The sequence below is a fragment of the Pygocentrus nattereri genome, chromosome 10 (genome assembly GCF_015220715.1).
Source record: "Pygocentrus nattereri isolate fPygNat1 chromosome 10, fPygNat1.pri, whole genome shotgun sequence".
Classification (NCBI taxonomy): domain Eukaryota; kingdom Metazoa; phylum Chordata; class Actinopteri; order Characiformes; family Serrasalmidae; genus Pygocentrus; species Pygocentrus nattereri.
Window position 1 is genome coordinate 16,453,804 of NC_051220.1, and position 72,089 is coordinate 16,525,892.

Consider the following 72,089-nt stretch of genomic DNA (forward strand, 5'->3'; position numbering starts at 1 on the left):
TAAAAGTGCAACCCCATTCTCACTTATTGTTAAACACATTATTAAATAAATAAACACATAAAGGAGAATTTCGCAAATTATTCTAAATAATTAAATCGGTAAAAATGAAAACAAGGCCATACAGACAGGTTTGACTGCGGTGAAAGGAACCAGACATCTGAAGACGTTAAGGCTAAAGCTGCCTCCCAAAAAGACAGAGCATGAAATGGTTGCGAATGCTTTGCTTGATGTCTGACTTTGTTTTGTAAGTTTTTAGGTTTTGGCCTAGAACATATTTTAATACACCCAAAAATCACACGTTCGGAAAACGTCATGGCACGTCACTGGCCATTGTGAATATCCAATGAAATGCTTAACGGACATCGTGACAATTCCTGGTTTCCATTAGCGCCACTGTTGGGAGGTCACAGTTTCTCTAGATGAGCAATTTAACATCAGACCACTCCGAACGACTTTATTTACAACCGAGCGACGGACTTATGCGGACGTTTAGCCAAGTCAGTGGGGTTCTCTTAAACACTGCAGCCCAGTGCCCACCGGCCCAGTCAGAGACCCACTTCAGGAATAGGAAGTGATGTTTGCGTTTAACTTCTGATGAGTGTAACTGGATGCTTATACATCTTAACGTTTTTAAGGTCTTCAAGTATAATGCAGCGCTTAACCTGGATCACCTGCTTGTAGAGTAAATCTATAAGGCCTTAAGACAGATAGCACCGTCCAACTGCTACAATGAAACTGGAGGGGCCAGAGCTTCATTATTACACCTACTGTGAAACATCACGGAGCTTCCTAAGCACCACAGACATGGTCAAAAAAGTGAAAAATACTAAGCAGATCTGCCTAACTTACAAGGATATACAGTTTGTTTTTCTATCTCATTATAACATATGGAACTAGGCATCTGCTGTTAAAGTTTTATATCATTCTAATTACCTAACCTTGTGACACAGTTCATTATAATAACAGTTTAAAAAAATAACACATGAAAAAGATATTCATGTGCTCTGAACGTCATTTCTTAATAGCACGAACATGGTGGTGGTTATACAGCTTGGATTTATGTCCTTGAATAAATTGGCACAACAGTCCTTCATTTCTGGAATCATGTTGACATTCCTACTGGCATCAAGTATTTCGCAGCCCCTAGTTTTTTGTTTTGATGAGGTGGTAAACTATTGGTATTCTGGCTAGCACACTGAATATGGGGGGGGAAGAAGGGGAAAAAAAAAAAAAAAAAAAAAAAAAAAACAGCACTGTGACCTTTACCAAAAACTGTGGAGGTGCTCGAACCAATAACGCCATAAAAAGCTGCACAAACATCAAATAAAGCAAAGGATCACAATGTGACAGCAAAGCAAAACCAAAGCAGCTCTGTGAATCTTTAACAAAGTAAAAAGAACAAACAATCTTCTTAGACTAAAAGGCAGTGGTGGAGTGTACATGATAATAGTTTAAGTGCTGAATACTGCGGTACAGTTAAAAAGAGCCTCATAGACCGAATACATTTCATTGGTTTATTAGGTGGCTAATGTGACAAACTGATTATATATGTGCAAATATGTAATGGCAATAGAACGCACACACGCATACACACACACACACACGCGCATACACATGCACACACACAATCATGCATGTGCATTCATTTAGAAACAAGTTCCAAAATGGTCTACCCTTTGGAGGAGGTACTGGTACAGTACGAAAATAAAAGAATGGTGAAAGGAGAAAATGAGCGATCTCAGGACCTACTTTACCGCTTTTGTCCCAATAGCAGTAGCTTGAGTATTATATCTGCAGTGCCTTTAAGACAAACAACTGTCATTCAATGTTGCCCTCTTATCTCTCTTTTTATTGGAGTCTACACCTTCAAATTTGGGCCTGGACTGCCAAATTATTGCCCTTGCATGCAAGACAGAACTTAGTACATCGATCAAAAACCCAAGGGAAAAACACTCACCCTCCAAAAAAAAAAAAAAAAAAAGACAATCCTATCAGCCCCAGTAAAGAAATCTCTCTTCACAGACATAATATACATTTCTTTTGCTATAATCATATATAACTCTTACCATTTACAGAGGAAAACTTCTTCAATGGTTCATTAAGCATTCATCTTTAAGGAATACTTCAGTGTTTTTTTAACCTAATCACAGCATATAGCTGTCAATAATTTCAATATATCTTTATACTTATTAAAAACAAACAATCTGTTGACTCAAAACAGACAGTAGATGTCACTGGACAGTTGGACAGGCTTCCATTTTAGGTGCGCTGTGAGTCAACCTTTCTCTAAAGCTGTTTTCATACCTAGTTTGTTTGCTGCACAAGAGTTTGTTTCATCTTTTCTTTAAGTTCAGTTGGTTTCACTTTACAAAGAATCAAATAATACATGTGGGATTGCTGGATTAAACAGATATTTGGCTTACAAGCTCTGCTACTTTCACACTTGCATCCATTAAACTACTTGACCTTCAATAGCTTGGCACAGTACAAGATCCAGATCTATCCCTTGGTTATATTCTTGATATTTTATGAAAATTTAAATGCTTGATGTCTACATGTATAGCAATCAGAGTAATAAAAATAAAGCCTTTATATAATCGATTGGCTTAATTATCTGTCAGTTTGTATTCAACCACGTTGCTGATATCTGGCCCAACCTATTCAACCTATACTTTCCACAGTCCATGTGACAAAATCAAATGCTTTGCTATCATTTGGGCAAAGTGGATGTTCATACCCGTCACAACGGACCAAACCAAAGAGAAAGTTCCAACTGCCCTTACTGAACAAAGTAGGTATGTAAGTGTCCTAAGAGATTAGTCTAAACTGATACTACTATGGTTTCACTGGATTACATTATAAAACACTCAGGTATTGCTTTAAGGCATCACTTAACCCATCCATTTAAATCCTTCTTAAGGGAGATCCAGACCACTATATTTATAAATGGGCACAATAAAAATCTGTTTAAAATCTTGCAAGGATAAAAGGAACAGTTCTGACACCTACATCTGTTTTCTCTTTTATATGATTCAACTTTTGTTCTGAAATCCATCACACACAACGGGCTGGAACCTAAGAGAAGCTTGCATTTGTAGGGTAATGTTGACAAGCCCCAGCTGTCATGAGCTCCGCAATGATGTCTGAATTACAGTACAATGTCGCTGAGGAACTGAGCAGAGCAAGACAGACTGAAAAAGTGTAGGGAAGGAAGAAGGCAGTAAATTCTTCCTCTTCACGGCTCTGCGGTTATTTGGTTCGCTAGAGGAAAATCACTTGATTGCATTTGAAACATGCTTCACTTTGCGAAACCAGAGGGCTGATTCCATTTCCACAGCTCTGCCAGTTCACAGACAATAATATCTTAAAATTAAGGCTGTTTGCAGAGTAATGTGGCAATGCTGAATGTTCCACCAAAAAACATCCAGCATTCAGTAATAACCAAGATTATTCATCCAATTTTCAAGTAAGCTGGAAAACAGATTCAGCTGTCAAAATTCCAAACTCTTCAATACAAACCCTTTTATTACTGGAAAGACGATCATTCTCCTGAAACCACTTTTTAAGCAAATAAATAGATTAATAGCTTAACTCATGATAGAATTGTTTGACAGAAGTCACTTAAAATTACAAGACATACTAAATCTGATTGCTTTATAAATTGATGAAAAAAAAACTTGTTTTTGGTACACTAAAGTAATAGTAAGGGGAAAACAGTATGAGAGGAACTGGTCAGAGAAAGTCCACTTGTGGGGAGTTAAAACAGGTGAGAAAAATCAAGCAATTTCATTAAGCTCCTTCGCATACAGGCCGTTCAGTTTAGTGAAGCTAGGACGGTCAAGCGTTTTTTTTTTTTTTTTTTTTACTTTTTTGACGAGATCATATAATCCATCCATCATCCTCAATATTTCTGAAGGTTAAGTGAACTTGATGCTTGGAGCATCACTGCCTATCTGTGTTGGCACAGACCATGCAAAGATGATCCTTATTCCTTGGTCAGACCTGGGGAGGTTTACACTTCCGTTTGGCAGGACGTGCCAAAGTCCTGGGGCTCAGCCAGGTGAAGGGAGCGGGGACGAGGACAGAAGAGTGGGAATGGTTGCTATGAAGCAGCTATGCTGGGAGCCATGGAAGCCCTGGGGTCTCTTCAGCACAGCAGTAAAATCAACTGGACTGCATTCAGGTCATTTGGTCTGGTGTGGGCACTCAAGAGGCTGAGGGGGTTTGTGTTTCTGTAGGTGTAGGTTCCTGAACAAAAGAACAAACTGTTATTTAAATTACTTCCATTTCCCCCAACATCACGTAATGAAAAATTTTTTGGTAGTCAAAAAGAACTACACAAAGTAAAGTAGTGTGCAAGTCTGCAACCACTCCATTTAGATTTCCAATCTAAACAAATAAGCATTAAGTATAAACACAGAAAACTATGCAGAAGCTTTAACAATGAAATATACATTTTTCAGTATTTAATATGCTCCAGCAATCCCAAACACATTCAGTGACATGCAGTTTTGGCCAGTCCACCGTTCTGACAACACTACCAGCTTCTTTCTTTGAGTTTGCATGTTTTCTTAATTTTTAATCTATTTTCTTTCCTTGGTAATGGCTCTCTCATTAATAGCAACACATCCTTTCTGACCCCATAGCACTGAGGTGTCTTCTCACAGTAGAAAGATGGACAGAAACTTCAATTATAATTATAATTCTATTTTTTTTGCTTTTTATCATTTTTCAGTTTTCCTTTTCATATTCCCTTCCTTATGCGAGTGGACTAGATAACCTCCTCAGAAATATCTAATGACAAATGAATAATGTGTATTTAATGGCTTAATGACTGAGAATTATATAAATGAAGGCGTGGTGACCTTTGCACAGTACTGTATACACACACACACAAATATATATATATATATATATATATATATATATATATATATATATATATATATATATTATACACATACACACAGATAATAGATAAGACTTTTTATCTGTGTTTCAGTGTTCAAAGATTAAAATGAACTGCCTGTCCTGAGTTCTTCACAGCTGTCCACAGACTACCTGTAATTCTTGGAATTTTTTTTCTATACACATTTCCCAAAAGTTCTCAATAGAATTTAAATCTGGTGATTTTGCTAGTTGTGTCATCACCTCAGCTTCCTCCCCCTCATACCACTCCCTCACTTGGCAAGTGGTAGGTCATTGTCTTGCCCATTATAGTATTGTCTTACAATATGCAGTCATTATTTTGTGGTTTTCTTCCTTTAAATAAGGAAGGGATAGTTCCCTTCAAACACATCAAAAACAGCTGGAACTCATGAACGGATGAAAATTGTTTTGACTGTCAGCGTGTAATCCTACACATTTTTAGCAACATATAATCTGGAGCATTGATATAAGACCTTCAGACCTCCTTCTGGTCCTCTGGTGGTACTGGAGTGGTGGTGCCCTCCTCAGACGACACCTCCATCTTCTCTTCCTCAGAACTTTTTGAACCTTCCACGCCATGTTCAGCCTCCCACTCTTGCAGTACCTCGTCCAGGTTAAAGCGTCTCCGGTAGTTCACAAAAAAGTTTTTCACTTGGACCACTGACTTGTTGCCAATGACATCAGAAATAGCCTGGAAATCTCGTCCATATTTCCTTATAGCTGAGAAAGGGATGAGAAAAAGAAAAATATTTAAGCCAAAGAATGCTAAAATTGCTATAAACAGTATTATAAGTGGCGCTTGATGAAAATAGTTGACATAATGCATATTTGACTATGCTGCCCCTACAGAATTACAGAATAACTACAGCGGAACTCTCATCAATATATTTTTTCTCTCAAAGTATGTAAATAATCTCCTATAGAGCTGTTGAGTTTAATTTGTGTTAAAGCTAGAAGTACTTGACTTTCAAAATCCTAACAGATCATGTCTGTAAAAAACAGCTGCAACTGTTGCACTCAAAACCACAGATCTCACTGTTATTACATGACACAAATAAAATTAAACTGGACGACAGGCTTTTATGTAAGAACTGTAGAAAAAAAAGCAAACTGGGGATGAATATCAGGATGAAATGCAGATATCACAGTCAGTCAGAGCTGGAGAAAAAAAATTACTATAAACTGGTTGCTGACTTGAACTGTAAAGACAGTGATTTTTAGCCTGAACTCAAAAAACAGCTCTTCTTTCTCTACAGTCACACTGTCTTCTCTCTCTTCACCTTTGCTTCTCTGCTAGCTCTCTGACTGGTTGTTGCCATAATTACTCGCTCTGATACATCACTGACCATCTCACATTACAGGTCTCATAAAAGGTTTGAGTTGTAAAAATCAGAGGGTCATCGATCACTTCAGAGCTTGATCAGAAAGCTAAGGACTGACTTTCTTCTTTCATACTACCAGATCATTTGCGCTGTCAATCGCTTCTGACTGAGCTCCCAACATGGATTCAGATTGTGAAAATTGCTCAGTAAGGAAAAATCAGGGTTAAAACCCGGGCTAAAAATTGTGAAGTGTAGGCACAGCTTAAGCCATTTTAAATAAGAACCGACTGGTTCAAGTCAATGCTGGTTTAAAAATTACCTTGTACCGCAAGAAGTTGCTCCTCTGTAGTCCAACGGGTGTTAAACTTCTGACTGACCTAGAAAAACAGCATGTTCATATTAGACGGAACATCTGCTCAGTACACAAAAGTGCTAGCAAAAAGCCTGAACAATTAATGATGCTGAATTATTGTATGAAGTGGGCAATACCAAAATATTTTGTCATTGTGATAAAGAAAAAAACAATTAGCTGCATATTTACTTACAAAGACAGCATAATTAGCCCTGTTTAGTGCAGCATAGTAAGCGCAATAGTGAATAAAAAAAAAACTACTCGATTTTTTTTTTAATGAAGCTCTACTTGCTATTGTGATATGTATATCAAAAATGTCTAAGTACTGTAATATTTGTGCCACATTGTGCCACTTCTCTATGCTCCAGCATCTTGTGTACAACTATTACTTTTCGAGTTCAAAGAGCAAAGAAACACAATCTTTAAAATCACTTAGAAAATCTTCAATAAGAGAAATCCAAAGACAGGACAGCGTGATTACCTCAGGAGGCCGGAACTCCTCCACTCCTGTATCCAGCATCTCTCTCAGTGCGCTGTTGCTTTGTTTAATGCTCTGGATCTGCAAGTTTCATATTTCAACACTTGGCACACTCATTTTTACATAATAACTATCCATCTAAAATACTTATTATCAAAACCCATCATCATTAGCAGGTCAGACCCATGTAGCTAATCTTTAACCAAAACTAATGAGACAGTTCTAACCTGTCGTTTAGTAGCGACAAGCTCCATGTCCAGCTGCCTCAGTATGCTGGTCGCAGCAGAGCCGCTACTCGAGATTGCAGTCACGTCGCTCTGGTTTAGGTGCATGCCTTTGGGTGGCTTCCTTTTTGCCCGGTGGAGGTTCCGTCCAATCAGACCCTGTGCCTCCTTCTTCACATGCGCTGGCTTTTCTGCAAGACCTGTTGGCTAAAAAGGGGTTTGAATAATGTCAATACCAATAAGCTGCTAGTTTGTACACATCCTGGCTTAAAAGACACCCCACTGTGATACTGCCCATCACTGGAAAAAAGGTCTTGAAAATTGGCTTATGGAAAAAAGTCAACACTACATGAAGGCTTTCTGTGCCACCGCAATACATCACCCTTTCTATGCATCTTTCTACAGCCAGTTTTCTTTGACGGATAAAAGCAATTGTGAAATCTCCATAATTTGGGAACCAGTTATGCTTATATGACTATAATAATAACAATAATAATAACAATAATAATAACAACACCAACAACAACAACAACAGCAACGACAACAAAACCTTATGTATAGAGCACTTTACATACATGAAGCAGCTCAAAAGTAAAGTTAAGTGATACTTTTTTTGATCCCACAAACGGGGAAATTCCACCTCCGCATTTAACCCATCCGTGAAGTGAAACGCCACATACACACTAGTGAACACACACACTAGGGGCAGTGAGCACACACTTGCCCGGAGCAGTGGGCAGCCCTATCCATGGCGCCCGGGGAGCAGTTGGGGGTTAGGTGTCTTGCTCAAGGACACCTCAGCCATGGACTGTCAGCCCTGGGGATCAAACCGGCAACCTTCCGGTCACAGGGCCAGATCCCTAACCTCCAGCCCACGACTGCCCCTAGAATAGAACTCAAAGCAGAAACGCACAATAGAACAATAAAAGAAAAAATAAAATTAAATATGAAATGAAACACACAAATTACAATAATCTTTAAAAACATTTTTTTATAAAAAGGTAAATTTAAAAGATGTGGTTTGGGGGCAGTCGTGGGCTGGAAGTTAAGGAGCTGGCCCTGTGATTTGTATTGCTGCATTTCAATTGTTTGTAATATAAAAGAAATGATGTCAATTTTCATGTCCAACAGGCAAGGTATCTGAGCCATGGATTCATTAAAATTGGTACCGATAGCTTAGCAACAACTACAGATTTTGAACAGCAATCAGGTTTTATATCAGGAGACACTGACTGATGCTCACTTTAGCAATAAATACACAACACACATCACACTAAAGACTCATAGGCAGGATCAGAGGTAGAAGAAACTCAATTGCCAGAAAAAAAGAAGTAGAACAAGAAATAAATGATAAATGGTTCCAGTTTATTATCTTTCTTTCAATTAACCAGATGATCAAATCATATGGCACACTAAGTGTTTATGACTCCTACAGACAAACAGCATACTTTATGTACGTTATGTAGTTATGAGAGTGAAAAACTAGTGTGAGCCCTCAGGGCTTAAAGGGATAAGAAGTAAAGAAAGAAGTAAACTCAAATTTACCTCTTTTTTCTCCTCCTTGTTCACCTCCAATTCCGCATCACCTGGGGAGGTGCAGTTCGTCTCATCAGCCTCATCGTCACTACAACCAAAAAAAATATTTTTTATTTAAATTGTGAACGATTCTGTGAACGATTCTATGAACCATGTACAACCCCAATTCCAATGAAGTTGGGACGTTGTATAAAAAATAAATAAATACAGAATACGATGATCTGCAAATCCTTCTCAACCAATATTCAATTGAATACACTACAAAGACAAGATATTTAATGTTCAAAAGATAAACTTTATTGTTTTTTGCAAATATTCACTCATTTTGAATTTGATGTCTGCAACACGTTCCAAAGAAGTTGGGACAGGGGCATGTTTACCTCTGTGTTACATCACCTTTCCTTTTAACAACACTCAATAAGCGTTTGTTGAAGCTTTGTAGGTGGAATTCTTTCCCATTCTTGATTGATGTGCAACTTCAGTTACTCAACAGTCCGGGGTCTCTGTTGTTGTATTTTGCGCTTCATAATGCGCCACACATTTTCAATGGGAGACAGGTCTGGACTTCAGGCAGGCCAGTCTAGCTCCCGCACTCTTTTACAATGAAGCCACGCTGTTGTATCACATGCAGAATGTGGCTTGGCATTGTCTTGCTGAAATAATCAGGACATCCCTGAAAAAGACGTTGCTTGGATGGCAGCATATGTTGCTCCAAAACCTGTAAGTACCTTTCAGCATTAATGCTGCCTTCACAGATGTGCAAGTTACCCATGCCATAGGCACTAACACTCCCCCATACCATCAGAGATGCTGGCTTTTGAACTTTGCGCTGAAAACAATCCAGACAGTCCTTTTCCTCTTTGGCCCGGAGGACACAATGTCAATGATTTCCAAAAACAATTTGAAATGTGGACTCGTCAGACCACAGGACACTTTTCCACTGTGCGTCAGTCCATCTCACATGAGCTCGGGCCCAGAGAAGCCGGTGGTGTTTCTGGGTGTTGTTGATATATGGCTTTCGCTTTGCATGGCAGACTTTTAACTCGCACTTGTAGATGGAGTGATGAACTGTGTTCACTGACAATGGTTTTCTGAAGTGTTCCTGAGCCCATGTGGTAATATCCCTTACAGAATGATGTCGGTTTTTAATGCAGTGCTGCCTGAGGGATCGAAGGTCACGGTCATTCAGTGTTGGTTTCCTGCCTTGCCGCTTACTTGCAGAGATTTCTCCAGATTCTCTGAATCTTTTGATGATATTGTGGACTGTAGATGATGAAATCCCTAAATTCCTTGCAATTACATGTTGAGAAACGTTGTTCTTAAACTGTTGGACTAGCTGCTCACGCAGTTGTTCACAAAGTGGTGAACCTCGCCCCATCCTTGCTTGTGAACGACTGAGCCTTTCAGAGATTCTCCCTTTATACCCAATCATGACACTCGCCTGTTTCCAATTAACCTGTTCACCTGTGGAATGTTCCAAACAGGTGTTTTTTGAGCATTCCTCAACTTTCCCAGTCTTTTGTTGCCCCTGTCCCAACTTATTTGGAACATGTTACAGGCATCAAATTCAAAATGAGTGAATATTTGCAAAAAACAATAAAGTTTATCCGTTTGAACATTAAATATCTTGTCTTTGTAGTGTATTCAATTGAATATAGCTTAAAAAGGATTTGCAAATCATCATATTCTGTTTTTATTTATATTTAACACAACGTCCCAACTTCATTGGAATTGGGGTTGTATAACACCATACATGTATTTAAAGAAAAGCTAGAACCAGACAAAATTAGGCATAAGACTGAAAATTGACAATTAATCAAAACATAATATTAACACATCTATCCATCAATCAATGAGACATCCTGCCTGGATAAATGGGTTTATATAAATGGTTATGAATAGCTGACCTCTCCTCACGGTCTCTCTTTTGTTTGCGTGCGTGTCGGTCCATGACACTGGTTTTACTGCGTGTTTTCTTCCATGAGTAATAGAATCTAACCAGGCTTGCAATAGATTTGTCTGGAAGCTGGTCAAAGAGAAAAAAAACATCTATACATTAAAGGGCAATAGATCCAACATGCCAACGTAATGCACAGCTTTTATGGTACATTGCAGATGCATAAACTCACTGTAATATGAAAACAGTACCATACAAGATTCAAATAATAAATAAACTGCTGATGCGTCCACAATGTTGGAGAGTTGTAGGCAACTGTTGTGTATTATGTAGCTTTAAATAAAACATGTATAATATCTAGAATGAAGTTATGATGAAATTAACATCCAGAATGCCTCCCATTAGAAAAGTGACCAAATCTCAAGGTTGCTTACTTACCTTTTGTTAAACAACTATAAATAAATTAACAGATAAATTATAGTATTTTCATCATCACTTAAAGGGCTCATATCTTGGAAAAACCCATTTCCCTCATTTAAATAATAGCGTTTGATCATTGTTAAAGTTTCAAAACACACCATTCCCTCTACAGTCCTCACAGTGCACTACAGTCTAAACTAGTACTAAAACAGCCCGTTTTGAATTCATTCCTTCTGTGATGGCATGAAAATCAGCACATTTAAACATACCTGCCTACTGAACCTCTAGCAGTTTAGCCCCATCCATTCAAACTGGCATTATAAGAAGTGTTTCAGCCTGGGCTGCTTTTGTAATAAGGCACAAGACAGGGCAGCTAATCAAAACACAAGTCATTTACACATATCAGTCTTATAGGCACAGTAACAAAATAGCTTGTTTAATTCTAAGGGATAGAGATATATTGAAAAATGATGAATTATGGCTGCTTTTGGTACATAAAAAATGTAATATACTGGCCCTTTAATAAACATTTTTATTGTTTAGTAAATAAAACATTTTAAAACACCTCCTGATGTTAATATATTTTATATAGTTTAAAATTTGAATCAACACTGTACTGAATAAAATCAAAGTCATAAATGGTAAATGATACTTTATCCTTCACCTAGATATGCTTACTTGTTTTCTAATGATAAGACAGTGTGTACTAGTTAACGTAATTTCATCTGCATGATGCCAACTGTCTTCTACTACGTTTCATTCATGGTAGCATTTTTATGCAATTATTTTCCTTTGAAGTCAGTTCTGCGGTCATTTTCAATATGTCAGTGATTTGAATTTCAACAGATCCCCTGGCTGGACAGCCATGTACGAACATCCAGGAAACTTCCTTTTTTCTAAAATGTGTAATGCTATATCAGTCCCTCGTGGCTCACCATCTGTTGTATGCGGTGGAAAGTCTTGCCATGAAAGCTGAAACCCTGTTCAAATAGCACTTTGTCCTCCACTGTCCACTCATCTGGAAAAGGGGTGAAGTTGGGCAGGTCTGCCAAAGACTTTTCTATGTTGTGTTTGTGCCAGAAAAGCATGCCCAATGCCTGTCAAAGAGAAACAGCATCATAATGAGTATAGATATACATTCCATATAAATAAATCATTATTACAGTATGTTAGAAGAAAACAGTATATACACTCATCATCCACTTTATTAAAAATCATGTACAATAAAGTAGCTAAGTTATAGGGCCTACTACCTTACAGGTGCGCTACATAGGTCTACAATTACAGACTGCAGCTCATCTGCTGTCATTCACAATTTGTCAGTCTTTCTCTACCCTATTCATCAATCATCACCATGTAACCACAATCTGCTGTTGACCTGATACAAACCCAGTTCCAAAAAAATTGGGACAGTAGGTAAAATGCAAAAAAACAGAAAACAGTGATTTATAAATCTACTTTGACCTGCATTTGATTCTCATGTTTATTTTATCTTATCTTCACTGTAACCTGTACATCTGTGGAATAACCATTAAGGTGGAACACATTTTGGAGCAACATATGTGCCTTCTAGATGATGTCTTTTTCAGACATGTCCATGCATATTGCAACATGACGCCAGGCCTCTTTCTGCACATGTAACAACAGCATGACTGTGTAATCAGTGAGCGCCGGTGCTAAACTGGCCTGGCAGCAATCCAGAACTGTCTTCCATTATTAAGCTCAAAATACAACAACAAAGGCCCTGTACTGCAGGCTTGTATAACTAACAAAAGGCAAAAAATACGCTTCTAAAAAGCTGAATTAATTGATGTCATCAGTCACCAAACGATTAATAAGTGTTATCAAAAGGAAAGGTGATGCGACACAGTGATAAACATGCTCATGTCTCAACATTTTTGGAATACGCTGCAAGCATATATTTTTAAAAGACCATAAGGTAAAATATGAAATATTGTGTTTTAACGGAATACAAGTCAAACAGGATTTACTCATCCCTGCTTTCTATTTTTATTTGCATTTAGATACTGTTCAAACATTCTTAGACTTGGCTTTATTTGGGTGGTAGATCATTTATAACAAAGACACATATCAGAGACACTGACCTGGTAGTGTCATGGTAGTGCGTAGACTGCTGGTACCAGTGTGTCAGGGACAGCAGCCACTGACTATCTGTGTGGTAACTTATGGAGGTCTGAGAGATGCCTAACAAACTGTGCATCAACAAATCTCTAACTGCGCACCAGCAAGTAGGCCTTTCAAATAAAGTGCCTGGTGAGTGTATAAAATATTCATTAGGTAATCAAATCTGAAGCAAAGGTGCCATTAATCCCAATCAGAATTGCTCCATTATAGTAGATACAAAAGCCATATTAAGTTTACCTGCTCCATATTGTACCCATGTTTCTCTTTGGCTATTGCAATATACTCATCCACTGAAAGAAAAACAAGATTCAAAAACAATCATAATAACCACCAAAACATCCATCCTACATTAAACAGGTAACAATTTATTAGCATTAGTGTTTATTTTAAACCAGTGCCAGTTTTGTTGGCTGGTTAATAGCTCTTTATAATATTCTCTATACATTCACATTATAAAAATAGCTCATTTTAAAGCTATAAAAAACAAATATAAAACAAAATACAACAAATAGCAGTATTGGAAAAGTGTTGAATTTAAGGATTAGTTTCAGTATGGGATGAGACCTGAGGTTTCAGTATCAGGACTGAAAAAGAAGTTCCATCTCAAATTCTACATATACATACTCGTCAGTAACTCACATTTCGCCTCTGCCAAGTTTTGGTTGGGAATCCACACCAACATTCCCAGATTCTCCCTCTCTTGGCTTGCTTTTGCTACTTCTGATAAAGAAAGAGGCACAATGATTACTTGACAAACCCAAAGTAATCCATAATTTTCTACAACACTGCATGCTAAGGCGACTGCAGGGCTAGTAGTAGTGCTTGTTTCCAAGGCCACTGTGCTGGGATATGAGAGGCAGGTTGTGCCTTGATCGAGGGGACAGCAGCACTCAGAGGAAAGACAAGTAAGCTACACTATGCAGTCCTTTGCTACGGGATCTTTTTTTAGTGATTTGAATGGGTTTCAACCGCCATGCAACATAGGAGCAGCTCGTCACTAAATAACATTAATGTAACTGACATACAATCATTTCTAATGGACTCCTTCCTCGTCGTAGAAGACTTGGAAGTTAAGCTGAGATCTTAACCATGTAAATAACCACTTCTAAATATGAACATCTCTAGGTCGCACTTCAGCTGCCCAAATTAGGCAAGTCAAAATATGCTAGTGCACGTACTGAAGGCAAAACTTCTTTTTGTTTTAATCACTAATTCACAGTGGCAGTAACACACACACACATATTCAGGACGATTTAGGTCCATATCAGAGCACATTCAATGGAATTAAGGAACAACTAATATCTTGTGTCTTTTAATGCTGATCTAACTGCAGAAACTATTTAAACAACGGGCTGTGTTTGAGGCTATTACAACGAGGAACCTGCTCTATCATTAGACCTCAGAAAACTGAATTTCCACGCACCGGGGTCGTAATCCGGCACAACTGCCTGGTACTGCGGACCCACTCGCATCCCGCCTGCACCTTTTAACAAGCCAAAAAGAAGAAGAGGCACACACATTAAAACCAACAGAAGTGTGAGAAGTTATCGCGAATGACCGAGGCTACCACCGCCACTTACCATGCTCGTCATCACTTGAGGAGCCCGAACTTCCTTCCTCCCATGAATTGTTACTGTTCCCGTTTGAAGTAAAACTTTTGGTCGGGTTATTCACCGAGTTTCTGCCTCTCCTCTTCCCAGATATCTCGGTGGTGCCCTTCTCCAACATCGCGGGCATCTCGGAAAAAGAGCCGAGGAACTTTAGCGGCGGCGGATTCTCACAGTCCTGCTTGCTAGCCGCTAGCGCAGCCGGTCACAGATGCTCTGATGGCTAATTTGCGGCAAAGGGGCCTCCGGTGTAAAAAAAAAAAAAAAAAATCCGAAAATGAATATGAACTTAGTGCACAGGTTTCCTCAAAGCGGGCTTAAACCAGCCGGAGGCGAGCTACAACTGCTGAGAAAAGATGGAGTCTGCAGGGTTGTTAGCTGAGCCGAGCACGCTAGCTAGCTGAGTGAGCAGGATACTCGGACTGACAGAAGTAAACGGATTAGCTAGCCGGCTAACTGTTAGCTCCCCGTAACATCACACATACACCCAAGCTGCATCGATAGCCTAGCTAGCAAAAATAGCATTAGTTTCTCATATCGTCCAAAAATTTAATTCGAAGATTTCCAGACAGTATCGAGAAACGACTGCTCTCCGTTCGCCCGCGCGTGCAAGTCAAACCTGAGGAAAGAAACGGTTTAACCTCAAACGCAACTCTGTAGAAGTGTTGATGAGATGCGGAGGCAACTTCTCTCCACTTCCACACACTGTACTTCAGCCAGGCCCGGACACACTCCACTGTGAATTGGCTCAAAGAACACGTTTACTCAGAGAGTCGGCCTGCTGATGTTAATCCGAGAGGGCAACGTGAGGGGGGATGGAGAGGGAGAGACACGACGGAAGACGATAATAACCTCGGACTCCTAGTTTTAGATTTAGGAATAACTTCTACATGGCAAAAAGAAAGGTTACGATTAAAAGCAGCGTTCCATGCACAAGCTAATTCCAAAGTATAAAGTAAACGCCAAAGCACTACTGAGTAAAAATACCTTACAACATAACGCTAAAAATTAACCTTAAAATAACAAAACAAGGTGACATGCTGTGACTGACAACAGCACAAGACCTTTTAACTTAAATAATGCTCCAGAGGGAAAATATTTGGGGTGGGGTAAATCCCCCAAAAGAGGAATTTGTTATATATGAACATTTAATGTATGTTCATCAAGTTTAACATTGTGTATATCTGTTTAATGTTCAATTTATGTTTAAAACTATTTTAAGCAGGTAACTTGAAAAATTCTGCTATGAAGGCAGATTCTTTTGTGGTACATAAATTAAAACCATAAATTCAGTCTGTTTCAAGTGTACTTTACCCCTTTTATGAGAATCTTTCAAAAGTAGAGCTTTTTATATTTGCTGTGGATTTCAAGATTCAAGAGTTTTATTGTCATATGCACAGCAGAACAGGCAGTTACACTGTACAATGAAATTCTTACTTTGCTGTTCCCCCATTCACCAAATATAATCTTAGAATAAAAAAAGAAAATATAAGAATAACTCTAAAACAGTAGCTAAAAGTAAAAATGTACAGTATGTGCAAAGTTGAAATAAAATTAAAGTTACACGAGTGTATGTGCAAATATGTAGAGCAGAGTTGTTCATAAAGTGCATCAAGTAACAGATGTAAACAGTAAACGGTAGTGTTCTGTGCAGGTGATAGATGTCAACAGTAAATAATATTGTTCTGTACAGGTGATAGATGTAAACAGTTTTGTTCTAACAGCAGCAGTACAGTGTAGGTAAGGTGTAGCTATTGAGTGCAAGGTTAAACCAGTTCAGAGTGGGAGGGGGGGGAAGAGAGTAAGTGAGGCATTCACCAGCCTGATTGCCTGTGAATAGAAACTGTTGGTCAGTCTTGCAGTCCTGCACTTCACACTCCTGTAATGTCTGCCTGAAGGTAGAAGTGTGAAGAGTCTCTGCTGGGGGTGTGTACTGTCCCTGATGATGTTGCGGGCCCTCCTGATGACCCTGGCGTGATAAATGTCCTGTAGTGAGGGGAAGGCTGCTCCTGTGATGGACTGTGCAGTTTTGATCGCCTTTCTGTCCTGAGCAGTGCAGTTTCTATACCAGACCGTGATGGAGCTGGTAAGAACACTCTCAATCGTACTCCTGTAGAAGGTGATGAGAATTTTGCCTGGCATGCCAAATTTCCTCAGTCTTCTTAGAAAGTACAGTTGCTACTGCGACTTCCTGATGATGAGGTGTGTGGTGTGTGACCAGGTGAGATCCTCACTGATGTGGATGCCGAGGAATTCTCCACCTCTGTCTTATCAATGTACAGGGGTGTGGGGGGCTCCGGCTTCTGCTTTGGATCAACAATCATTTCCTTGGTTTTGTCTGCATTCAAGGAAAGATTGTTGTCATAACACCAGGCCACCAGCTCAACCACCTCCTTCCTGTACGCTGTCTCGTCCCCACCAGTGATCAGTCCAACGACTGTAGTATCATCAGTAAACTTGATGATGCTGGTGTTGTTCCAATTCAATTCAATCCAATTCAAATTTCAAAAGTATATGAAATGTGCAATAAGATTCCCATAGGATGTTAAGTAGGACTCATTTAGGACTGGTTCCAAAATATGTCTGAAATCCTTAAGTGCAGGACAAGGTGGAAGAAGAAGCTTGACATAAAAGTCACCTCTCCAAAATGGAGAGCTCCATTCTCCACTCTGGAGAGCTGCTGTTGAACAACGGTCAATTAAAGAGGTCTTTGGACACAGTGGACCACATGCCAAATTATAACAATCATAAAGATGCAACCATAGGACAACTGAACAAACAAGTGTAATATGACCAAGTAAGTCATTATAAATTGTTACCCTTATAAAATCTAAATATAAAAATCCTGTAAGAACGTTATAGCTAGGATTTCTATACACATTCATCTTGAAATGCAAATGATCACATGTGTTCAGTATTTTATAATGGGAGACGTAGGTAAAATTATGCTATGAAGACATTTCTTTGGTGGTACACAGGCCTTAAAGACATATTTAGTCAGTTTAAGAATAATTCACCCCTTTGGTGACAACTTAGGATTCCAAATAGGATTCCTGTTGTATTGGTCCTAAAATATGTTAAAAATCATACATCTTATAGGATTTTCTGACCACATATCTCCAGCTGACTGTTGTTCAGCAGCAGGTCTCCAGAGTGGTGTCATGTTGGGGAGGTGTATTTCGTCTCTTCCTCTTGGAATGCAAGAGTTCCTTTGCATAGTGGTGAGGAGTGTCCAAACGGTGTTTTCTTTTTAGCACTCAAGCCAGCTGGATCAAAGTTGTTTACAGTGGTAATTAGTGGTAATTAGTGGTCATAAGTGGTAATTTTCTGATGTCAGTCCTGCCAATCAGCTGATTCAGCTTGTCCACCATATCCATGGCCTGAACATAACACCACACAATGTATGCTTGATCTTTACAAGAAATCCTTCCTTCTGAATCCACCTCTTGACTTCATCTTCTTTCAAAGCCAGAACCCATGACTGCAGTCCAATGGTCATACCATTTGTTTAGCATCATTTTTCTGTCCATCTCCTTCTCACCTTGTCATTGTTCCCTCTCTTATGAATGTTTCAAGCTGTATAGAACTGAAAGTTATCGAGGAAGATTTCCACCAAAAGTGTTTTGGGTATAAGGCTACTGTCTTCTGCACCTCATGTAGATTTTTTGCACTGATGCCTTTGCGCTTTATGTACATATACAACTGTAACATGTCTATTTATTATGTGTACACAGTGTCCAGTGTATTTTGCTATTTTATGCTCAGTGATTCCAAAATGTGTTTTTGGCTTGTATATGTGGTTATGATATAAAACTTGAATCAGTGTAGAATCTTTACATAATGTGGACATTCTTCAAATCTTTAAATGTTCCTCATATTTGCACATCTTATTATAAAAATGGCTCCATGGAAAGGTCTTTTATGGAACCAAAAGCAATTCTATTATATGGCACCACTCCAAAGTATTTTAAGAGTGTATTATGTAAATTTGTCCTCAACAATAACTCCACAAAAACATCTACAATAGACAGCCAAAAGTATGTAGACAATTGAACAACACATCCATACATGCTTGCTGAACATCTCATTCCAACATAATGAGCAGTATTCACTCACTCATCCAAATAATTGAATTCAGGTGTTCCAATCACTTCCATGGCCACAAGTGTATAAAACCAAGCACCTAGGCCTGCAGACTGCTTCTACAAACATCTGTGAAAGAATGGGTCGCTCTCAGGAGCTCAGTGAATTCCAGCGTAGTACCGTGACAGGATCCCACCTGTGCAACAAATACAGTCGTGAAATTTCCTCACTACTAAATATTCCACAGTCAACTGTCAGTGGTATTATAACAAAGTGGAAACGACAGCAACTCAGCCATGAAGTGGTAGGCCACGTAAAATGACAGAGCGGGGTCAGTGGATGCTGAGGCGCAATAGTGCGCAGAGGTCGCCAACAGAGTCAATCGCTACAGACCTTCAACTTTCATGTGGCCATCAGATAAGCTCAAGAACAGTGCATAGCTGCATCTAAGCCTTACATCACCAAGCTCAATGCAAAGCATGAAATACAGCGGTGTAAAATGCCGCCACTGGACTCTAGAGCAGTGGAGACGTGTTCTCTGGAGTGACAAATCACACTTCTCTGTCTGGCAATCCAAGTCTGGGTTTGCCGGTTGCCAGGAAAACGGTACTTGTCTGACTATATTGTGCGAAGTGTAAAGTTTGGTGGAGGGGGGATTATGGTGTGGGGTTTTTTTCAGGAGTTGGGCTCGGCCCGGTAGTTCCAGTGAAAGGAACTCTTGATGCTTCAGCAGACCAAGAGATTTTTGACAATTTCATGCTCCCAACTTTGTGGGAACAGTTTGGAGTTGGCCCCTTCCTGTTCGAACATGACTGCGCACCAATGCTCAAAGCAAGGTCCATAAAGACATGGATGAGCGAGTTTGGTGTGGAAGAACTTGAATGGCCTGCACAGAGTCCTGACCTCAACCCAACAGAACACTTTTGGGATGAACTGAAGCTGTTATAGCAGCAAAGAATAGGCCGACATCTTATTAAAGCCTATAGATTAAGAATGGGATGTCACTCAAGTTCACATGTGTGTAAAGGCAGATGAGCAAATACTTTTGGAAATGTAGTGTATCTCAAAATAATAACTAGAGCAGTGACTAAACCTGTTGTTGCTACATGGCGTGCTAAGAGTAACCCAGCCCAGTGCTTGAGCCATCTCTCACCCTCCAGATAGCTGATGCGTCACACACTTGCTTCTGTCACATCGTTGATGTGGGTGTTCCACAGAGAGATTAAGTTTCATACAAAAATATTCTGCACACTATAGAAAGCCATATTTCCTGTAAATGCAGTGACGCTTTAATGTTTCATGTATGTCAAACCACACTATTGTTTTATAAGATACAAGATATTTTGTTTTTGTTTTTTACCAGATTAGTATGTTGAATGCAAGGTGGTGTACATGTGTGGTGCAACTGTGTATGTATATTTTGAATAAGTCTTGCATTATACAGTTTACAGACAAAGATCTATCATTGGAATTATTAGGACCAGTGTGGAAGTCATTAAAGTAATTAAGCTATGTATCTGTTTGTTTGCAAGCATGTTAACTTTTTCAGAACTTTTTTACAGAAACACAGAGTAGTAAAACAATTTAACAAAAGCTGTACAAAAACAAAGCAATTAATATTTTACACTATGAACTGCATAGTTTTTAGTAAATATACACTTATTCTGAAATTGATGGCTACAACACATTCTAAAAAGCTGACATGGATAATTTAAGACTATGAACGTTGTTAACTGTTAAGAAAATATTTTAAAAGAGTTGATGTAAATGCTTGTGTATGAAAGGGAAATGTCCAAACATAGTCAAGTCCTTTATGAACAAGAACAGGCCAAGGCTTGCCACGTTGCTAAAAAGCATGGTCTGCACTGTTAGAAATAAAAGTACTGTGTGGGTACATTTTTTGTTCATCAAGGTAAAAACAATGTAAATGTATCCTTGAAGGGACAACAAGGGTTTTAAGGTCCATTTGTGTGCCCGCAATATGTTTTTCCTAGTGGAAAAGAATATATTTGTACCCTTTCATAACCCAATGTTTCAAAATAGAACAATAAAATAAAAATCCTGGTGTGTGGATCAGTACAACATAGAAAATGTGATTTCAGTGGATTATGGCACAATTATGTTCCCTAACTAAAGGTACTGAGATGTACCCTTGAGGGTACCACCCCAGTGACAAGAGGGGTAACCAGTGACAGTTTAGTACCTTTCTTCTGGAGTGTGATGAATCTCGTTTTCTGCTGAGACACACATATGGTAGGGTCAGAATTTGGCACCAACAGCATGAGTCCATAGACTCTATGGGCCCACTAATCCCCAGCAATCATTGTTTGAATGCTACTCCCTTTTTGAGTACTGTTGTTGTAATAGCAGAGTATAATATCCTTCCTCACTAAATTGTCACATTTTACAGTCTTTTCTTAAAAAACAAAACCTGAATTGTTATGCTGATTATTTTCTATGTCCTGTGATGAAACATAATGAATACCCAAACAGTGATTTGGTATTTGGATACTGGCACATTGAATGGTTAACTGAGTATTTGAGTACTATTACTCATCCCTAGGCCATAGAATGCTGTAATCAACAGTGTTGTATGTGAAAAAGAGAACTAAAAAAACTCTTAGGAATTAAATCAGCATTAACTTATAAGTTTCACAGTATGTATTTATATTTAATTGAACATTATATAATGATTGTATAAAAACATACTTACTGCTAAAATAAACAATCTAAAACTCTCATGGCTGCAATTTTGTAAACTATTGTACAGTACTGTATGGTTAATATCTTACTTTACACTAGGGATGCACCGATACCGATTCTAGTATAGGGAATCAGCCTGATACTGTGCTCATTTACACTTACTTATATATAAACTCTTACACTTACTCATATATAAAAATGCACCGATACCAACATCCAACACCACTCGATACCATGAGTGTAAGCCAGTGTGTGCTGCTGCGCAAGTGAAAAATGACTCAAGCTGACGGTGAAGGAGAGTCTGCTCATACAGTTGGAATGCTAATCAGTGGTCCTAGCATATTTCTGCCAGGTATACACTGTGAGATTCCACAATATGGGTGGAGACACGTAGGCTAGCAAAACGAAAGTAAAAATCTTGACAAGTCCATCTGCCTACTTTCTGTTTGATTGTAGATTGATAGAATTCCAAACTATAAACTTTAATGCAGAGATTTTTTTTTTAATTCTTTGTAAAATAATCCATAGATTCACTTTCACTTTAAGTGCACAGTGTGGCACAAGTTAGCAAAGCTGTTGTAGCACAGTTTCTTAGCATTGCTACTCAGTACTTAATACGCAACGCATTATTTCAAACAATGTGAGTTGTCACTAAGAAACAAGATTTCTAAAATTGTACAGTGTATGTCTGGCAGCTACAGCTCAGTGACTACAGAGACTGTTGTTGGAAGAGACAGATGGGGAGCGCTGTTCAAAACTATGAAACATACTTTTCTGACCTGGAAGAAAACCCACTCTTCTCCACTGCAGCGCTACTCGATCCGAAGCTAACATTAACTAATGTAGCATAGATTTTAATGCTTTAACTGTTAAGGTACACTGCACCCATTTACACTAACAACAGCTTAATTCTAAATAGGTTACTCATGGTATCAGTATCAGCAAGTACTTAAATAACCTGTACTTGGTCTGAAAACAATGGTATCGATACATCCTTACTTTAAACAAAAATTTGCTTTTTGTCTTAAGTGTGACTGAGTGTCCACTGTTTTGCTTAAGGGTGTATGGTTTAAGGAGCAGCATAAGAAATCTAAATATCTATCATTTTAAGCATTTGGTTTATTTTATGAATCATGTCCTGAATTTTTTTTTTGCTGAAGTAAAACCAAAAGTAAAGTGTAGCTATGTACAAAGAGGTTTGCAGTATGTAGAAATGTTAGATCATTTTATTTAAAAAAAAAAACAACAGTCAAACAGCAGTCAAATGACACCTTCTCAAAAATATTTTTAAGTAAAGTAACATAAGCTGGGTACCAAATACATGGTTTGCTATAATGTGAGTCACAGCAGTTCATAGCAGTAAAATATTTACACAATATTTGCAGATTGTGCAGGTTCAACAGGTTGGGGATAAAGGCATACTGTCAGTTGGCTACAGTGGGACAACAGAATGTTTTTGTCAGCAGACAACGCCTTCATGAGCAATTCTCAGATTTTTTTTAGGTGGGGCCAAAATGCAGCCATAGTTTTTATTTTAGGGGCCAAATTAATGCTTTCAAGTTCAAAGAGCTCTATAATTACCTCATAATATCTCTTAATATATTTAGTTTCAAAATATAACACTTTAGGCACCAAGCACCCTGCTGATGTAGCTCATAACATATATTATTCAGTGGGTTTTACGTTAAGTAGAAGACATGGTAAAAACATCTAAACACAAGCCTTTGGCAGACATCTGCTTTTTACTGAAGCGTTATTGTAAACAGAGGCCATTAGGCATGCCGTACTTGGATCCTGAAGATTGCCACTTGCAATGTAATTTGTAGTGAACTGTTTAGCTCTCAGCAGACAGTCCACATAAATCTACATTTCAGGCAAAAACAAAGTAATGGCTGCTTGTATTGGTTGCTAAAATATGTTAAGGTAGACTACACATATTAACAGTTTTGTAACACATATTAAAAGCTATTGAGTGTAGTCACAGTCTACATATGAAACTGTTCTCAAAACTTTTTCATGTTTCATGTGTCAAACTATTATATGTGTATATAAAGGACTATGATCTTCTGCTGGGGAAGACAGGATTCTTCTTCTGAACTGGCCTTTTTGACAGCAGAGATCAAAATAAAACCTCTCCCAAGCTCATGATTCACGTGAGGAGAATCAAAATGGTGAATTTTGCTGAAAGGCATCAAGCTTGCATGTCAACTAGTAATATGTGGGTGGTGAGTGACAGGAAAGGTGCACTAAGGGCTCAATCAAAGTGGGCCAGTGCCCCTGTGGCCCCACCCACAGGAGTTAATCCCTTAGGTCAATCAACTGTTAGAAACTGAAAGAGGAATCTTTCTTTTGCTCTCAGGCAGTTGAACCCTCTTTAGTAAAGATCTATGTTGCTTTCACATTACAAGCCTCATTGAATTACTCCAATTTTTTGCTCAGCAAAAATCGTCCTAACTTGATGGTTCAAAAAACCCCCACATGAATTGTGATCTGATCATTCTTATTAAGCTTGCACGGCTATGAATTGGATATGTATCCAATTGGGGACGACAGGCCCTGTTCACACTCAATATTAACATCCATCACAAATGATCTGATCATAAGTGGACAGCAATACATGCAGCTGTTCACACCTGGCATTTTTAATGCCTTGTTCAAACTGCCAGGACAAATCTGATTTTTGGCATATCTAGATTGTATCCAGATTTATATCTAGATTGTATCCAGACATTGATTTTTGATCAAAAAATTCAAAAAATTGAAAACTGGATCCAGATTTTTAAGCATCTTTTGCTTCACTCACAACACACCAAAAACAATGATTTCAAAGACATCATCTGATGCAGCGACAGACGTTGTGGGGAATCAAGAAAAGTGCTAACAGTTCATGCCAGAGAATTTTGAGGAGTTTGGAGGGCAAGATGATGCACCTCCATCTCTCCTGAATCATCTTCTGAAATCTGCATCACCAGCATGGCTACATAGTTATGTATGTCATTACCACAGCACAGATAGGTTAGTGATGTCTGGACACACAAATCTAATCTGATCTCTTGCCAATAACAGTGTGGACAGTTGTCTCAAAAGATCTGATTTGCCTGCAGTCTGAATACAGCCTAAATGTCTCAAAAGCATTTAGTGACTGGAGGAAAGGTACCACCCACATTCACTACATCAGTCTCTCACTGTGTTAATTGTCAAACAGAAATGTACCCTGAACCCATGTAAATGAAAGGGCTATTACAAATGTTCAGACCACATGAACCGCTAATGCAACTTGTGAACAAACAGTAGAGGAGGCAAAATATTAAGCTACACAGTTGCTTTCAACTCTTCTGTGACGCAGCAGATTGAGGCTGTCTGTACAGCTGTAAGTAAAGAAAGTTTCATAGTTTTGATCAGCACTCCTCATCTGTCTCAACAAGTCTGTGTAGCACAGTGACAGCAGGAATCACATGCGAGGCTAATTCATCCAAAGAGGTCACTTGTCCAGTTTTATGTTTGTTGTAGTCTTTTGATTGGCTGAGTGAGCTGTAGCTGAATGTCCTCTAAAGCCAGACATACTCTGTGCTTTAACGTTCACGCTATAAAATGTTACGTGGTCATATGCATCTCTGACCACCTTTGAAGGTGTAGTTTGAGTGATTGTACCCAGTTCACACCTGTACTTAGATTGACTTACACCTGAACTGATTGTATCACCCAGGATACATGTTAATGTAAGTGGCTGAAAGTGGCTCAGATCTAATTTAAAAAGATTAGATTGTTGTCACATTAGGCCAAAAAACAGATTTGTGCCACTTCAGGTGGGTAATGTGAACATAGTGGATTAACAGGGAGAAAATAAAGAAGGAAGAACGGGCAGTGTATTAGGTAGGGAGAAGTTTCCTCTGTGTTTTTAAAATATTTCAGACTCACTTTCTGGTTTACTGTGAAATGGACTGAGACAATACTGGGCTAAAACAAGTTTAAAAGACACTTTACAAGCTAGCCAAATTAAAATGAGTGGTGCTGGTAGCTCAGCAGTTAACGTGTATTTCTCAGGAGATTATTCACTTGAGACCAACTGATTGCTCTGGGTGAACTGACCACTGTTGTAGCTTTTTTTCCTTTGCATGTATCCTGGCATTCTTGATCAAGCAAAAACATGTAGCAGGTGTGAAGTATTTGCATTTACTATAGTTACATGTATTTAACTATGTTTGTATTTCCAAACCATAACACATTTACTATTAAGTATCTTTGTGAAGAAAAGAATCTGGACTTTTCCTCATTACCATTTAGTCTCTAAATCTTTTTCCATTGAATTTCATTAGATTATGTTTGTGACAGCGTCAGTACTGCTTTGTGACTGATCACATCTATGACTACAATTAATTTTAGATCAAGAGGATCCTGAATAGACAAGGACACTGGGGAAAAACACTGTTTAAACACCTTAAAAAAACTTGTCCCTTACAAACTGAAAACTATGTTATTCGGTGTTCATCCACTAGGTGACACAGTTAGCCTTTGATTCCTGAACATACACCTTCACCTCCTGCGGCTGCACTGCCCACCAACGGAGCTCATATGTGCCCACACAGTAGACACTTTAGGCAACTGCTGTTTATTCCACTTTTAGCTGATAGTTAGTATATTATTTGTAAATGATCCATATGACATACTGTATATAGGCACATTATGTTACAAAAAACATTTAGCATACACAATACAATGACTTTGTAATTGAGCTTTTTAAGAAAAAGTGAAAAATAAGATTAACTGTGATTACCTTTATGTCTGGAGAGGCTACCACGTCTAATTTCATTATTACCTTAATAAATGTACATGTTAATGTAACAGCCTATATACTGTACAATACATCGCCTAATACAGACCTATACCAGACTTCATATTTTACACAGAACCTTCTAAATATTTTAGCAGTGCTTTATGTGGCCAAAAGCACGATCTGAACACTCTGAGAGACACTACTGATTAGGTTATGTAATAGAGCGACTGACAGGGTAAAGTGAGAAGCTCCAGCAGTTTGCTCGCTCGCTCTGCTCCAGCATTCAGCGCAGTGCACTATTAGATAAGAAGGCATTCAGTGAATGTGCTCTATGCGGGACACTCTGCAGCTCTCAGCTAAAATGGAAAAGACCGGGGCGGTGTGCCGCCGCGTGACGCCACAGCGCCGGGGCCCAATGTGACGTCGGCCCTGAGGGCAGGTGGAGGGGGAGGAGGGATACGAGGGTATAAGGACCGTGCGACCAGCGTTTAGAGGGGGTTTGGAGGAGGAGAGGAGCCGCTCTGGCTACGGGAGACACGAGAGCACGCCGGAGTTTCGCCAACCACAACAGAGAAACCTAGACGACCTGCAGTCAGTAGACAGAAAGACTGCATAGGTTCTCGGTGTCTTCCAGAAAGTGAAAACAAAAAAAAAAAACAAAGTGTGTATGAAACAAAAGAAAAATAAGAGGGCAGAAGTGAACTGAGAAGTGGTTTGGAGAAGCTGACAGAGGCACAGTGACGATGCCGTTGGATGTGGCATGGCGCGCGCGCGAGGACTATAAATCCGAGTCCCAGTGCAAGCGGAGCTCCTTCGCTTTCTACCGCGCCGTGCGCGACCTGCTGCCCGTTTGGCTGCTAGAGGAGATGCGCGCCACCGAGGCCTTACACTGGGAGGAGGACGGGCGCGCGCGCGCCTTCGCGCCCTGCGAGGCGCTGCTCTACGCGCTCGTGCACGACCACCAGGCGTACGCGCGCCACCTTCTGCGCTCCTACCCGTCGCGCGCGCTGGAAGCGCCTAGCCCGAGCTTTCGCTGTTGTGCGTGCACGGACGCCGCCGCGCCGCATTTGGCGCTGGCCGTGCGCCACGAGCGCGTAGCAATCCTCGGCGTGATGCTGGAGGCCGCGGCGGACTTAAGCGAGGACGAGAGGCGCGCTTTCCTGGACGGCCACGGCTGCATGCACAGCGGCGGAAAGAGCGCGTTGCATGTGGCGTGCGAGCTGGCACGCGCCGAGTGTCTGCTGGCGCTGCTGGCGAATGGCGCGTGCCCTTACGTGACGGACGGTGCGGGAGACACACCTCTGGACTGCCTGCTAGAGCAGATAGAGCGCAGCGGGGACGCGGATGGCGATGACGCGCGAGCCAGACGCGCGTGCCTCGGCTACCTCCTGCTCTTCATGCCCGCGATGCGCTTCAGCAAGAGGTTACAGCTGCTCGAGGACGCCGCGCGGTGGACGCGCCTGCTCGGGGAGCGCGCGTACGGCTGGTTGTCCGGGCGCGCGCCCCCCACGCTTCTCCTGCTATGCACGCGCACGCTGCTGTCGGCGCGCGCCGAGCTGCTGGAGTCGCTGCCGCGCTTCCTCCGGCCACCAGAGTTCAGACTGCAGCAGTGGGGGGTGGTAGAGTGAAGCGGGAGGAGAGACACTGTACATATGTGAATAGCTGTGACTGTAGAAAGAGGCGTGTGAATGTATATCTGATGCAGTGAAATGTGTGAAAGTCATGGTGAAAATATTAAACGTTTATTTTTGCAAGAACTGTTCATTTTTGAAAGTGCAGTGAGATCGCAGAGGTTTTTCCATCAGTCAGCTACATTGCACACAAACCATGTGTTAAAGAACAAGAAAACCACATTTTCTGTTAAAAACAAACAAAAACTCAAAAGAAACAGCAACAAAAACTAAACAAATAAAAACAACAGCAGTAACAACAAAACCAAAAACAACTAAGAAAAAACACCCTTCTGGAATTTGGAGCCTCTGTCTCTTTCATTGCCTGTAACCACCTGCAACAGTAATAATGAGGCTTAGCCATCTTTGTTGTAAACTTTTTATTTTGGAAGTTTTGTATAGACTATGCATGAAATAAATACACTGATGTAAAAGCATGGTTAATGATATCAGGCAAATCACACAGACGTAGTGTCGCTGCTCTGAGGCAAGTCCAAAAGAGCTTACTGTTTTACTGTCAGCAACAGTATTGTGGTCAGAGAAGAGGAGCAGGGTAACCCCCTGAATTACTAAATTAAAGGCAAAGTTTCACATGTAAAAGGAAAAAAACAACAGTGAACAAAAGAAATCAGTACACTGGTATGATCATTTCTACTTGCTAATTGCATAATGACATTTCTGAGGTGTTTGTAGTCCAATACATAAAGGGGAGTTCACAGATGAGTCAAAGTCAGAGGCTTGGAAGAAAAGGGCAGATTATCAAATGTCAGACCATTATTTTGGCCTCATATTAAATTAGCTACGATACACTTATTCATTCATTAATAAGATGCATTCTCTATACCGAGTTACATGAAAAATGCATTAGCATTAAAATACAGTTCACTGAAAACAGACTATGACAGCTTCTGTCAACAAAGCAGCTTAAAAGTGTGGAGTCAAAGACTTTCAATAGCACTAATACGCCTACTGCAAAAAATGAACCAAATTACTGAACAGAATATATGAAGAAAAGAGCCAAAAAATGCCCCTCTCCATCCCCTTTCTACTGTCCTGCACAGATGTTGCTTAAACTGACAAACAGCAGGTACATGAATATCTATGTAAGCATGTCTTAAAAGGAAATATCACCAAGATTTGTATAAGTAAAGGGTTGAGATGTAGACAGTCATTGACCGCGATTTGATTGTAGAGAAACGTGAAGTCAAATTTGTTCACATTGGTGTTGATAGGAACCAGACATCCAAGGTAATTTATGCCTCTAAAAGCTTCCTCACAGAACTTTATTACATGAACATGGTTACAAATATGTAGATGTTGGAAAATTGTCATGGTCAAGACTGTGGTGGTAAATAAAAACACGTCATACGTGAACTTTAGTTGGAAAAAAATCAAGAAAAATGTAGGATATGGGCCCTTTAAGGAACGTGTCATCTTCACATTTACACTATTTTACCAGCATCAACATCACAGAATAAAACTTTCAAGCTGTGCAGATTCGCTGGTTGTTTCAGATATTAAATAAAATCAATATATTTATGTGATCTTCACCACCACCATCACCACCACTGTAAAGAAAACATTACTTTGCAAGTTTCTCAGTTTCTCAAACCACTCTGGAGAATTTTGTTTACATGTCAACGATTAAATTACACAAAAACTTCAGTGGAATTTCCCTTTAAGTCCTATTCATATAGGATTAAAATTACTGGGGTTCTCTGTTCTTATTACCAATGTTGATCATGTTCAGACAGTCCTGTGTGAACGGTTTCGTGTGGACATTTCTTGGGTGAATATTTATCAATGTCAGTGGTAATAATATTGAAAGAACAACAAAAATTCCCTGACATTATAATCATGTATGAACACTACAGTAAACTTCATTTACAAACTCACCCTGTACTTCATTAGAAACCCAGTGTACTTCCACTTGACACTTTATTTGGTCCACCTATGTTACAGGTCCACAATACAGTAATACAGTTACATAATGCTGCATGTAGTTTCTTACCACATGACCAATGTTGAACAGATATTATTATTATTATTATTATTAAGTTAAACAGTCCATCATTCAAAAATCTGTGGTCACTGATGAAGGACTAGAAGCTGACAAAGATTATGCAGTACAGCAGATTGGCCACAGTCTCTGTACACCAGCAAGGTGGATCTACAAGGTTTCTCGTGGCAGGTGAGCGTTTGATAGACATATCCAGTCATATCCAGACATCAGTCTTGTCAGAATGGCACACCAAAGATGATCAAGTTAGTACAAATGACCAAAGACCCCAGTGATTTTGCTTCTGTGTTAACATGGCTTTAGCTTAAGCTTTATTCCAAAGCTGATCCTGTTTCTGTTTTGACTTTGTATCCACAGGAGAGGCTGTAGTCAGTGGATGGGTTAGCTCATCTTACTTGCTATTGTAAACGTATTTAGCTAGGTGGTTCTCTGAGCACCATGGTGACGTCTCCGGTTGCTATGCAGGCTGTGGATCATCAATTCACTGAATTCAGGATGGCATGTTCCGGGACGTGAACAAGGCCTCATGTGCTGTAACTGTTTCGCGTAAGCGCATTCTCTGAAAGCTGCAGATATATTGTAACTGTTTTCATTTTTTTTTTAAATCATATGATAGCAAACTTATCTTTTTACAATGTAAGAGTTGAACCGTTCTTGTCAGTTTCATACTACCATACAAACTCCAATTTATAACGCTATCTGGGTGAACATGGAGGTAAAAGACCATGCTCTCTATTTGACACAAGTGCAGATATGTGCCAAACACTAACATGACTTCACTCAAATCAAGTATTTAACTAGTGTTATTTACAAACAACCCCGCTTTCCCTACCTTCGTTAAAGGCCAGATTTTAGTCTGAATCCCTTAAACAGCCTTGCTTTGCAAATATCTTCTAATGTAAACCAGGAGCCATATATACCAGCTTCTCAGATAAGAGTGCTCATCTTGAATCATTTTTGTCTCTGACCTTATAACAAATACATGTTGGCAACCAAATCTGATTCTAGATAAGCAACCTTACTGTGACACATTTAGTAAACATGGATCCTGGTTGTGACAGATAAAATTCAGTAGATAATAACTCACATTAAACTTTTCACTAAGTGCACTGGGGTACCAACCAGGCCTTTTCAGTATCTTGAAAAACATAAACAAAATGAATCTTGCTAGTTTACATTAAAAAAATAAATAGGGGTTTGGTGCAAACAAGCTAATGAAACAAAAAGTCTGGTCACAAGGTGCACTGAGACAGTAAAACAACTGACCCTGTTGAGCCTGTTTTGCTAAATTCAACTTTCCAAAGTTTTACAGCACTGTACAACTCCATGCACTCGATCCCTTTGCTTCTGTACACAGGTTAAAAACAAAAAGAGTAAAGTGCCCACTAGCAAACAAAACTGAACTGTTTTTTTTTTTTTTTTACAAGAACAGTTAATACTGAATTGTTTCAATCAAAGTGTCTAAATCACCTCCCACTCCTCTTCAAGCTCCTCCCCACTGAGAGAGCCTGTGTTGCCATAGTTTTTGCCAGCGTTGTGCGGTAGGGTCTTTGTGAGCCGCTGTGTAAGAACACCAGCAGGGGTAACAGCCCATAGCTCATCCATGGGAGTCACTGTAAGAAAGAGGCATCATCAATTTTAGCACTATGTAGAGGCCAAACCTAACCACAGTCTGATAAAATTCTGTCTGATCACAACCTGAACCACATCATCATATTTTGAGTCTGACAATACCCCGGCAATAACAAAATTCTGTCCAAAAATGACCTGAAACCGAGCCCATCCGTCACCTAAAATGCAGGACAGTCCGGGTTACCGTGTATTGACAATAACGGCAGTCATTAAAATGTAAATACATAAAAGATAAAACAATATAAAATAACATGTTATAAACAGCAGCTCAAAATAACATTTAAATTTGCTTTGACAAAATTGTCAAATAATGCTTTTCAACAGCATCTTAAACACGTCAATGAAACTAACTAAATTACGGTGAAAAAAACATTTCATACTGTGCTGTTCCCATGCTGAAATGAACCTAAACTGGTGATTCCAGCATGCCAGATTAAAAAACAATTTAAGGTAATGAAAAATAGTGAAGCCTAAAGTAAGGGGTAAAACTAAAGCAGGCTAAGCAGCTACAGACATCTTGGCACTGGATGGTAAATTTCATGTGACATTCACAATTACATTGTTTCTTACTACAATAAGTACAATTTTGTGCCCAATTTCAAGATGAAAATATAATTCAACCACAACTTTCACAGAATTTAGTTTTTATGTAGACAAGGATTAGGTTTCCACTCACACTCTATCACTATGCTTGCACTAATTTCTGCTTCAGTGTTATCGGTCTCAAAATTACCAGAAGAAAAAAGGGTTCTATTGTTATTAGTAGCAGTGGTGGTAAGTAGTAGTAGGTGGTAAGTATATCTGCTGAAGCTTCTGGACACATCAGCAGTGATATTCTTTGAAGTATAAGAAGATGCACTAGTGACAAAAACAGTAAGAAAATCCATTCTATTAATTTTACGACAGACTTGATCTCTGAAGTGGACACATGTAAATATAGCGCAAGCCGCAGCTTAATATTTGTTACATAAAAGATAAAAAGTAAAAAAGTTTTTTTGTTTTTTTTTAAACATTTACTGCATTTAGGACCAGGTTTAAGAACCACTGCCTTAAAGGGCCAGTGTGACAGCAGCAGGTTTACATTCCAACCAAGCAGGGCACACCTGATTTTACCAGTAATGGGTTATTCTTCAACTTCTTCAACTCATTAGACATATGTGCTTTCCCTTTTGTGGATAAAACTGGGCACCCCATCTTAAAGGAATACTCAACAATACTAACATTATTAAAAATTAATGACAGCTGGTAAATGCTAACCAGCATTATGTAAAGCATTATGTGTATGCTAGCTTCCAATATCTTTATTTCACTGTTTATAGTTTCAGCAGAATTTTAATGTCAGCACTTACCGGCTAGCCAGTTGACCAGACCTGGAATCTTTTTCCAGTAGTCCCCAGCTGGGTTCTTTTCTGAAATTCCATATCGCCTGGCCACCTCGCCATTAGGACAGCGCACCCAGGCAGTTCTTGTGCTTAGCACCAGCTGACTGGCTTGCAGCCCTGCAGCATGGAGGTAAAAAGGGATACTTTAGCCAAATTATGCTAATGAGGCTATCACTAAAACGGTGTCATGCTAACTGGCAAAACTAGTATTTAGTCAATGCATCACTTAAGCTATCCTATTCAACTTTCTTTCAAATCCTACCATGAAACCATTGAATCACAATACAGCAATCCATCTCTGAAGCAACTATTCAGAACATTCTCAGTGTAGACAGTAAAGCATTTGTCATGAGTGTTATGGTATAAGTTACAGACAGAACAGAATTTTTTGAAGGGGAAAAAGGAAACAAAAAAGTGACAAGAGGGTGTAGTGATGGTGTACCGGGAATGTGCTCCCAGGCTGTTCCTACTGGCATCTCATCAGTGATGCCGGTGCGCACATGTACGTTACCCCGGCTGTCTAAAGCCCACAGCATGCGGTCATTAGGACTGGTCTGAATCCTCACCAAGTGCACACCAACAGGCTGCTCAAGAGAAGACAACACATGAGAAACATTCAATTACGCCTCTGATTCAGAAAACTTGTTTCAAAGTATAGCTTAATATAATATATATAAAATAAAGGGCATTTTATTCCAAACTAGATTAAACTACTATGACAATAATAAACCACCTCATTTGCATAGGTTTTGGTTTTAGGCAGAAAATTCAGTTACAGATTAAGGCAAAATCTCTTAAGTACAGTAATAGAGAAAAGTGTCTACCTGCAATGCCCTGGATTTCATCAAAGAATCATAATTCAACTTAGTACTGAACAATACTGTGCAATAACACACGGATATTTATGAAAAAACACAAAAATAAGCATTAAGCATTCATCCTGATAAACTATCACTCTAATAATGCAAAGGGTACGTTTAGACCATGTATTCACCTGGTCATGTCAGGAGACCATTAACTGGACTATAAACACATAAAATTTTAACCACATGCACTTAGTAATCAAATGTGCCTCTGTTTACTCAGATTAAAATGCTATTGCATGTATGGTATGTGTAGCACTTCAATTCTGCACTGATACTTAATAAAACAGCTCTGTGAGAATGGTTCAAAAATACATATTTTACTTACAAAACCCCATTTCAGGAAAAGTTGGGACATTTTGTATAATGCAATAAAAACAAGAATCTAATTTGAACCTTTTTTGACAAAAATACAAAAGATTTCCGATGTTTTCACTAACCAACTTAATTGTGTTTTGCAAATATAAACAATATTGGACTTGATATTACATTACTGGTAAAAATGTTATTACAATTACATTCTATTACATTATTAGGTTTTATTACAATTTTGAGTTATGGCTTTGTTCCATTCAAGATATGGCTGCTGCCTTGAAAATCACAAATTCGCATACTGCTTTACATCTCCTTACGCCAGATGTCCATTCAGAGTAATTCGCCTCCTGTACTAGTCATCATGGTCATGGACAGGATAAATCTAAATGTGTTCATATACTTTATGCAACCCAGGTGAAAGACTGTATACCTGCTCAGGGGGCTCAATGCAGATCCAGGCTGGGAGCATCATGCTGGGGTTTAGAGGTTGCGTTCCCACTCGGAAATACACCAAGCCATTGGCATCACACGCCCACACGTTCTGACTCCCGCAGGAAAAACTCAGAAGCCTCACGTGCCCTGAACACGTGTACATAAGTGAGGGAGTAGGAAAGGAAGGAGATGGGTGGGGGGGTTGACAGAATGAAACAATTAATCAAGTGAGGAAGATATAGGCTCCATATCTAAAGCACTAGTCTGCCACAAAGCCTCTGTAGTATGTTCACCATCTCAAACCCACATTTGTTCGTCCCTGAAATGATTCTATATACAGACCTAATATGCAAAAATAGAAAGCGAAGCATTTTTTAACCTTAAGTAATTTGCAGCAGGGATGCTGACCCCTCCTTTTGTAGAGTGGCCCCATCCCAAGCCTTGGAATGTTAACATAGCATATTTGTCTCTTGCTTTACTAATAGCCTTTGGCTGGTAAACCCATTTCAGGCAAACCCAAAACATGCACACTCGCTTGGTGAATTTAGATATTTTGCATGTTTGAAAAAATAAAAGAGTAGTAAATGCATAATTACAAAAAGTCTAAAATGATTCAAGCTTCTGACAATAATTTTACACAGGCTTGATTTGCTATCAAATCAGCACTAAGACCAACATAGCAATGACACTGGAGCACCATAATTGCCCAGCATCCTCTTAAACCTTCATTTAATGGTTTCCCAGCCAAGTTTCTAGATCTCCTATTTCATAACAATAGGGGTATATATAATAGGATTTGGGGCCTTGAGGAGCAAGTTGGTTTGGTTTGATGTGTTTGGATAACCTTGGATAACTTCATGACGCAGTGCTGGAGAGTCTTACATAGAAAATAATTGTGGCTTTTGTCATACTGTGATATGACGCCTTGTACTTTCTGTTCAATTGATAATCTGTACCCGCGACCTTGACGGAGAAGCGGCTTAGAAAATGGATGGATAGATGGATGATAATCTGTAATCAGCACCCACTGCATCCATGGTACGTCAAGGACCTTGCCTTATAATCTGTGAATTGGAAATTACGTTCCTGAAAAGTAATGGCAGTGGAAAACAGAGGCTTGATCGGACTACACGTGGGCAACATGATATTTTATCACTATTGTGATCAATGTGTGTTTGTAATAAACAAAATGCTCATGAGTTTATTTTGGATATTGCCTGTACTTAAACACTGATCAACTGAATGTTTCATTATAAAGAGAACATAATTAGGCATGTTTAATTGGATTTAGTGCAGTGCAGTACGTGAAACGATGAAAAAAAATTTCTGATGACAGTTTTCTTTAATAACTGTGGCACTACTGGTGTAGTTTGCCTGTGTGTCAAAAAACTAGGATGTACAGGGTGGGCCATTTATATGGATACACCCAAATAAAATGGGAATGGTTGGTGATATTAACTTCCTGTTTGTGGCACATTAGTATATGGGAGGCGGAAAACTTTTCAAGATGGGTGTTGACCATGGTAACGTAACTTTAGTCTTTCATGAGTTATTTACAAGTTTCTGACCACTTATAAAATGTGTTCAAAGTGCTGCCCATTGTGTTGGATTGTCAATGCAACCCTCTTCTCCCATTCGTCACACCTCATAGCAACACCACAGAAGAAATGCTAGCACAGGCTTCCAGCATCCGTTGTTTCAGGTGCTGCACATCTCGTATCTTCACAGCATAGACAATAGCCTTTAGATGACCTCAAAGATAAAAGTCTAAGGTGGTCAGATCAGGAGACCTTGGGGGCCATTCAACTGGCCCACGATGACCAATCCACTTTCCAGGAAACTGTTCATCTAGGAATGCTCGGACCTGACACACTGTGTATTGTGAAAACTTCTCATGATACAATATTTTTGCAATATTGCCCACCCCTCGTAGGGGCAGCATTTTTTTTGATGCGTTGGGCAATATTACAACGTATTACAACATGTATCATTATCATTACTGTAGATATTGACAATCTTAAACAAAATATTATAATTAATTAGTAGGATCAGAATCTGATTATTTTTGCTTCAAATGCAGGATTGGCAACTGTCCATTCAATTATTTTGATTTTGGTCAGTCTGTGTTGCAATTTTATGCTGTGAATAACACGAGGTTTTTGTGGTGTATTTGGTTTTTTGTTTATTTTTTTTAACCTGGTGGGCGGGCAAGATGACACCATTTCAGCATTACTGTGATGATTTACATGTGCTTTTCTTAACATATCATGGACTTAAAGAACACTAAAGAACTGTGTATTAAGAGAGTATAATTACCCAGTTAAATAAGATTTAATGCAATGAAAAATTGCACTTGGTGTTGATAGCATGTTTGATTTGTATTAGTGTGTCAAAATAGATGTGTTAGATGTCTCATATTGTGAAAATGTCCTTAAGTACCACGATTTAATGTTTTTGCTATATCGTCCACAACTACTTTCTTGCTCAGGTGAGCCGACAGTTAATACATCAATACATCCTGAATGTACCGTGCCATCACTTTCTGATCTAGCGCCTAACATTCAACATGATTGACAGACTTCAATCAAACCCTGATTTAAATGCTACATACCTGATCAGATTAGCTTGTGTTAGTAGCTTAAATACTTCATGAACAAGCAGAAAGGAACAATAGATGTCATCACACTTGTGGTCTTGGGCCTTTGACCTTTGAAAGCTTTCTAGGTACACAGTGCTGTGTAGCTGTCTGGAGAACAAGTTAACTAACGTATAACATTTACTATATTACCGCCACTCTATTCTGCTCTAACTTTGCACACAAAATATTAACTTCAACCTCTATGACATACAATTCATATGGAGTAATGTGTCATTTTAAATCCTCCAAAACTGTAGAACAGGTCTTGGGATACATTTTTAAGAGCATAGGAAACACTGTGTACTCTGACGTCTGTGTGCATTCTAAAAATGAGCCTGCAAGCTCAAACTGTCCCAAGCTCATCTTTCATCCCGCTACACATCCACACCATCCAAAACAGGCAAGGCTACAGCTGCCCCCATCATATGACTCTGTGCATCTGTACCCCCACCCCTTTCGCAGCACCACACACACTCACACATACTCCATAAACAAACACTGAACTGCAGGATCTTCTTGCTCTGATGTGACTGGGGAGATTAAATCTTGTCACACAGAGATTATTAGAGGTGTAGGGAATGATTGGGATCAAATGCGGATCAATCCATGTGTGAGAACTGGTTTTAGTTCTGCTTTTAAAGAGCTTCAGCCGTTTTTTTTAGAATTTCAAGAATGTATTCTCTCCTTAAGTGAAGACCCTTGTCACTAGTGGAGTCCAAAGTTCTTTATCTCCAGAGATTGCCACCTTACTTCCTTTAAAATTGGCACAAACTTGGCCAAGATTTAGAGCGCATGTCTACTACTGTAGCAGGTTCAAATGGAAAACAGCGATAAGGATTGTTCTTAGACCCATCTTAGTCTCTTAGTTAAAACAGAGATATTTCTGAGAGGATTACATATAAGATAATCCACTTGAATGAAGAAGGAGCAATGTCAAGAGGAAATATCGGAAGAACAGGAGGTTCCAAAAGCTTTAAAAATCAAAATGGGTCTTCTAACAATATGCACGACCTGGAAGACCACTAAAACGATCACAATCAAAGTACTTAAAGCTTTCATCTTTGAGAGAAAATCAATCTGAAAGTGGTTCAGTCCATCTTTCCACTGTGAGAAAACAACTCAACACTATGGGATGTGTAGATGTCTAAAAACAGAAAAGGAAATAAGGCAAAGGTTTGACAATAAGTCCTGAAAAATGTGAGATTTACTTGTTGGGGGTTCTGTGTAGTTTTCTGATTTTTTAAAAATTTTTATAAATAGCTTGTATTTAATGGACATTTTGCTTAGAAATTAAATAAACGAAGGGATGTATCTGACTTTTCCGCAGTAATGTACATATAACATTTTATTTTAATTGGTGAAACCCTTTAAGCTTGAAATGCCACTCTACTGTCAGTATTTAACACAATTTAAATTCAATATTAAAGAGGTCAAAGAGATGCAAAAAGGTACTAGAAATGAAACATGTTGAATATCTAGGTTTCTGATAGCAAACATGTTCACAAAATGCCTATTTTGTGCATTCTTTTAGTCCAATCGTTAGTATCCTGTCAATCCAATATTCAGTAGATCAGCAACTTTAGAAGTGCTTTGCTCTTTCTCTGCCTCGAACCCTGACCCCCCGTCTTGGTGTTATGCAAGAACCACCTGCTATATAAATATAAACAAGTCCTTCAATGACAGACATTTTTGATATATGAAACCCTCCCTAGCTGTCTGAGCATTTAACTGGCCTGAAATCCCACCCATCACTGGACTAAATCAAAACACACCCATTCAGAGACTTAACCGTAACCACAAATCAAAATATACTTAAGAGCAGAATAAGTTCTCAAGAAATCTGATTGCTGCGGAAAAGTAGTACTGTAAGGGGCTGATAATGTAAACGACAACAGAAGTAGGTCAGCAGTGGACTGCAGTCAACAGGCAACCTTAGATGGGTTGAAACCGGAGAGGGTCCATGAGGCAACGTATGTTCTATCACATGGGTCTCTCCCTGAACGACTCCTAACATTTGACTAACCTATTCAAACACCAAGTCAAAACATGTCCACTCAGTGATTGTTAAAGGTACACTGACTTTTAATCACTGAAGTGGTGACTAGAGATGGGCACTTTAACCTCATTTGCTATTCAAATATCAACTTTTTAAACAAAGTAACCTGAAAAGAAAATACTTTTTATTGCTGTTAAAGATAAAAAATTGATTATATACAGCAGATGCTAAGATGCAACCATGATTTTTTAAATGTCTGCATTGTTTCATATTACACACTCCTGCAATGCATGTGCAGCAGCCGTTCCTTTTTCTCTCAGAAATGTGCTATTTCTGCTACTAATGATTTAAAACCACAAACAATGTGGCAGGGCCGATAAATCAGATCACTTCCATGATAATTTGGTTTTCAGTGCAAGAGAAAAACGTGGCAGGCATGTATTTTGTGCATGGTTTTGGCTACATGACACTCGCTACAAATGGCAAGCAATAGACTAAAACAGTCATGCAGGTGTAAAATGTGTAAACCTCTAGTATCTGCAGTGTCTGTGTTGGAACTTGCCGCCTTTCGTCTAAACACCCTGCATAAAAGTGAATGCATGGCTGTTTTAATCTGTTACTTGCCATTTGTAGTGCGTAACGCAAAATATATATAAAATATATTCCTGTCATGAGAAGGGTCTGGATGCAGACATGCACTGCCAGCCTATTGATGATGTCAGTGCATGCTCTGCTACGACAGTGTTTTTGTTGATTTTATGAGGAAAAACGGTGAACCACGAACTGCTGGGCAGCAAGTTACACTGAACATTTCTGAAATCCTGTAAAGCTGCTTTGTGACAACATCCGTTGTAAAAAGCGCTATACAAATAAATTTGATTTGATTTGATTTGAACATACACTAACGTTCTTGTACTGATAAAAAGGCAATTAAAATATGGAAATTTTCAAAATAAAACCTACCATGACGAGAAGACATGAATGTTGGATTTATTGGCACCAAAACAGTACGTTGTCACAGCATAAATGTGTTTGCAGGGCCTGATGGTTTTGCTTCATAACGGGAATTGGCTTGATGGTTGCCATTAGAGGCTATTAGGAAACAGTCAACTGTATGTGGAATCAGTCTCAAAACACCCGATTAAACGATCAGAATCTGTGATATCAACCCATTAGGAAAACAAAGAATACCATCAGCGACTACTGAAAACCACCAGGAACCAACAGACACTTTCAATGGATTCTATGATTTTTTTTTAACAGGGAAGTACATTAAACTCTCTAGCTGTGTTTTGGACAAAAAAATGGATTAAGTAATGAAATTGCTAAGCAGCAGCAGCTAAAAGTTCACATGCCATCAGACTGCTGCTGCTATCGTGGCACTGTGCACATGACGTCACTGTGGCGGAGAGTGCATCTTGCCAAACTCTATTGTGGGAGTGGGGACTGCTTACTTCTGCAGGTTGTGGACATTTCTACAATAGTGAAGTAAACAGAGCGCAAAAATGATACAAAGTATTACAAGTGGATCTGGCTTATTTTAGTCGCATGTAAGCCTATACTAGTCCTCCGACCCACAGGCACTGACAACGGCCACGAGAGAGAGCCAGAAGGCGGTGCCCAAGTCATGCATGCCGATGAGAGCTGTGAGTGACAGTCTGAGGTGGATGTCAGTCACAAGAGAAGGCAGGAGAATGCTGGCAGCCAAGAGAAGCATGAAGACAGTGCATAAGTCCCAAAAGCAGCCTCCCGGGCCCTGCCTCCTATTCCGCAGTGAGGCTGCTAGCCTATGCCTCACATTCAATCCCAGCAGCCAAGCTGGAGAGTGGGGGCAGTGACAGACGGAGCAACAAGCTCTATTTTCCATTTTCTTGGCTCAGGAGCTTACGCTGCCCTTAATGAGAGCCAGCTCATGCTGATGTGGAATGAAGAGGAGCTGAAAAGTTTCATTTTTGAGAAAAGGACAGAAAACTCTGTTCAGAGGCCACTGAAAAGAGGAAAAACTTGATTTGGTGAGATTTTGCTTGTGTTTATGAGTAAAAAGACATGGCTGTTGAAACCCTTAACCCTGCCTCCAGCATCCTTCCTGTGCCCAGGGTAGCACAGGTGCTACAAAGCCTTAAAGATCTAATAGCGTACAATGGAAAGCAACACATTTTCTTGTCAGGGTGTTGTCATGCAGTTTTCATTTTACTCCTATTAATCCACATCTTAACAATCCTCGACTATCACCATGCCTCTTGACACCGAACTCAAAACTGAACATTCCAACAAGCTGATTACCCTTGTAAAGAGCATGTAGTCTGGTGCTATGCTAGTCTAAATTTGGCATACACATGATCCAGTGACGCAGATCTTTTGTACTGAGAAGTTTCTACATACCAAGCTGGCTGAGGTCCAGGGGTGTCCAGTGCATGCCAGTGGGACAGCTGGCTGACAACGTGCGAATATGGACACGGCCATGATGATCCAGGCCCCATAGAGCGTCCCGGCAGGCAGAGAGCTGGATCATCTCCACATCTGGGGGGAGCTGGATAGTGAGGGGCCGCATCTGGAGGTCTTGGTCCCAAACGCAGAACAGGTCTTTCCTGCTCTGACCCAGCCACAGTAAACTCCCTGCAGAGATACACAGAGAGACATGATAAACCTCACAATGCACATCTAAGTTAATTATAAAACATTATATGGTTGTTTTTTCTCGCCAAAAAACTAATTTTAAATAATTTCCATGGGTGCCTAAGACTATTGCTTAGCCTGTGTCAGAGGTGTAATGATTCACCAATCAAAATCACCCAGCAAACAGTGCTCTGTGGGTACTTGACCACTGACCAAGACTAGACTTACACAAAACTGTGCAGCATTTTTCATCTATAAGGTGGACCAACAAGGTAGGTGTGTTTAACACAGTAGTTGGACAGTGAATGGACACAGTGTTTAAAACCTCCAGAGGCACTGCTATACCTGATCCAGCATACCAGCACAGGACACAGTAACATGCCAACATCACATCAGTGTCACTGCAGTGCTGAGAATGATCCACCACACAAATAATGCACTGTGGTGGTCCTGACCACTGAAGAACAGGGTGAATGGGGTCTAAAAAGTATGCAGAGAAACAGAAGGACTACACTCTGCAATAGTGGAACTACAAAGTGCACCTATGAGGTAAATGGATATGATAAAATAGACAAACAACGAACTGGCCGGTCAGTGTAACTACATATATGTGCACACACACACACACACACACACACACACACACACACACACACACACACACACCCTCGTGCATGCACATGCACACACAAACATACACACACATCAAGACCCAGCAGAATGTTCTGTAATCCATTGATTGGATTTGTTGTTCCAGCACATGCCACAGATGCTCAAGTGGGTTGAGATCTGAGGAATTTGGAAGTCAGAGCAACATTTTGAATTATTTGTCATGTTCCTCAAGCCTTTCCCGAAAAATGTGTCCAGTGCAGAAGGGAACATTATCCTGCGGAAAGAGTCACATGAATATCCCGACCCAGAGCTTCCAGCAGAACAATGCTGCTTATTCACTTATCTTCCCAGAGTGCATCCTGCTGCAATCACTTCCCCAGACAGACAGCATACATGTACCTGGCCATCTACATGATGTGAAAGAATACGGGCGTTAACAGGCTAGGCGACTTTCTTACACTGCTCCAAAGTCCAGTTCCAACACTTGCACAACCATTGTAGGCTCTTCTGTCAGTGGAAAGGGGTTTGCCTGGGCACTCTCATAGGTCTGCAGCTATGCAGCCCCACATGCAGCAGGATGCAAGGCACATTCCTCCAGTAAAGATCATTAAAGTTTCTGTGACTTTAGATTTCCTGTTGGTTTGGACCAGTTGGGATAGTTTTTGCTGAGGTCAAACGTTGATGCCCTTGTCATCCAACATCCTATCTCTGGTTCATGGTTTGTCACCTCTCAAATCACTGCTAGTAAGTGCTCACACCTGCTGACTGGGAGCACTGCACATGCTGTTTTGGAGATGGTCTGATCCAGTCATCTGGCCATTTGGTCCTTGCCACGCCTGCCCATTTCTCAACACATACAACAAATCAACTACGAGAACTGACTGTTGACTATTTAATATATATCAGAACTTGACCTATGTTGTACAACATATAATATATGATTGTGTAATATACAATGCATGATCAACATTATTCGCTTCATCTGTGATTGGTCATGCTTTGGCTCAGCAATGTGTACATCACACACACACACACACAAACACAAATACACACATTTATGTGTATACGTATGTTTTAAATATTTCATAACATTTAATATTATATACATATACTGTAATATTTGTAGAAGGTCATCTGTAAAGAAATCAAAGTGAAAAACATGCCATACTAAGATACTTTATCTAGCATGTGTGTTCAGTTTGCCACTGGTATGGATAAGGTAGCTTCATTTTAAAATAATGAAATTCAGAAAATTTATAAATTCAAGTAATAATGCATATTGTTTGGCTTATACACTTGATGTAAAAGCAGGAGATATACACCAAAGTAAATTTATTTGATAGTGAGCTACTTTATGGTAGTCTGTCTGAAATATTCAACCTCTTAAACTGAGCAGAAATCTAATTTCATGGAATGTTCTGAGGCTAAGGGAGCTACAGAGAAAATACAATCATATATGCACATACCCTCTTTGCTTGGAACGGCTGAGGAAAACACAAAGGCCCATTTAGTAGCAGATGCTGTTCCTCTAGGCACGACAGTCCTCCAATATGTCCCTGAAGGAACGTTTTAAAAAAATTAAATACATATAACGAAAGCAAAATGAGTTAAGTTCAGTAGCGAACCTACTCTGAAACACCTTATTCAGCCCAAGAAGGCCTGAGTGTGTTGTACTGAGTATGTTAAAGCTGGAAAATACTGAACTATGCAGGTAGTGGTTCTCAGATGAAAAAGTGCTGTACCGACAAGGCTGCCCTTGGCTACATGGAAGTCATTGCGTCCCGAGGCGATCCACACCCCGCTGCTGTTGGCACTGACCAGGCTGGGCTGGCACTGGGAATGCTGCGAGAGGAAGGCCACACGCAGCCGCTCAGCCACCCGCTCCACAGGGGCCTTTGTGGCTGTAGCAACGCTTTGTGTAGCCTGGATCAATGTCTGGAACAGGCCACCCTGTTCGAACACCACATAGTCCGTGATGTTCACCTACAAGAGAGAAGAATACAGAATGGTCAATAAAAAGGTATGATCAATAAAAGAGAGAAATATAAGTATACTGGTATGCAAACATATAGAGTGACTAACATCAGGTCGGGAATCAAAACTCCATGCTAAGAGAAATAACAACAACAATGATAATAATAATAATAAAAATCATCATAAATTTCTGACTGTTATTTGTTGTCTGAATTGAATTTTTTTACTTGTTATTTCTGTACTGAAATTGAGAGCAAACAAAATATACACACACACACACACACACATGTGCATGCACTCGCACACACAGTCCATCAGCTGGCAGGGAAAAAACATTCCCAACACCAATGTATAGTTCCCGTGCTCGTGGCCTAGTCAAAATCCACTGTTACAAAGGCTCGCAACCTAATAAACTTCGGCTACCACAGTGCCTCAGCTTGAGCCCTAGTCAAACTCAGCTACTGTGGTGAAAAGTGCCCCAGATCACGACCATGTCAACCTCCACTACTGAGGTGAAAAGTGCCCCAGATCATAGTCCCGTCATGTCCACTCCAGTGTCACGGTGTGAAGTCACAGCCAAGTCAAATTCTTGTCATGGTGCAAAGTCCCCGTCTTGTGGCTTAGTCAAACTCCCATTCTGCAGGGAAAAGTGCCACTGCAATGTAAATTTTTTGACTGGTTTCCATTCGACAATGGAAAACTCCCAGGCCAGTGGGGAAAGTTCAAAACAAATCACAAATATAGCACAAAAACTAAAACAAACAAAAATGTGCAAAGTGTTGTTACTCTGGACATGACCATACACGCACACACCCAAAAAATATACCAGCCATTTAATAAACTAATGTTGTTATGTGAGGCAAACAAGCAATAGAATTGGTGTCTACTTATTTGCAACTAATGCATTCTCTTTAAAAGCCTTAGCGCAGCTATGTGTGCGCGCACCTGCCACCAGTGCTCATCCTCGCCCTGAGGCTTCTTTGGTGTGATCCCGGTTCTGAACCACAGGCTGCCGCTGGTGTCCAAAGCCCATAGTGTGTTGTTCTCACCCAAAGCAATACAGATGGGCTCCAGACCCTGATTCTCACTACATGGACACAAATACAAACATCATGATCTTAGAGGCTTTCATAAACAAAGAAGACTCAAAAATCATGACTATATATGATTATATATTATATATGAAATACTGAAGGGACAGTTACATGCTGTAATCTGATTTATTATGTCTCTACATCAGAAACCTTAAAGCGTCATAAGATGATAAGGCATACAGATCGGTACTGTCATTTTGGAAACATACAGTCATCAGCAAAGTACATTATGAACTATGATAATGTACTGCAAACAGCTCTGAGTCATCTTTGGAAAGCAAAGCAAACATTACTACTTTCTTAGGACTTTTACTTCAGTTTGAGAGATGTTTTTGGGATGTAGTTTTCAAAGAAGCTTGAGTGCCTATTGACTTCTAGTGTTTGTTAGCAATGTTAGCCTTGTAGCTCCAGCTCTAAACTACAGAAGCAATATTTGGCCACCAAATGTGTCTTAGCTAATCAACAACCCCTGAGGAAAGAAGAAAGATTCATGCCTTTAGATTTTCTAAAAATTCCTTTAACACTGTGAAAAATGCATTCACAAAAGTCTGAACACCCCCAGTCAAATGACATTTTCTAACTGAAAATAACTTAAAACATCCTCGACATGAGAGAACAAGCATTTTTCTGCTAATTTTATTGCACACTTTCTATTTGTTCGTTCAGAAATTTTTGTTTGGGGAAAATTTGAACATAATACGTAAAATGTGCCACAACTTTTCCACAAGCCATTGTCCATGTTTTTTATTTTTTCACTAGTATTATCAACATGAAAGCAGTAATTAACATTTAAGTAACATTAAACGTGCAGAAGTGTGTTCTCTGTAGAGGATGTGTTAACTTCTTTTCACGTAGAAAATGAATTTAACTCAGGCGGTGAAACATTTAGGATAAAGTTTTAGAGTAAAGTATTTCTTGAAAAAGGCTGGAGACATATTACCTGACTTTGTCGTACTTCCACTGCTCCCCTTCTGCACAGTAGCTGCTGAGGCCCTCTCTGTAGAACAAAGCCCTCTGCTCACTGAGTGCCCACACAACGCTGCCCTGTGCCGCCATCTGAGCCATGGGGCAGGGGCAGTCCACTTTTACCGCCCGTGCACATGGTCTGTCCACACTGAGCCCTGACATATACACCGACACATACAGTATTTAGAATGTTTCAACAGTAGAAATTACATTTGAATAAAATTACAGACAGAATTCAGGCTTGAAGGTAGTGTTACTACCTATGCAATGCACTTTTGTCCTTTATTAATAGATAACAATATATCACGCAGTGTCAGAAACCCCTAAAGAACTCACCATGGTTTGAGGCGAGTGTGAGACAATTGAGGCATGCAGTTTTCACAGAGCTAATTGATGCGGTACAAGCTTCAGTTATTTATCAGTCACAGCAGACTAATAATATAAAACTAGATGTAAGTTTTGGACACCAAAAAATGATTTGCTGTTGACTAGATTTATGCTTTGTGACTGCACAACCCTGCAGTTTCTGTCTTTATCAGTTCTGTCATCCTCTAGGGCCATTCAACTAAAATTGGGAAATGTCAAGATACATCAAATTTCTTGCTTACAAAGGTCTGGCACAGTGTCTCTCTTTAAATGCTTAACCACTAATGATTACTTCAAGCAACTAATAAAATAGAATAGGACACACAAACATATTTCGATAAACTGTTTTATTTTGAACATATTTTTATAATCTACTGAGCATTTAAAATTGTATGGCCATTGTCTTGTGTCTGTAAAAAGTCTTTGACAGAAGACAAAATTCTTGTCTTTGTAAGAAATGAACTAAATCTAAAATGGAATGGGAATGGAGTGGCACTTTGGTAAAGTTGAGTTTTGAGCTTACTTTATTTGTCTTTTGAACTGGATTTTGTTGGTAGTGATTCCCAATGACTTCTGTAAAGCAGTGGCATATAACTTTTCTAAATAGATGGGACATGTCAGTTTTGACACTGAAATGAGAAGAGTTCTCTGTTTACTTACTTTAAAACAATCTGTTTTGTCTCACATCAACCTCACATCAATTTAGAGCAATTTGAGCCCCTTTCTAACATGATGCAGTAGCTGCTCCTTTTTCTCGTAACACACTGTTAAAACTAACAGCAATCTAGAAACAGCGGGCACAGTGGGTAAAGCAGAGTGTTTTGTGATACTTTAATTTCAGATATGACTTGCCAGAGTTGTTAAGGTAGACCACTTTTTAACTTCTGCCTGATTGTTGCAAGTTCAGGATAATATCTGTTTAAGATGCCCTTAAAACAGTTCGCAATAACAAAAGAAAGTATTAGAATCAGAGACTTTTTAAGGATCGTCATGCAGCTCTCTCAAGCATCAAAGATTTTAAGTAAACCTGAGCTTTGGTCTTGTCAAATGCAAACATCTGGTGTAAGTACTGAGGACTACTGTGCAACAAGCTATGCCATCAGAAATTGGCCATTTTCAATACACCATTTTCAATGGCCATTATATGATGGCTTTTGCATCCCTGGAACAGAAACATCACAAGTTGCTCTAAGTAACTGTTCACATACATTTTTGCACACAATTAAAAGGCTAGCTACACAGTTACACTGTCTATTCATGCATGATCTGATAGCAAGTCAGTGTGTTCACAGCAATAATGTGGTTATAGTTAGAGAGGCTTTTGCTGGGGATTTCCATAAACAGAGCTGCGAGGCGTCTGGCACGGCCAGGGTGAGAGCAGCTGTGCTTGATCACGCTCTGCACTGTTACATAAGGCTTACTTCTGCACACAAGACTTGCACAAAGCCCTGACAACAAGGCAGCAGCAAACGTCCGCAGTTCTCCAACTGACACATTCATTTTGCTTCCAGTTTACAGCTCTGGCAAACTACTATTGTCAGAAAGATGTGATTGCCTAGAACATTAGAGAGGGGACGACTATATTATTAGTCTAAATTTAGGTGCTGCAGTGGATTTTTCAGCAAAAGCATGTGGCACCATCTAGTGGTCACCATGTATCAGATACAAGTACTGCCCATTCTTTCACCTTCATTCATTCTCAGTATTGAGCAACAAGATCACAACTCTCCTATAATAGCATTAAAAACGTCAACTAATCCTGTTATTCACATGATGGTTGCAGTTACTATGCCAGTGATCTGAAAAGCATGAACAGTGAACATGGTAAATAACTGACACACACATATACTGAACGCTTCATTCATTATGTCCTAGTCACTATGAATGCCCATGCCATCTCACCTGTCTGGAGATAAAGGTCTCCACTAGTGCGGATGATCCAGGCTGTGTCGTCACTGAGTGCCACAAAGGCTGTCTCATCCAGGGCTTTGTACCAGTGCCTCTTGCCTTTGATGGTGACTTTACCGCAGGCATAGGCTGTCATGGTCTTCTGTTCCACCTTCCACAGCAAAGAGCCTGCCACAGGCATGACCACCCATAAGCACTGCATTTAGATTCTGATCTCTGACCACACAATACATATAATTTCAATTGCATAGACTAGGCCTGTGAAACACTGTGTTCCAATGATTGGAAGCAATATAAAGATGTTACTTTTTCCATAGCACAGCATCAACATGTCCAAATTTAAATATTACTGAACTCACATTTATATGACGTATCAAGTTATGCACGCTCCTTTCATGTTTTATTACATGAAAAAAAGCATGGAAAGTACTTTAGTTTTAAATAAGAATGAAAATAAATGTCTGTAGTTAGCATATACCACAGTTATCACAAGGCCATGGTATGGTAAGTCTAAAGCTGTCCAGTTTTATCAGACTCCATAAAAATATCACAGTAAGTACTCTGATGACACAATAGCAGAGACTAGAAAAAGCTTGACACACCTGAAGGGGACAGCGCCACCTGCTGGACGTTCTCCTCAAACTTCTGCCAACTCAGGCTGCCATTGGGGAGTCCGCTGCAGTACAGACCTCCTTTAAAGTCCAAGCACCACACATGCCGGTCAGTCACCATTAGGCTGTGAATGCCACTGCCTGGCCCGCTGTAGCCCATCCAGCTCTCAGCCAGCTGCACAGGGCACAAAGCAAAGAATTAAAACAAAGCATTGGTTATGCTATCTGACCCAAGCCCAACCAGGTACAACAAAATATTGTGTTTTGGGCCAAGTTCAGGGCAATTTTTCAGTATGGCATTGCAATGTTATAGTCTGTAGTTGCTCTAGAATAACCAGGGTTTGAGGAACGGCTGAACATGCTCCTGAATGCAGCTAGGATGAAGTTCAACAGTACATCAGACACAGTCATGTGTTGGGTAGACAGGGTCACAATGGATCTTTCCCACTGCTTATTAGATTTGACTGAAGTTTGTCAAGCATTTTTGCAGGTAGGATCAAGAGCGGGAAGGTGTTTAGTGCTACAGGGCTAACGATCAGCAATTCTACAAAAATAATATAATAACATAATCTGTTATACAGATGTGTAAAATCCTGGTTTATCCCAGAATGACACTTCTGTTGATCAGCTCAAGTGCTTAGCAACAAAGCAAAGTACTCTAAAATTGTGTCTGTAATAATCCATTTCAGCACAAACCAGCTATTTCAGACCGGGGCTGGACAATATGACAATATTTATCATGGAGATAAACTGCCACATCATGCCACAACATGCTTTTCTGGGCATACTGTGGATACTGACATCACTTAAAGAACAAACTGCATATTTCATTACAAAAACAGCATCATTTAGTGCTTAAATGGATTTAGTGTAGCTCATCATGTGAAATGTTACAACTAAACCACTATATTCATCATTCTTTTTGTCTGCTCCAGCTTTTCAAACTTTAGAAAAATTAAACTTTGTCATGTATATTGTGTATCATAAAAATCTATTGAAGATTAATAATGGGTGGTATACTGATTGAATAGGTATATACATGGGGCAAACTAAATGTTCTGTCATAGCTTTCAAATTGGTATGCCTAAAATAAGCATAGATAACACAACATACAAACAATGCAAGCCAAGCTAATGTTAACCTGTTTAGCTGAATAATGAATAAAGATGAAAATGCAGCAGACTCTCAGTCACCTCCCACTATCTAGTTTGTTGCATCGGAAGCAGTCCACTTTGTTTTCTATGCTGTGGACATAAAGAAAAGGCTGGTATTTTGCAGCTAGCCTTAGCCTAAAATGGACCAACTGCTGCACTTCCTCTCACACTGCTTGAAAAGCGTCCTGACTGAGTTAGCTACATCAGATGACATTGTGGTCTTATTCCTTCAACAAGCTGTGGAACAGCTGGTCCTGACAGTATGAATGACTGTCATATTTTTCAAATTACAGCAGTGGATCATCAGAGGCACAAGTGTATGGTTTACAAATATTACAAGTGACTTGAGAAATTTAACAAAGCTAATACTGGTTTCTTATTTGAAATTCCAGTTCCACCATAGCACAGCAATTATACTATTTGCCTGCACAGGTGTCAGAATGTATGTTGCTCCACTTAAGATGGAAGGTAAAATTTTAACAAAAAAAAACGGCTGAATAAAAAGCCAACTTTAGCCAATGCCTGTCAAAAAAAAACAACTTTGGTTCTCCAAACCATATACTTTATCATACTACTCTTTATCAGCCCCACTCCTGACTAGCTCTGCCCAGACACAGCTACTCTTTAGTAGTTCACAATCTGCTTCTCTTACCAGGTCTGCTTTGTGGAGTCGTGTCTCATCCTGCTCTATCTGATTAGACGAATAACCTTGAAGGCTCAGAGCGCTGAGTCCATCACTTAGACTAGTACTGGATGGCATGCCATGCGCATATATGTCCTCCTCATCACTAGAGGGCGATGGCTCAGGCTCTGGTTCTGGTGAAGAGGCCAGAGGCCTAATTGGGTCATATGGTAAGTCCAAGTCAAAGTCAAAGTCTTTGTCTAAATGCTCTTTGGACTGGATCTCTAAATCACGCAGCAGTTCAAGACCGTCATCAGCTGTCTCCTTCATCACTGACTTCTCCTCGGCTGTCTGCACGTACGAGAATGTGCACTCCAGGAGCATGTCCACATCCGGAGTAGCAGTCATTTGTGGTTCACTCTGTACAAATGCATCCGCAGGGTCACCATAAACCTGACATTCCATATCTTGTAGAGGGAGACATGTTGGGAAAGAGGGTTGAGTGTCCGGTTCTTGGCTAACAGGGCTCTGACTATGCTCTTGGTCTTGGTTCTCATTCTGCCTCTGAGAAAGATTTGAAAGGTTCTGGGACATGAAGGGCTCTCCACAGATTGAACCATCCTGGTCAGGTGAGTCATTGCTGTGGAGGTCCAGACTGCTGCATAGGAGGCTGGTGCGGTCCGAGGGTGGCTCGCTCACTGGTGTCTGCAGGGCATCGCTGGCCGTACCATCCTGGCTGAACATGCCTTCTGACCAGCTGCTACGCTCGTTCACACGATTACCACTCTCTGCAGACACAGACAGACAGACACACACAGTAAAGTATGCAGTACTGCAAAACATTATATGTCCTCTCTGCTATAAAATACAATATAAGAGGAAAAGCAATATTAAAGCAAAAGTTCAACAAGTTTTTCACCTACATTTTCTAATATGTTTTTGCATTCTAATTATTGATGGTGTTTCAACCACACCATCTGATAACACGTGCATAAAAATCAAGTAAACAACAATGCAATCTCCACAGACAAACACTGGCAGCAGAATGAGTTGCACTAAAGGGCTCAGTGATTCTAAATGTAGCACTGTCATAGGATAACAAATTGACACAAGTCAGTTAATTAAATTGGTGTGCCAATAGATCTGCCCCAGTCAACTGTAAGTGCTATTCTTGCGAAACAGAGGAATCTAGGAGCTACAACAGTTCAGTGGTAGTGAATTGGTATACCAATTCAAGGCTGAGCTCCATTTTGAAAAAAAAATAAATGTCTGCATCTATTCCATTAATGAAAGTTTGCCATTAAAGCAAAACTCTAAATGTTCATCTAATGGTATGTAACTGATGCATTAGAAAAAATTAAAAGGAAAAATCCACAACACCATTCACAATCACAATCTTGGAGATAACATCAATATAGTTAAAACTGGGCACCCATCAGTCTGAAAAGGGTTACAGAACTTCTAAGCTTCTAGAACATCACCAAACCACAGGAAGAGCAATAATCTAAAATCAGAACTCTAGGAACATTGAAAGGAAAAAAAATCTCTCAAGGGCACACCTAGAAGATCATATTAGGTTCCAAGATGAATATGCTAGGAACCTTTTTTTGATAAGGTTCTCTAACAAGGTCTAACACTGCATTTTACTTAAAGAGTAACAGAGGAATTCAGGGAGGGGCAAACAGTTGACATAGCTTTGTATATTGTAACAATGCTGGACACATTACAAACATAAATGAGGATAAATCATTAATCAGAGGGATGACACTTCCAAGATCACCTACAAAGTCAAAACAAATAAAGCAGTAAACACAGTGAACAGTAACTGCATCTAAGCAATAAACGCTGTGCAGTAACTGCACAGTATCAGCCTTAGAAAAAGCTAAGGTGATTAATTAATATACTCCATTGCACCCACCTTGCCTTCTCCTCTTGCCCTTCTTTTTCAGCTTGACTTGCTTGACCACCAGCTCCTGCTGAAAGTCCTCCTGGGTGATGGCACTGTAGCGGCTGGAAGACAGCTCGGATGCTGAGGCCTCCGTAGCTGGGGTGCTGGCTGTGAAGGCACCCTGAGTGCTTTCCCAAGAGGTGACAGAGCTACTGCGGCTCCGAATGTCAAGGGAGATCCTCTGCTGGCTCTCCACCTCCTCAGCCACCTCCAGTGCCTCCAGTGCTTGACTGAACTCCTCCTGTACCTCCTCTGAGTCCTCCACCTCAGTCCGCTCCACAGGACTAGGGTCGGACTCTCGTTCCACTATAATGGGCATGGTCCTGATTGGTTGCGCTGTCTCCACAGCGCCATTTGGAGGAAGCAGGATGGTGGGTGTGGAAAGAGGGGAGGTCAGGCGGAAAGAGAGGTCTGACACTGAATGAAAAACAGAGGGAAGGAGTGTGTCTGAGTATAAGTGACAGTGCATGAGAGAATGAGTAAATTATCTCAGACTTTACTTACTTTTCAATCCAGCCTACATTTAGAAACCTCTGATTTAACCCCTTGAACTCTAAGCTTATGTTTCAATGAATCATTTTAAGAGTTCAGTGACTACTATAAAACCAATACACAAGTTATGTAGTATGGAGTTATGAACTGAAGTATGGGTTCACACATAGGCTGTCTAGAGTTTAAGGGGTTAAGAAAAACAGGAGTTGCTAAACGCAAATATTAAGGCTCAAAGTGATTCAAATTAATTCCATAAAGCACTGCAGGCTCCATTACCTAAAAGCTAAACAGAAAATCACTTTCTACATAGTAGTGATGTAAAAGCAGTCTCAAGTTCACTCTTGAGAGCATAAATCAACTTGAGAACTTGAGAAATTCTGGTCTCTAGCCGAGCAAAAAAGCATTTGTTCAAAGTAATTGTAAACTGAACTTCTTTGTATTGCTATTGACTATCAGTACTTAAAAAAAATTAAAACTGTCCTTTCTTCAGCTGTTTAAATAAAATCTGTTCACTCATGGTTGATGATCTAACTGATCATTTACATGATGCCTTAAGTGGGTATTATTTGTTTGCTGATGTTCATCAGTTCTAAAATTCAAATATTTTCTAAAAGTATGTTACTGTTTTTGTGCTTTAATTTCATAATAAAAATGGATGTATGTTGTTTGGTTTATAGTCCGTTGATTTTAGGTGGTACATTAATACAGTTCTGGAAAAATCTTACTCAAATTTGACTACTACACTATAATTATTTTAAGCTGGTTTCAGAATCATGGACTGCTGTTTCTGCAGAAAGTTTATATATAATAATCTTAGAAATGAAGTGGTGTGATGTCACTCAAAACACCAGAGCATCCGCAGAAAATCTTACTGTTGGAGAGGAGTCCCTCAGGGCAGTTGGAAATCCGCATAATGTCTCGATCTCCTTTCAAAATGAAGATTTCATTTTCTGAACATGACACAGACACTATGTCTCCACAGCTTTCCAGACCACCAATAATGACCTTGAAGAAGGCAAATGGAAGAGAAAAAAAAGCAATATACATTCATTTAGCCCAGTCATTGCTACTCCTAGGACATGATTGCAACCATATTATTAGCTTAGGACAGCGGATCTCAATCCTTGTCCTGAGGTACCAGGGCTGTATGTTGTAATGTACTTGCTGTAACATACCCAATTCACCTAAGGTACACATTCTTAATTAGTTCATTAGTTGCATCAGGTGTGTTGTGAGAAAGGGAAACGCTAAAAAGTGAAGGGCAATGGTACTCCAGGATCAGGACTGAGAACACCCTGGTTTATAACAGGGGGGTCCAATCTTATCCTCAAAGGAGTTGTAGTAAGTAAGTAGTAAGCAGTAGTCTCTAAAATAATTATGTGGTTTCTGACACTATGATGTTCTGTAATTTATACAAATAGACAAATCTATGCTGCAGAACTACAAATTTTTACTTCCTTAAAAACTGTGATTTGAGGTGTGATTTAGAGATGTTAATTGGTGGGGTCGAAGTTTCTATTAGTCATTAGCTACATTAGCCTCCATTATAAAAAACCGAAACAAACTTAAGACAATAAACCATTCATGGCTGACCATGGCTGCAAAAGTTTGTTTTGCTGAAAATGTCCTTTCGACAGCATTTAGGATCTAAATAAACAAGCAAACAAATAAGCAAATAGACACACAGCAAAACACCCTCCCTGTTTGCCCCATACCTGATTGGTGCAATCCAATATATAAACGCTGTACTCATTCCAGCTAAGCACCCAGCCCTCCTTCAGGAAACAGCTGACCAACCCCAGCTGCCTTTCTGCAGGCCGGTAGGCACCAGTGGGGCCCGAGCGGGGGAACAGCTCAAACTGAGGCACATCCTGGTTGAAGAGGGGTTTGAGGACATGTGTCTCCTGTACACGGCCACGGACATCTGTCCTCCAGAGGCGCAAGCCGGGCCGAGCCGCATACACCAGCAGGTCACTTTGCTTACACAGGCCAGGCTGAAAGCAAGCACCGAACTTTCCATTGCTGCCATGGAAAGAGAGGGCAGGGAGTGCATTATGGTTTAGTACATACTGTCAGTGTCAGGGTTTTCAGACTAACTAATTGTGTGCATAAATGTCGATGAACTGCTTTCACTCTAATTAACCCTTGGCAACCCTTGAAACACTGGGGTGTCACAAGTGGTGAGATAACAACTTGTTAAGCAGAGCTAGTATGCACCATTATTTTGTGCTATGCTCACAGTGTGACAGTATTGGAGTAATGGATTCCAATTCAAAACTGAGGTGTTTCTGGGAAACGTGTGTCCATGATTTTTGTTCATTTTAATTAATATAGACATCATTCTATTTTGTTTTGAAAATCTCCAAGTGTTGTAGTAATAATCTAATTTCATTGTTAAAAAACTGGGTTACATTCCTGAAACACCTAAAGGAAAACTGTCCAATCAACATTTCTTTTAAGTGGCGCTAGATACTAGATACAGCCAAGTGAACTGAACGGAGGGCCTTAGATGTAAGATTAACTACTAACATAGTTAACAAGCGACAGAGGAATCAACCAATTATGCTTTGATTTACAATGTGTAGGACCAATTTTGTGGAAAAAACCTTCACTATAGGACTTTTGTAAGTCCTAGATATGCCAATGACTATGAAAGCGAGAGCCTGATCAATGCAGCACCTCTATACCAAGGTTGCTAAAAGAGTCACTGTAAAAGGTAAAACATATGGTAATATGTCTGTTAATCTCAAATAAAACGCATTTCATCTTTTCCAAGCTTCAAAAGTCTATTAAATCTAGAACAGGCAAAACATATTCACGTGAATCATTGCTAACATACCAATAGAATCCCATAACGTCTCTAATCATCACAGTTTGCTGTGGGACTTTAGTAAGGTATCTTGGTAGGCTATTTCAGGAAGACTGCAGCAATGACAAGCTATTTCTAGGTTTTCACAATGTCCTGACAGCTTCCAAGGTGTTATATATCACAAGAGTACAATGTCTCCTTCAATTGTTTGTGATCAGTTACATTTATATAGAGTGGGGTCTCACAGCACAAGCACATGCAGACAAAGAATAGGACCATTTCAGTTTTTGACTACAGAGACCTACCTTTTTCTTGGTTTGGTGCCCAGCTGCTGTAGACACTGCTCTTGGGTGTAGAAAAGGAGAGAGCGCTGACAGGTAGAAACCAGAAGTACTTTCTGACTATACTCCAGCTGAACTATAGCTGAGGGCTCCTCCAGTACCACCACAGGGTTACACACACCCTAAAATACAAAGACACAGAGAGAAAATACACTTCAACAGAATATCATAGTACACTGGTTTAAACTTGATTGTAAACTCGCTGATATACCTATCATATATACTTTCACATAATTTCATATCACAGCAGACCCTGAAAGCTGTGCATCATAAGGTACAAATTTATTTTAAGGGCACATTTTAAATATTTGTTCCTTTTGACAACAGAAATATTAATTTGTAACAAAAGCCAGCCTATGTTATATTTATCCCTGCAAAACTACCAATGCAAAGTGTTGCTTAGATCAAACGCTAGTGGTAGTGAAAACAAAATAATACATAAATAAATAATGAATACATTATTAAATAATAATTAAGATGCTGATCCCTACAGTCTTTAACATGACAGATGGCTATTCTCTAATCCTGGATTAGAATTTCAAATCAATAGCAAACACTGCCCACTGCTGGTTAGATTTGTTTCTACAATGTACAACTAAACTCATTCACAGAAAACCAGGCATAAAGCCTGAACAATGCACAACCTTTGACTGGATTTTCCACTTCACAAATATTTGAGAAGTCTCAGCCTCACATTTGGTGGGGCTGAGGTCAGAGTAAATGGCATAGATCAGCAGAATCAGAGACTATCTGGCTCACACAGTATTTGTTCTTTAATTCTTCCAAAATAACATGGCGGATGTTACAACATGTCAATAAATAAAGGCGCTCAAATATCATCTTTCAGATCATATTGTTTTGAAAGTGCCCTAACAGGATTTCAAATGTCTAAAAAAATCATATGATCAGGTAATAACAGGCTATGAAAAAGACACTCTTAAAATCTATTGTTCCTAACAAGTTTGGCACTCATCAGACTTAACAAATATGTTTATGATTATTATTTTGAGAGAATTACTCTGCTGTAGCCATTAAAATGTTTAACACAGAATATCCCACCTGGTCCAGGTCCACAGCAGAATATACCACTTTCCCTTTGTCATCGCCAGAGAAGAGCTTCATGCCATTGGCACTCCATGCTAAAGCTGTCACTGTGCTCTTGTGCAGGCCCACAACATCAAACCGTCTCAGCTGCAACAAATATTTTTTAAATATATATATATATATATATATATATATATATATATATACATACATACACACACACACAGCTGCCTGTGGAAAGAATACTTTGCCAAAAAGAAGTGGAACAGTCTATTTAAAATAACTGACATTGGGGTTTGATGATATTTTGTTTCATAACACAACAAACCTAACACACTTTTCAGTACGGCAAAAAACTATTGTATCCATTTTTTTTTATCCCACCACAAGTTTCAACAGTATCTTCACATTTCCTGACATAATCACTTGCAAGCATTACAAAACATCACAACTGAAGTGAAAAAAATGAACAACCACTACTTAAAATGACAACATAACTCTATTCAAAATTCTACTCAATGATATGTACCTGTTTATTCCTGCCTGGCAGCTGTGACACCAGCTGAAAGAGAGCAACTCTGCCAGATGCCGTACCGACTGCCACCAGATCATCAAAGCAGCTTAGCAGCTTCACTACAGTGATAGCCTCACATTTTCCCTGTTGGAACAGATTATTTAAAACATTCAAGACAACACCTCTGAATGGCCTATAACGGGGTCCCTGTGGACAAGTGAGTGTTAATTACCACCGTACCTCCAAGTTGTATTTGTTCATCTGGCTCACTCGTCTGCAGTAAAGATACAGCATTCCAATACTGCTTCCCACAGCTATGTAGTCACTGTTGCTGTCCAAAGCTGTGAGGTAGACCAGAACCGAACGGAAGCCTTTTTGGACTTTTGCAGGGATGGCATTGAGTAGGTAGTAGAGGGGACAGAATTCCCTTAGGGGTACGGAAGGTGGCTGGCTCGCCATTTCTGAGTGATGGCCTAAGGAGCCTCCTGTGTACTGTAAATGACAGGAAAGACAATGACATGCATTATACTGTACCAATTAACATCCAGTCAGTTTGTATACATTTGATCTGAGCCCATACATATCATACTGCATTAAAGGCATTACTACAACATTCAACATATGAATTCGGAATTTTGAATAACGACCATGTACAGTAAGAAATTTCATACCTTTGATTCTAAATGCGAGATATGTATTGATAATCCTACTGCTTAAATCATTTTTTAAGTATTCTTTGTTAATAAACACCTTGCCCTTTTTCCACAGCCTCATTAGAGAGAGCTGATTGGGTTCCTCTTGCTAGAGACAAATTATATAATGTTACAAAGATGTTATATATGACTGGTTCATGCTTCACACTCAACATTCGCTTGTAATCGGATGGTAATGATAAGAATAATGTAAAATATCAATGCTACTCTGCGATGGACTGGCGACCTGTCCAGGGTGTATCTTGCCTTCCGCCCGAGGACTGCTGGGATGGGCTCCAGCACCCCCCCACGACCCTGGCAGAGAAGCGGCTTAGAAAATGGATGGATGGATGGATGGATGAATGCTACTCTGATTGTCACGAATTTAGAAATGTTTATCTTCTGCATGTTTGACTCAAATTCGAGTGTCATGTTTATAAAAACACCTTGTAATAGAAATATCTGACAATAAGCCACAAAATCAATTAGTGTTTTCATTTTCTTGGCAGTTGACCAACCTGTCAGAAAATGAAAGACGAGGAGTTAACCATCCTGCTGGCTGCTGGTAGGCTGTGACATGGTAAGATGGGCAGTTCTATTTGTCTGTCATATGCTAACCAAAGGGCACAACGACAAAAAAAAATGTTCAATAGCTGACAAAAGCAATAAAGTCCCAATAAGGTTAAGTACAGTTCAGTCGAGGGTGTGGTGAGAAGTTAAAGAAAATTAACTGAAACCTCCTGACACATCCTGTCATTTGTTTGGGTTGTTGGGCGAACACACCCCCTACTCCAACTAACTGAACACGCATTTACGGGTATTTACCACTGATTTAATCAAAGCTGTACACTTAGCCGTAATCTAAATCCAAGTCTGACAAATCTCGCCTGAGAAATATTTTATATTCGCAGTTAGCCAGGTTAGATTAACTAAACACCCATGGCGCAAATGACTGTCAGCTAATGCTAAGTTAACTTAAGTTCTTAGTGCCTACTTACTAAATATATTGATGTTCAGCTTGACCACCATTTGTATGACAATTGTCCCATCCATGGCTTTGATATCCGATTAACCTAAATAAGTTAGTCAGTTAATGAAACAGCGTTTTTCCTTTAAACATTAAGCTAAGTTGTTTAGCAGCAAGCTAGGCTGTCAGTGGCGAGCAAATACAGTCCAACCAGAGAGCCTCTGTGACTTACCACAGCCAACTTTCACTGAAGCACAGGGCTTATCCTATTACGGCACAAAAAAGGGCAATGTCGGTATTAAATTCTCCGTCTGACAGCAATGTTTTGACATATGACAGGAACAACTCAAAGACATGTCTGCTCTTGTTGACGTTCTCCGTAGACTTCTTCCCTGCAATGTGTGAAAGAGACATTCAACAACAGCGCTACCCACCGGGGAGGAGCCGCACAGGCGCCTTACTCACAACAACCGCGCCAAACCATCCTCTCCAGTCAGGCTACCAAGAGGCGGAAAGGGTAGACCACAATAACCAGGGGTCACCACGACTACAACAATCAGGCAGTGCATTCACAACCAAAGCTATAACTTTCTGTAAGGGACCTATTAGAGGTGGACGTCTGGCTCCTATCACCGCCGCTGTGGACAATTCTGACTAATATTCTCTAGAACAGAGCATTTCACACCAAACGACTCTGAAAGGCTCTGTTTGCATGTTACTCATATAAATGTGCAAATTTAGAAAGAACGCTGGAACTCACCTTGCCCTGTTTCTAAGTCAAAGTCAATGTTTTAGGAGGATGGTATGGTTAACATGCATTATGAGACAACAAAGCCGTAACCGATTCAGCAAAGGCAATAAAACACATCTGTGAAACACTTTTTTAAACGTGTAAAGCACATTAATCAGTGTATTTGAGTGCACTCACTTGATTTCACTGGATTTATGGTTGTACTGATAACAAACGAAAGCTATTTTCTGGGGTATTATTTTCGTGTTCCAACCCGCATACTATCACACTAAACAGCATACAAAAATAGCGCGTAAATCATCAGAAGTGCTCTCATTAGTGCAGTAGGCGAAGTACACAAGTGTGTGGTTCGGGACGCGGCCTTAGATCAAGCAGTGAGAAGCGATCAGCAGCTCCAATGGCTGATTATAGCTTCGTAGACATGTCCGAGCGAAGGTTTGGGGTAATTTGTTGATCAAAGATTATTTATTGAGGTAAACTGATGCATTTATTGAGCTGAGCTGACTTAAGATAAGATAAAATGACTCGTTCTTCATTTAAGGCACCTCATTGTAACTGCAGCAACATTTAAGGCGGAACGGATAATTCAAATGAGACACTGGCGATTAAGAAACTAACTTGAGTTCTCTCTCTCTCTCTCTCTCTCTCTCTCTATGTATATATATATATATATATATATATATATATATATATATATATATATATATATATATATATATCAGCTTTGGTACACATTTTTATTAGTTTTTTTTAAATAAAATATCACAAACTGAAATGTTCTGAACTCTGAAATGCAGGTTATCCAGTTCACCAATCCAGATATTCTTCATCAAATGCATTGTGAAGCCTCGCAAAGTTTCCAGAAGCAGCTCTAAACACTGTTCCTGCTCAGCTGAATGCAGATACATATTTCCAAAAATATTCACTCACCCATGTAAATCATAGAATCTAGCTGTTCCAGTCACTTCCATGGCCACAGGTGTATAAAACCAAGCACCTATGCCTGCAGACTGCTACTAAATATTCCACAGTCAACTGTCAGTGGTACTATAACAAAGTGGAGGCGATTGGGAATGACAGCAACTCAGCCACGAAGTGGTCGGCCACGTAAAATGACAGAGACAGTCTGCAGTTGCTGAGGCGCATAGTGCACAGAGGTCGCCAACTTTCTGCAGTCAATCACCACAGACCTCCAAACTTCATGTGGCCTCCACATTAGCTCAAGAACAGTGCGTAGAGAGCTTCATGGAATGGGTTTCCATAGCTGAGCAGCTGTATCCAAGAATTACATCACCTAGCGCAATGCAAAGCGTTGAATGCAGTGATGTAAAGCACCAGCACTGGGCTCTAGAGCAGTGGAGACATGTTCTCTGGGGTGACGCTTTTCTGTCCGGCAATCAAATGGACGAGGCTGGGTTTGGTGGTTGCCAGGAGAAGAATACTTGTCTGACTGCATTGTGCCAAGTGTAAAGTTTGGTGGAGGGGGGATTATGGTGTGGGGTTGTTTTTCAGGAGTTGGGCTCGGCCCCTTAGTTCCAGTGAAAGGAACACTTAATGCTTCAGCAGACCAAGAGATTTTAGACAATTTCATGCTCCCAACTTTGTGGCAACAGCTTGGGGCTTAGCCTTTCCTGTTCCAATATGACTGCGCAGCAGTGCATAAAGCAAGGGGTGTAAAGACATTGATTTTACAAATACAATTGCAATTGAAATTCCAGAGAAATAAATAAACTAAATGATTGCAAATCTTGTTAGTAAAACAGATAGAACAGCTTGAAAGCAAGTGCTTGACTTAAAGTATCTCTGAAGTCATATTTTAAAACACAACAAAGGAATCAATGTTGAACAATTAATTGCAAAGTATTTTATATATTGTTTTTATGCCCAAGTAACTACTAAAATGGGTATTCAACACTCACTAAGAACGTGAAGATCTATGCATATGCACAATTATGCTAATTGTAAAGCCCCCCTTTCCGCCACGTTTCTAAATCATGCTCCAGAAAAAAGGTAGTAAACCGTCACTAGGGTGGTACCCTCTCAGTACCTTTAGTCAGGGGACATGCCATATTCCACTGAAATTACATTTACACCCTGCCTCACCCCCAGGCTTTTTATTATTCTTTTTTAATACATTAGATTATGAAAAGGTATAAATATGTATTTTTCACCTGGAAAAACTTATTTAAGGTTCACAATTGGACACTGTTGTACCTTTGAGGGAACATTTACATTGTTTGTACCTTGATAAACAAAAAAGGACCCTTATTTCTAACAGTGTATTAGCACATTAACAAGGAACAAACTTAAATATGACACTTCACCGCTAAATGTAGCACACAGTTTCTATTTGTTTGAGTTTAACATACTGGAAAAAGAAAAAAAAACCACATTATAAAATGCACCATATATTTTTTACAGGTCACATTTTATTTTATTTGTTTATTTTGTTTAATATGTGTTCATTAGATAAACAGTAACTGTGCTTTAAAGTGTGCAGAAATATCTTCTCTGTAGACGACATATCACATCGACAAAGCATGTCATCTGTCCAGGGGTACCCAAACCTCTGCATACAAATGTATGTTCCACTCTCCCACCCTCCTTTGCTTTAGTTAATGGATGATGTACTTTGATACAGGTGGCTATGCCTTACAATGCCCTGCATATATCTCTTCACCATAAATGTGTTCTTATAATACAAGCCCATTTACAAAAAAGTTGGGACGCTGTGCAAAATGTAAATAAAAACAAAATACAACAATGTGCAAATCATTTAAACCTTATATTTATTTGAAATTGATTGAAAGACAACATATCCAATGTTGAAACTGAGAAATTTTGTTGTTTTTTGAAAAATATATGCACATTTTGAATTTGATGCCAACACCACATTCCAAAAAAGTTGGGATGAGGTCAACAAAAGGCTAGTAAAGTTGTGTAATGCTTAAAAAAAACAACTGGTGGTTAATTGGCAACATGTCAGTATCATGATTGGGTATAAAAAGAGCATCAGAGAGGCAGAGTCTCTCAGAAATAAAGATGAGGAGGGTTTCACCACTCTGTGAAAGACTGTGTGGGCAAATAGTGCAACAATTCAAGAATAACGTTTCATAAAATGGCCAAGAACTTTGGCTTTTCGTCATCTACAGTACATATTAACATTAAAAGATTCAGAAAATCTGGAGAAACCTCTATATACAAGAGACAAGGCCAAAAACCAGTATTTACAGGCCATGATCTTCGGCCTTCAGACAGCACTGCATTTAAAACAAGATTCTGTAATGGAAATCACTGCATTGGGCTCAGGAAAACTTCTGTACAAAAACTATCTGTGAACACAGTTCATCACTGCATGCAGAAATGCAAGTTAAAACTCTAAAATGCAAAGAAGAAACTATATATAAACAGAATCCAGAAACACTGCCACCCTTTCTGGGCCTGAGCTCATTTAAAATGGTCTTAGGGGAAGTGGAAAGGTGTCCTTTGGTCTAACAAATGACCATTTGAAATCTTTTTGAAAATGATAGACACTGTGTCCTCCAAACTAAAGACCACTTAGTTTGTTATCAGTGCACAGTTCTAAAGCCAGTATTCATGTTGGTATAAGGGTGCATTAGTGCACATGGCATGCGTGACCAGCACATCTGTGAAGGCACCATTAATGCTGAACAATATATAAGATAAGATAAAATGCCTTTATTGTCATTGCACAGTGTACAACGAAATTGAGCAGCAATCCAACGGCACTTTCTACACACAAAACAATTAAAAATAAGGCTAAAATATATAAAGTGCAGATTTAAGGAAAAAAAGTATAAAAATCTTAAATATAAAGAAAAAGGACTCTAAAACTATATATTCTAAACAGACAATAGACAAGTGAGGTAGCAGTTAATTATTGCACATTCCTGGATAGTTTATAGTGTTGTATAATATCGCACACCTTAAGAATTATTGCACAGAAAGAATACAGATTGCACACTCGAGAAGAAATAGTGCAGTGAATAATAAATAGAACAGAGGTGGAGTGGAACACTGGAACAGTGTACATTGTCCTATGAAGTCAGTATCCAGTAAAGGGTTGTAGTGATGTTCAGTCACTTCTACTGAGCAGAGTTTTATAAAAAGTCCTTGTCAGTGTATATTTGTATTTGTTCAGTTCCCGTACAGCTCTGGGGTAAAAACTGTTTTTAAGTCTGTTTGTTCAGGATGGGATAGACCTAAAGTGCTTACCAGAGGGTAGCAGGTTGAACAGATGATGTCCCGAGTAAAATGTGTCCTTCAGGATGTTGGCTGCCCTGTTGAGGCAGCGGGAAATGAACAGGTCCTCCAGGCAGGGCAGTGGGCAGCCGATGATCTTCTTGTCCATGTTTATGAATCCCTGCAGTGCTCTTCTCTCTGCCATTGAGCAGCTGCTATACCACGTTGAGATGCAGTATGTCAGCACACTCTCAATGGTGGAGCGGTATTAGGACACCAGCAGCTTCTCCTGAAGTTTGTTTTTCCTGAGAATTCTCAGGAAATAGAGTCTCTGCTGCACCTTCTTGACCACTGCCATGGTGTTGGTGGTCCAGGAGAGATCTTCAGAAATGTGTGTGCCCAGGAATTTGAAGGAAGGGACTCTTTCAACACAGTCCCCATTGACGTTCAATGGTGTGAGGACTGCTCCTTTCTCCTTTCTCTCGTCCAGAGATAAGTCCAATCACTGTCGTGTCATCCGCAAACCTTACTATGGGGTTGGAGGAGTGGGTTGGGACACAGTCATAGGTGTATAGAGCATAGAGAAACAGGCTAAGCATGCACCCCTGTGGCGCTCCAGTGCTGAGTTTGAGGGTGGAGGAATGATGGAGACCCAATCTTACAGACTGGGTGGGGTCGGTCAGAAGTCTTTGATCTAGAGGCAGGTGGGTTGTGAAAGTCCCAAGTCTGTGAGTTTGGTCACCAGTCTGTGGGGGATGACCATGTTAAAAGCTGAGCTGAAGTCTACGAAGAGCATCCTCACATAGCTTCCCTGGTGAGTGCTGTGTGAAGAACAGTGGTGATGGCATCTTCTGTGGGTCTGTTTGCTTTGTAGACAGACTGGTGTGGATCAAAGCTGGGTGGGAGGATGGCTCTGATGTGACGTAGAACCAGTCTCTCAAAACACTTCATTATGACCGTTGTGAGCTCAATCGGACAGTAGTCATTGAGATCGCTGATGGTAGTCTTTTTTGGCAGTGGAATGATGGTGGCAGACTTCAGACAAGGTGGGATGATGGATTTGGACAGGGACAGGTTGAAAATTTTTGTGAAGACCACAGAGAGGTGGTCTGCACATACCTTCAGCACATTTCCTGTCACACCATCAGGACCAGCAGCTTTTCTGGAGTTCACTATACTGAGCACATGTCTTGTCGTTGTGTCGTTGGGTCGTTGTTGTTGAAGTGATCCTCAATTTTCCTCTTGTGGGTGGTCTTAGCCTCCTTGATGCCTCTCTTTAGGTTGGTTCTAGTGGCACTTTAAAGGGCTCTGTCACCAGACCTAAAGGCGGCATTCCGCGCATTGAGGAGAATTCGGACCTCCTTTGTCATCCAGGGCTTTTGGTTTGGGTACACCCTGATGTTTTTGTCCACTGTAACGTTGTCTACACAGTTTTTGATGTAGCAGAGTACAGCTGATGTGTACTCCTCCAGGTCCTGATAATCAAAGACATCCCAGTTCTTTTGAAGCAGTCTTGCAGCTGTGAGGAAGCTCCTTCAGGCCATGTCTTGATAATCTTTGTGATGGGTTGAGATTTTCTTTTGAGAGAGGTGTATGCAGGAGTTAAAAATATGGAGCAGTGATCTGATTCGCCCAGATGTGATAATAATGTTGATGTAAAAATATATGTTTTGGCAACATATGCTGCCATCCAGAAGACATCTTTTTTATGAAAAGCCTTGCTTATTTCAGCAAGATAATGCCAGACCACATTCTGCATGTATTACAACAGCATTGTTCCATATTAAGAGTCCAGGTGCTAAAGCTGCCTGCCTGCAGTCCAGACCTGTCACCACTCATAACATTTGGCATATTATGAAATCAAAAATATGACAAAGGAGACCCTGAACTGATGAGCAGCTGAAATCTTATGTTAAGCAAAAATGGCAAAACATTTCACTTTCAAAACTACAGCAGTGTCTCCTCAGTTCCCAAACACTTACAGAATGTTGTTAAAAGAAGAGGTGATGAAACACAGTGGTAAACATGCCCCTGTACCAACTTTTTTGGAATGTGTTGTTGGCATCAAATTCAAAATGGGCATATATTTTTCACGAAACAATACAATTTCTAAGTTTGAACATTTGATCTGTTGTATTTGTACTAATTTCAGTCAAATATACTGTTTAAATGATTTTCACATCATTGAATTTAGTTTTTATTTACATTTTGAACAGCATCCGAACTATTTGGAAATGGGGTTGTACATTGCAGATATTTATACTTTCTTAAAACTATCATGAAATAATGTCTCAGGCATTAGGCGACATATTCATAATCATTTCAGATTATAGCTTAATACCTGTCCAGGGTGTATCCTGCCTTCCGCCCGAAGACTGCTGGGATAGGCTCCAGCACCCCCCCCGTGACCCTGACGGAGAAGCGGCTTAGAAAATGGATGGATGGATGGACGGATTATAGCTTAATATAGCTTATAGCTTTAAAACACATTACACTATCCAGATGTCTGGTTCCTATGACCTCCACTGTGATCAGTTAACTTACTCTACAAGGGAACCTTTAACATCAAACCACTCTGACTCACTTTAAAGATTTAAACACAGATTTTTTGTTAAATAAGAGGAGGAATTCCTTATTGAGGCGAATTAATTTTTCTCTCTTCTCTTTCAGTTGTATGTGCTGATCCTTTATTTTGGTTCAGCAGTTTGACTGATGAAGTGCTAGAGAGTGCTTTAACCTTGTCCTTCAGCTTCTGTCTGCTCCATTCCAGTGAGATGTAATGCCTTGAGATGTGTGTGTGTGCATATGTTTCAGCAGTCTTATCCAAGTGAAGAAGGGAAAGTGAGCCTTGACCAACCGAATGGGGCTCAAACTGGCTGTGCTTTTAAAAGTGCTGAGAGTAAGAGCTTGAAAAGGTGCTTCTCTTTTGTGTCTTGCTGAACCTCTCATTGACCCAGCATTGAAACTTGGGGAACCGCTCTCACTCTGTACCACCAGATGAAATGAGAAACTTCAGTCACTTCACTTGCTTAACACTTTCATGAAGACGGTGTTCACAGATAAAACAGTGCTTAAGCTATCTGTCCAAGCTGAGACATGAGCTCCTCTTAATGGCCACTTTATTAGAAATGTAATTCCACCTTACTGATATACAGTTGGAGACACATCTGGTAATGCATAGTTCTCATCCTCTATCCTAGGGCTGCCCAAAGTCAGGTCAGTGCACCAAACTTGCCCAGTAAGCACATTTGATTTGGCCCACCAGGACTCCCAACTCCATCAGCCAATCAGAGAACACACGTAGTACAAGACCAACTCTTCACCCTGTCCAGGATTCTGGAGGGTTCATGGGAGTTTGCCCAACCAGTCCACATGTGCTTTGTGGATTTGGAGAAGGCATTCGACTGTGTTCCCCAAAGGTATTCTGTGGGAGGTGCTTCGGGAGTACAGGGTACATGGCTCTTTGCTATGAGCCATTCACGCCCTGTACAAACAAAGCAGGAGTTTGGTTCGCATAGCCGGCAGTAAGTCACATTCGTTCCCAGTGAGACTTGGACTCCGTCAGGGCTGCCCGATTCTATTCATAATTTTTATGGATAGAATTTCTAGGCGCAGTCAGGGAATGGAGGGTGTCCGTTTTGGTGACCTTAAGGTCACATCGCTGCTGTTTGCAGATGATGTGGTCCTATTGGGGACATCAGGCCATGAACTTCAGCTTTCACTGGATCGGTTTGCAGCCGAGTGTGAAGCGGCCGGGATGAGAATCAGTACCTCCAAATGCGAGGCCATAGTTCTCAGGCGGGAAAGGGTGGAGAGCCCTCTCTGGGTTGGGCGTGAGCTCTTGCCTCAAGTGGAGGAGTTTAAGTATCTCGGGGTCTTGTTCACGAGTGATGGTAAAAGGGAGCGGGAGATTGACAGGCGGATTGGTGCTGGGTCAGCAGTGATGCGGGCTCTTTACCGGTCTGTTGTGGTAAAGAAAGAGCTGAGTCATAAGGCAAGGCTCGCGATTTACCGGTCAAACTACGTTCCCACCCTCACCTGTGGTCATGAGCTTTGGTTAATGGCCGAAAGAATGAGATTGTGAATACAAGCAGCCGAAATGAGTTTCCTCCGCAGGGTGTCTGGACTCTCCCTTAGAGATAGGGTGAGAAGTTCGGTCATCTGGGAGGGACTCGCAGTAGAGCCATTGCTTCTCCACGTTGAGAGGAGCCAGCTGAGGTGGTTCGGGCATCTGGTTAGGTTGCCTCCTGGTTTGGGCATCTGGTTAGGATGTCACAGGCAAGCCTACCAGGGAGGAGACCCCAGGTAAGACCCAGGACACGCTGGCGTGACTATATTGCCCAGCTGGCCTGGAATCCCCCCCAGGGAGCTAGTGGAAGTGGCTGGGGAAAGGGATGTCTGGCCCTCATTGCTTAGGATGCTGCCCCCACGACCCGAATCCGGAGAAACGGAAGATGATGGATGGATGGATGGATGGATGGATGGATGGATGGATGGATGGATGGATGGATTAGGTTTTTAGTAATGCACTCTCAAATGGGAAATGCATTTATCAATACACAATTGAATTAGTATTATATAAAAAGCCCAGATTATACCGCCATGCATACACACAAAGGAGTGCTTAAGATGGTCAGGTCATGCATCTGAGGGGGTTCGGCAGAGCTTTGCTGATGGCGGAGAAGATCTTGGACAGATGCTTGCACGCTTTCTTAGAGGAGGTCACCAAAACTTTTGATTCTCCCTGCAAAGCTGCAAAAGAGGAAAAAGTTCAATCAGAGCCAACAACTGATAAAACTGTTTTATCACTTGAATAGTTTTCCTTGTTCATTTTCTTACACTCTACAGTGCATTGCATTAAGACAATAAAGAAGTGATATTATGAGTCAAACTTGTACAAATACTTATAAAACACTATCTTGATTGTGTCCACTTTGAAAGAATAACCTGCCCTCTGTGTGTTTTGTTTCAGGTACTTACAATCTTGAAGATTTCTAGAGGAGGGGTTCAGTGGATGATCAGCAGGCCAGCAGGACACACTTTCTTTAATTTCTTGAAGAACAAACATTTAATAATGAAGACATCAGCATTTAAGAATAAAATGAGCATTTACAAAAACATCATACGCTCTTACAGTTTTTACTTACAAGGTTTTTACTTACCCTTAAGCTGATCACAGGAACTTTTTTACAGACATTAAAGCAGAACCCACAAATTCTCTTCTTCAGAACCACAGGTTATGAATTTACGTCAGAGTTGTCATTGGGGCTGGAGCTGGAACAGCAAGATTTCTACAATGTCTTTCTCACAACATTACTGGCAGTCCTTCTTAAGATGATGGTTATGTAAAGTCCATTCCAGAAATGTGATGAATTCAACATCAGTGGATTGTTGAACATAATGATTTCACCACTAGATCTGCAAAAGCCATCCTGGAGTGGCTTACTGCATTGGTGGAAACACATTGAAGCACGCTGACTTCTGAGTTCATGCTCTGTCCTTCAAAACCTTCACTGGTGCCTTGCATGTCTGGGTCAGGGAAAATGAGATTTGGAAGTGTTACATTGTGACTCAGAAAGTGCAGGAGCAAACGTTTAACAGACTCATCTACAAAACTATAGACCAGAGCTAAATGAATCTGGATAGGATCCCTTAGCAAAATCCGCACCAATTATGTCTCTATAGCAGAATCTGAGATGCTCCTACATCCCTGTGATTGTCCAGACATATTTCCAAGATGGTTTAACCTCAAATTTCTAAAACCAATTTCATGAAAATATCTGATATATGTGTAGGGTGTTGCCACTTCTTTGTTGCAGAAGGTTGTTGAAACTGAGGTTGGGTAATATCTTAAGCAGCAGAATTGGGCTCCTTAAAAATGATGCCATTCTCTTGGAGTGAAGTCCTCTGTGTGTGAATGTGGGTTTCTGTGTTTGAGTGGTGGCATCTGTGTGTGTGTAGGCCTCGATGTATGAGTGTAGGCCTCTGTGTGTGAGTGTAGGCCTCTATGTGTGAGTGTAGGCCTCTGTGTGTGAGTGTAGGCATCTGTGTGTGAGTGTAGGCCTTGGTGTGTGTGTAGGCCTCGATGTATGACTGTAGGCCTCTGTGTGTGTGTGTGTAGGCCTCGATGTATGACTGTAGGCCTCTGTGCGTGATTGTAGGCCTTTGTGTGTGAGTGTAGGCCTCTGTGTGTGAGAGCGGGCCTCTGTGTATGTGTGTAGGCCCCTATGTGTGAGTGTAGGCCTCTATTTGTGAGTGTAGGCCTCTGTGTGTTGTAGGCCTCTGTGTGTGAGTGTAGGCCTGTGTGTGTGAGTGTGGGTGTCTGTGTGTGAGTGTGGGCCTGTGTGTCAGTGTAAGCCTCTGTGTGTGAGTGTGGGTGTCTGTGTGTGAGTGTGGGCCTGTGTGTGTGAGTGTAGAACTCTGTGTGTGAGTGTGGGTGTCTGTGTGTGAGTGTGGGCCTGTGTGTGAGTGTAAGCCTCTGTGTGTGAGTGTGGGTGTCTGTGTGTGAGTGTGGGCCTGTGTGTGAGTGTGGGCCTGTGTGTGTGAGTGTAGAACTCTGTGTGTGAGTGTGGGTGTCTGTGTGTGAGTGTGGGCCTGTGTGTGAGTGTGGGTGTCTGTGTGTGAGTGTGGGCCTGTGTGTGAGTGTAAGCCTCTGTGTGTGAGTGTGGGTTTCTGGGTGTGAGTGTGGGCCTCTGTGTGTGAGAGTGGGGCTCTGTGTATGTGTGTAGGTCTCTGTGTGTGAGTGTAGGCCTCTGTTTGTGAGTGTAGGCCTCTGTGTGTTGTAGGCCTCTGTGTGTGAGTGTAGGCCTGTGTGTGTGTGAGTGTGGGCCTGTGTGTCAGTGTAAGCCTCTGTGTGTGAGTGTGGGTGTCTGTGTGTGAGTGTGGGCCTGTGTGTGTGAGTGTAGAACTCTGTGTGTGAGTGTGGGTGTCTGTGTGTGAGTGTGGGCCTGTGTGTGAGTGTAAGCCTCTGTGTGTGAGTGTGAGTGT

At 40.2% G+C, this 72,089-nt stretch overlaps 3 protein-coding genes across 5 annotated transcripts; 1 reads left to right on the forward strand and 2 right to left on the reverse strand.

Moving 5' to 3' along the window:
* Nucleotides 1-1,500: 1,500 nt before the first annotated feature.
* rcor1 (REST corepressor 1) lies at nt 1,501-15,710 on the reverse strand. Of its 3 annotated transcripts, none has more exons than XM_037542285.1 (12): nt 14,884-15,710; nt 14,727-14,786; nt 13,943-14,023; nt 13,541-13,593; nt 12,094-12,255; nt 10,749-10,867; nt 8,851-8,929; nt 7,309-7,512; nt 7,085-7,162; nt 6,571-6,628; nt 5,403-5,649; nt 1,501-4,248 (listed from the first exon to the last, which is right to left on the reverse strand). In XM_037542285.1, exons 1-11 carry the CDS (start codon nt 15,038-15,040, stop codon nt 5,405-5,407), a joined length of 1,296 nt encoding a protein of 431 aa, XP_037398182.1. In that variant the 5' UTR covers nt 15,041-15,710; the 3' UTR covers nt 1,501-4,248; nt 5,403-5,404. The 3 variants fall into 3 exon arrangements, with proteins under 3 accessions (XP_037398182.1, XP_017558798.1, XP_017558796.1); XM_017703309.2 differs by having other exon boundaries at nt 5,411-5,649; nt 14,727-14,780; nt 14,884-15,709; XM_017703307.2 differs by having other exon boundaries at nt 5,411-5,649; nt 14,884-15,707.
* An 11,238-nt stretch (nt 15,711-26,948) lies between these two features.
* ankrd9 (ankyrin repeat domain 9) lies at nt 26,949-28,227 on the forward strand. Its single transcript, XM_017703306.2, has one exon. It carries the CDS (start codon nt 27,214-27,216, stop codon nt 28,096-28,098), a length of 885 nt encoding a protein of 294 aa, XP_017558795.1. The 5' UTR covers nt 26,949-27,213; the 3' UTR covers nt 28,099-28,227.
* Nucleotides 28,228-28,505: 278 nt separating this feature from the next.
* Nucleotides 28,506-60,527, reverse strand: tecpr2 (tectonin beta-propeller repeat containing 2). Its single transcript, XM_017703302.2, has 20 exons — nt 60,381-60,527; nt 58,730-58,981; nt 58,505-58,633; nt 57,991-58,122; nt 56,896-57,053; nt 55,497-55,803; nt 54,654-54,786; nt 53,260-53,706; nt 51,372-52,129; nt 49,557-49,740; nt 48,949-49,122; nt 46,655-46,835; nt 45,566-45,707; nt 44,389-44,629; nt 44,113-44,202; nt 41,801-42,034; nt 34,783-34,931; nt 33,617-33,758; nt 33,142-33,291; nt 28,506-31,773 (listed from the first exon to the last, which is right to left on the reverse strand). Exons 2-20 carry the CDS (start codon nt 58,946-58,948, stop codon nt 31,622-31,624), a joined length of 4,122 nt encoding a protein of 1,373 aa, XP_017558791.1. The 5' UTR covers nt 58,949-58,981; nt 60,381-60,527; the 3' UTR covers nt 28,506-31,621.
* Between the last annotated feature and the right edge of the window lie 11,562 nt (nt 60,528-72,089).

What these genes read in the sequence shown, in the direction of transcription:
- rcor1 (XM_017703307.2), bottom strand. Translation starts at nt 15,040, where the DNA reads ATGCCCGCGATGTTGGAGAAGGGCACCACCGAGATATCTGGGAAGAGG. An exon ending in TGTGCCGGATTACGACCCCG is followed by an intron (nt 14,024 to 14,726) that starts GTGCGTGGAAAT and finishes TTTCTTTATCAG; the next exon opens with AAGTAGCAAAAGCAAGCCAA. An exon ending in TTGTCGCTACTAAACGACAG is followed by an intron (nt 7,163 to 7,308) that starts GTTAGAACTGTC and finishes TGAAACTTGCAG; the next exon opens with ATCCAGAGCATTAAACAAAG.
- ankrd9 (XM_017703306.2), top strand. Translation starts at nt 27,214, where the DNA reads ATGCCGTTGGATGTGGCATGGCGCGCGCGCGAGGACTATAAATCCGAG.
- tecpr2 (XM_017703302.2), bottom strand. Translation starts at nt 58,948, where the DNA reads ATGGCGAGCCAGCCACCTTCCGTACCCCTAAGGGAATTCTGTCCCCTC. An exon ending in GGTGGCGCTGTCCCCTTCAG is followed by an intron (nt 49,123 to 49,556) that starts GTGTGTCAAGCT and finishes TGCCTGTGGCAG; the next exon opens with GCTCTTTGCTGTGGAAGGTG. An exon ending in GCATTGAGCCCCCTGAGCAG is followed by an intron (nt 33,759 to 34,782) that starts GTATACAGTCTT and finishes TCTCTTGAGCAG; the next exon opens with CCTGTTGGTGTGCACTTGGT.